We start from the raw sequence: 72,089 nt of genomic DNA, 5'->3' as shown, positions 1-72,089 counted from the left end.
TGGCTCCAAATTCTTGCACTGTGGGCCCATGAACATATTGTCTGTGGTGACACAGATGGGGTTTATGCAGGAACTTACAGGTCTCCTCTATCTAGGGGGATAGCCACTGATACTATTGGATGCCCGACACGCCGGCAGAAACCAACACAAATCCTCTCTATGGCATTATTCTTCAGGGAGATAGTGAACTATTAAATGGGTGGTTGATTATATCAGATGCCTTCTACCCTGTAGGAGTAGTGATTTGTCCTTCCTGGAATTGATGCACACTCCAGATATTAGTTTTCCTTCATGGCTGCCATGCCTCCCTCAGCAGCAGCAGCAGCCCAGAACTTACAATCCATATTATTTCACACCACCTTGAAGTAGACCAAAGGAGCCATTCAATATGAAGAGGCAACGATGGGCCCAGAGCCATAAGCTTCCATGGTCTAACCCTGTGTGCCATAACCAAAAACATGTGATCTGAAAGATTCAGTGCTTACATGCTCAAAGGCAAAGCTAAGACATCAACCTGGAGACAATGTCTCATGGAGTTTGAATGCTTGTTTCTGAGATTTGGTATTTGTGTCTAATTAAGGGTTGGCAAGCCACTCTCTGCACGTCAAATCTGACCCAAGGCATGGTTCAGATGTCGCTATGTAAATAAAGTTTTATTGAAACAGCCATTTCACTTGTTTGCACTTTGTCTATGGCCACTTTCATACTCACATGGTCACTATGAGAAGCTGTAGCAGAGATGGTATGGCCCACAAAGTCAAACATGTTTATTAGATGGCCCTTTATAGAAAAAAATTAAGGGCACGCCTGGGTGGCACAGTTGGTTAAGCCTCTACCTTCAGCTCAGGTCATGATCTCAGGGTTCTGGGATCGAGCCCGGCATCCTGCTCCCTGGTCAGCAGGAGTCTGCTTCTCCCTCTGCCTCTGCCACTCCACCCCTCCTCCCATGCTGTCTCTCTTTCAAATAAGGAAATCTAAAAAAAACAAAAACAAACAAAAAAAAATCTTTAACATAAAAAAAAAGAAAGAAAGAAAGAAAGAAAGAAAAGAAAAAGTTCACCTGCTCCAGCATCAACCTGCTATACAGTTCTGTGTCCTCAATAGCTATAACAAATGGGTACAGGAACCACAGGCTGCCCCTGATGCAGTTACTGCCAGTGAGCCACCTGCTTCCTATCCCCCCCACTTTAGGCTCTACCTGGTTTAATGTCCTAGTTCCAAGCAGAAAACTGAACAGGAATCTGTGACTACTACATGGACAGTTTGCCCCCCCCCCCAACACACACCCATGGCCATAAACCAGGAGGAAAAGAAAGGAGACGCTGACCTGCTGAGTGTAATTGACCCTGAGTTCCAGGATTTCTACCTAATGAGAGATAGGAAGAGTTTATTTAGACATCAAGTATTCACTGTGGTGTCCTCTGATACTCTTGTGCATTGTAAATGGTCAACTGGTAGTCATGACCTATTAAAGACTAGGAATTAAAGGCTCAGATCCCTCTGGAATGAAGATCTGGGTCACTAGTCAAGCAACCTTGGATAGCTGAAGTGCTGTCCAAATATAAGGAAAATCTTAAATGAGTGATAGGGAAAGAGATGATGGACATCCCTTATGTTTCCAGGATCAGCTATGGTACCAGGGATTGCAAATGATTTGTTAGTTCTAGTTAAATCTTTTAAGGAGACTACAACTGGCCACCACCTTGAAGAAGTGGAAGAAATGAATCCGTCTTGTTCTACTATCATAGTGTGAGATCCAGATGTTCTAAGGTAGCGAATGGATCTGAGCACACAGAAGATAGATTTACATATCCTCATTTATTTACTTCCTCAGATTCCTATGGCTCACCTACGTCCCAGGTGTAGGATGCTAGCTCCCAGTATCTCATCTCCTAATGCTATTGGATGTCTCATCCTTACTTGGCTGTGGGTCAGGCCCTGGCATGTCCTCTGTCACACCTACCACTGTACCTCCCATATCAGATCCCACCCAACTGGACCCACATAAGATCTGACTCTTCTGGCCCCTTCTGATCTCAGATGAAAGGTTTCACCATGACACATGATCAGCTCTTTCACTGTCTACCTGGAGAGAGGTAAGACAACACCACCTGGAAGGTAATGTAACACTCTCTAAGGTAAATGTTGACCAGCAAGACAATGTCCTGCTCCCTCCCAGACTAACTTCCTGCAGGGAAACACTGCTGTTCTGCCTACCTAAAGATGTCCTCCGTGCCAAAAATGAGCTATGTTTTCCTATGAACCCACAGGTTCATTGGCCAGCTCCAATGAACCGCCTTGTACTTGCTTTTTCGCCTTCTTGTCCCACTTTCCCTTTACCCTTTTTCTTGCTGCCCTGATATTACACCTCCCAATAAAGCCTTAAAATGCAATTCTTATTTCCTTTTTTTCTTTTTTTTTTTCCCTAGTGGGACAGAGCTCAGAGAACCTATGTGAAAATTAATCTTGAATGAGGCTTAGCTGAAGAAAATAAATCAGAGAAGTTATTCAAAGCTTTTCACCTCAAAGGCATCCAAGATATACTTCATTTCAAACTAGTAAAACCTTATTAAGCAGAAATGAATATGAGTATTAAGATCAGACAAATCTAATATCAGTACTTGGATCTGCCATCTACTTGGCCTGGCCAAGTCATTCATCCTTTCCTTTTTTTTTTTTTTTTAAAGATTTTATTCATTTATTCACAAGAGATGTAGAGAGAGAGAGAGAAAGGCAGAGACACGGGCAGAGGGAGAAGCAGACTCCATGCAGGAAACCTGACTCGGGACTTGATTCCAGGTCTCCAGTATCCCACCCTGGGCTGAAGGCAGGCTCTAAACCGCTGAGCCACCCAGGGATCCCCTCACTCATCCTTTCTTGAACCTTAGTATCTTTACCTGAAAAATGGAAGTAATCATATTGGTTTAATAGGGACTTTTTTAAAAGGCAGCAAGTTACCATATAAGGAACTGGCACATCACTTAGCACATAATAAGTAGTCAATAAATATTAGCTCCCCAGTTTAGGGTCCTAACTTCTAAGGATCATGAGTTCTGTGAATCTCCTAATACCAGACCTCTCTAGCTTCTTCTCTTCACTTAAGTCCTAGACAGAGAGGCCATATATCAGAAGGAACCAGAGTTGGCTGCCAGGGACAATATATCTTCCAAATGGTATCCACATGGCAAGGGATTGACATTTCTGGCACCCAGGTGGCCCATTTCCTCCCAGATGCCTGTCACATCTCAGAGACCTTATGTCATTCTTCAGAGCTATCGTGCCAGGGGATGTCTTCCACATGTGGCTTCTACCTATGCTCCCCTTTTGGCAGAAGACAAATGAGAAGATATAATTCATAACCATTTTCACACAGTACAGGAAAAGCAGCTTGATATTTAATCTGGCAACCTTTCCCAATGAAGTTCTCCTGAATCTTAGGATCAAGTTCTATGAATAAATTGTCATTTTCAACCTTCTGTGTGGGATATTCTTTCCCATTGAATCCAGGAATATATCTACATAAGTATGAATATTAACATGCAAATGCATGGAAATGAGGCCCAAACGGGGCTAAATTTAGGGTTGTAAACGAAGATTAACTTGTATATGTGAGCATATGAATGCTCTATATGAAAAAGGCATTCAGTTATTGCTCTCTACATTCATGAAATCTACTCAGGAGGAAATTGCCTACAACAAGAGAGATCTTAATTAAACATAAGGAAGAACTACTTAATTTTCTCAGAGCAGGGAGATAAACACAAGTCCAGAATGGTCTGCTGAGGAAAAGTATGTCATCTCTGTCCAGTCGGTTTTAGCCAAAACATGGAAAATGTTTGAACATCAATATGCCTAGAGGCAGGAAGAAGGAAAAAATAGGTTTGTTTCACAACATGTAAAGGCAGGGAGAGATCTGAACACTTCTTCACTCCAAGCCTTCCACTACCGTATTTTATATGTAAGGAAACTAAAGCCCAGGATAATAGGTAGGCCTTCATCCCTCAGGACTTCTACTGCCCCTATGCTGATGGAATGTTCTGGAAAAAGACCTGGGGAAAGCAAAGAGAGAAATGTGAATGAGGTGAGAACAAAGGGAAGAAAGGGAGAGTGAGACCTCCGTGGAGCAGAGAGGTCTTTGGCAATTTCACCCTACTCCTCATCAGAGTGATCACCAGCATTCACTCCAGTCTGGAGCTCACTCTTGAAAATCTGGGACATATCTCCAGTATGAACCAAGGCCCCAATCTTATATCCCTAGGACAATGCTTCTGCTGGGCCACACCTAGAGCTGCTACAACCCAATCTGGGGGAAATCAGAGGGATACTCAGGATGGATCTGCACAAAGATGCGTCTTATCTCACCTCTTGCATGGGAAATGATTTCTGGAGAAAGCCTAATGGGCTGTGTCCTTCTCATTGAGAAGGCCCCTCAGCACACAATACAGAGCCTTTTAAATGGTGGATTATTGAATAAAATGCCCCACACATCCCATGACTAACTTACTCAGACTTTACTAGACTTCCCTGCCATGACAGCCATGACTTCCCTGCCATGTCCCACATGAGAGCCTCCTCCAGGCTGCCATTACAGCCACCCAGAGCCAGCATCTTTCAGCTACAAATCAGCCAGTGTGCCTTCCTTGACTTCCTATCACTATGGAACTGGGGTCATTAATGTAGCCTCATATCCAAGGGCAGAGCCACTTTGCTTCCAAGCTCCTTCTGTGTCATTTGTCCCTTTGCCTACTCATCTGCTAAGATTTTCCAAAACCCTCCTGTCTCCATGGTCTTTCCATTTAAGAAGTAAAGCATGGCTGAACTCATCTGAAGCTCAGATGGAACCTACCTTTTCTCTCCAGGATAAAAATCCAGTTGCTTAAAGGAGTAAAACAAAGGATGTGGGATCCCTGCGTGGCTCAGTGGTTTGGAGCCTGCCTTTGGCCCAGGGCGTGATCCTGGAGTCCCTGGATCGAGTCCCATGTCGGGCTCCTGGCATGGAGCCTGCTTCTCCTTCCTCCTGTGTCTCTGCCTCTCTCTTTCTCTCTGTGTCTATCATAAATAAAAATAAATAAATAAATCTTAAAAAAAAAACAAAGGATGGAGGAGGAACAAGAGTAGGGATGGGAAGAACACAACCAAAGTGAATAAACTTTGACCATGTTTGACAAAGAAGCCCATGTTTACCCCTTCTGTATGTTGCAAAGAAAGTACTCTGGTTTATTTTGAGTTTTCTGAATGGACACAGAAGAGTGAGGTGAGCTTTTTAGCAAGACACTAGGGAAGACAAGAGAGCCTAGGTAGGCAGAGGCCCTGAAGTATGCAGAAGGGGGACTGTTTGGGAAGATCAACATCTAGAATGTGCCTAGGCTGCATCCTTCAGACAATTTTTTCAAAACTGGTATTTGAGCCAGACAGCCAAAGAGAGATGGTGAGTTAACAATAGGTTCTGAATCCCACCCTCCCCGCCCCCCCGCCCTTTCCTTCATATACAAGGGACCAGGAAGAGAGAATACCTTTGCCAGACCTGGCCTGAGGAAACAGGCCCTGCCTCGGTCTGCTTACTTTCCTTGAGGGCACAAGAGAGAGAAAAAGCAAGAGAGAGGAACATATAGGGCTCCTACCTATATGGCAGGAGACCTCTCCTCCAGGTCCAAGGTCACTCAGTGTTTCTCTTGGGTTCTCACCAGTCCTATCCTTCCTCCTCCCTTGCCAAGTGTGCTTACCAGGAAGTGGGTGGGAATAGGCCAGCCTGGTAGGAGCAGATGGCTGGAGCCCACCTGTCCCACACTTGGCACTCAGAGACATGCAACATAAATAGTTTTGTACATAGAAATAATAATCGGAATAATAGCTAACATTTACTGAAGTGACACTGAAGCCCACATTGAAAAGTGCCTATAAGATCTGCCTTATAGATAGGATCTATTTTTATTCTCACAAAAATCCCATGAGGTTTGCATTACTAGTACCCTCTCTATTCAACAGATAAGGAAACTGAGACAGATGGAAGCTCTGTGATCTGTAATCTAGAGAAGCACAGAATGTTCTGGAAGCCCATATAAGAGTGTATGGAGGGGGAGGGTCATGTGACCCAACTTGAAGAAAATATAGAAATACAACAAAAATAGTGACTTTGGAGTCATCCCTGACTCCTCTTTCTTTCATTTCCCACATACACTCTATGAGAAATACTTCTTGCTCTATCTTGAACATATATCTGTACTCTGACCACCCCTCACCACCTCCCCTGGTGCCACACTGGTCCAGGCGACCATCACCCCCCTTAATTGGGTAACCAATTAATAACCTCTTAATTGTTCTCTCTGTTTCCACTCTTACCCCCCTTAGCCTATCTCAACCCAGCCAGGAGACCTCGTTAAGACCTACATCAGTTCAGACCACTCTTCTGCTGGCAATCCCCAAACAGTTTCCCATCTCATCCAGAGTTAGAGCAAAATCCTTAAAATAGTCAAAACTTCTCTATAAGCTGACTCCAGTTTGCTGTCTGACTTCATTTTATATTTTCTGTCTTTTCTTTTACACATTCCAGATGCCCTGGCCCCCTCCTTGTCCCTAGAATAGGCAAAGCACACCTTTTCCTCAGCACCTTTGCATGGCTTGCACCCTCTTCCTTAATGCATCTCCTTCAAATATCCAAAAGTCTTGCAGCCTTCCAGTCTTTTCTTGAAACTCTTCTCTCAGTGTGGCTTTCTAGATATCCTGCATAAGATTCACTTGCTAAATTTTTCTCCTTAGCCCCAATCGCTAACACCATTACCATACTCATCATTTCTGAGATGATTTTATTTTATGTTTTAAAATCTTTGAAGTCAGGATGTATCTTATAATTGGTGGTAAGTCTTGGGTGTGTTCCCTTGAGGAGTTCCCTGGCTTGAGACACTAAATGCTGATGCCCACCCCCCCCTCACGTCATTAACTCCCCCAACTTCAGGGTTATGTCCGTGGTCTGGGCTCAGAGCTCTTGTGGCATCTAAGAAGCCAAGCAGATTTTTTTTTTTTAAGTCATCCTGGTGCACATGGGATGCAGACCTCTGGCAAATGTGGGTATGACCACTACAACTGTGGGACATCAGGTGGCAGGAGGGATCACCAGTGTCCACTCTAGCACTTCTGGGTTTTCTTGGCATCATATTTCTTTCTCAGTGGCCCATAAAACAGTGGTACAAATTACAATCAATAATATATTTGACTTAATGAAAGATAGATAGATATTTTCTTACATGCTAGGTGTCTCTGTCACTGGAATCCAGTCTCCATCTTAGCACCCACTGCTCCAAGATGGATGCAAGAAGGACAAGCTGCCTTTCTTAGATATGCCTGGCACACAGTAAGATTTAACAAATTGTTGTTGGATGAATGAAGTGGCCAAATAAATAAATCCTGCATGAAAATACAACTAAATGAATCATCACAGAGAGCATATCCCAAAACTCCAACTACAAGTGCAGTTAGCAGGATCATTTAAGTTACTTTACAACCAGAGATGATCTCCTTGATAGGGTTAGTGACAGCAGTCCCCAGAAAAGATCCAACACCCTTTACCCCACATATAAAGAGAGGAGAGTTTAGATAAGAGAAGGAGGTTTAGATATAAAAGATGAAGATGTTATTAGGATGCCAAGTTGTAGAATAGGAGTGTTTGGCTGGGTCTTGGAGGTAGAACAAGAGAAAGTACTTTTGGAGTGAGGAGCAAGAGTTAGGTGAAGGTTCTCACATCAATGTGGTATGGTCTTTCCTCTGAAAAGTCTTTGGTTCCTTTAGAATGTATCTTTTCCTCCTCCCCATACTGGGAGCTGCTGTAATATCAGGGACCAGGAGAAGGAGATTCACTCACTTGTGAGATATCTAGAAGGAAACAGCCCTGGGGGAATGTACAGCTCTTATAGAGACCTCTGTGGTCTAAGCAACAAAGGATCCCTTTCATTGGCGAGGTGCTTTGGGCCACATGCAGTTCACAGGTATTCCTTTGGACCCAATCTAGCTCCTTAACACTGGAATTCCCTATAAGGGACCAAAGCCAAATAGTCACAAGTGGTGAATTTTTTCATATAGTCCTATCCACCTGTTTTTCATGTGAAAATTTTCATCATTTGGCAGCTGCAGGGGGAGGTGGGAGTTTGACATCATTTGAAAATATGTCTGTCATATTCCAAGGAACCACTACAAAATCATTAATCACAAAGGGATAGTTCTGTGAATGTATTTCTGGGGGCTTCTTACCATCTAGGTTTCTATAGTTCCAGAATCTATTATGGTGCCCGCAAATAATAGAGACTCAATAAAACTGTAAGAAAGAGGGTAGAGGGAAAGCTTCATAATAAATAAACCAACATTCATTGGCATTTTGCCTTATATTTTCCTTTCCACTATTTTACAATGAAATAAGCATAACAGGGCTCTATTTGACCCTGGGCAATCACTTCTCATGCTGGGGATCCATTTTTCCTCTATCAAAAAGGGCACAATTGGTATTAACCCTCATATCTTTACGATCTCTATTGTTTAATGGATAGATGGGATCCTAGATTTCTGACCACTAATTGTTATCTCCAGTAATAAAATTCAATGGATCTACACTAGAGGTCTTATATGTCCTGTCCCTTTACCTTAGAAAAGGGAAGGCTTTCCAAAAATCCCTATCTTGCCCTAATTGGTTACCTTTACCACTGCCCCACCACACACAAATTCTTATGTTTTCAAAACACCCAAAAGAAACATTGGAATTTTCTTTAGATTTTTAGTTCTGTGACCTACTCCCTAACCACGAAAGCTTTATGTGATTCAGCACACTGATTAGTGGCATCTGTAAAACGAGGAGAGAGTAGATGTACCAGGTATCCTCAGGATGGCTTTTCTTCCATCCAAGCTTTCTGTTTCCCCTCCTGCTGCTGGAGTCTCTTCCCCATGTCTGCTGCACATGCAGCATAAAACTACAAGGATTTAGCTTTCCTTAAAGCCCCCTCACCCCTCAGCTTCAGCTTAACCTTGCTGGCCTCCCTATTGCACTATTGCCCTCCACTTACTCAGTGCTGCAACCAAAGTCTTTTCTGAGAACAAATACAAAAGGAATGGTCAGCTCTGCAATAGACTGGATGTGAGAGGCTAAGGGGAAAGGAGAAACCAAATCAACTCTTGAAGATGAGGCAAGAGGAAGTGTGTTATCACTAACAGTGCAGACTCCTCCTGAAGAAAGCCACGCTGAAAGAACACGTTACCCTCTACCTGTAATGAGATGTTTCCCAAACTAAGTAGTCACTTTATGGGGAACACACTGATGTAACAATGTTAAGGCCATGCCACTTATTCAGCAGAATATCTGGTATACAAACCCTGGGAGGGCCTTGCTCTGAAGGCCTTGCTCTTTTCTCTGCTTGACATTGTGTCTAGAAGGATGAATTTCAAGGAGGATCTACACGGAACAGATCATAGATCGAGTACATTGATTGAAAAACCACCTTTATATCTGAAAAGAAAACACCATTATGCATTTCCTTGCTGGCATTTCTCCAGGTTAATTATGTTTACCCCATTTGACAGATGGACAAATCAAGACAAGCCTAGAATGATCATTGACCTGCTCCAATCAGATCATTTGGGTCTGTTTGGTTTTGCCTTTGGTATAATGTAAGAGCTGTAACCTAATGGATTCCATATGTATCCATTATAGATGCTTTGTCTGCAGGTAGTGGAAACCCCAATATAGAGGGACTCTGAGCAATAAAGACATTGAATTACCTCATGGAATCCCAAGACCAGAGCTTCTGTTCTGAGGCTTAAGTGGCCCAGCAAACAGTCTCTTCTAATCTTCCTGGTCAGCTAACCTCACGCACTCAAAGATCTTTCATTTTCCTTTGTTTATTGCCTTAGGGTCACAGAAAAACTTCAGCTCCAGGCACATCCTTTCAATGATATCCCTCTCAGGAAAAAGAGAGAAGGGGCAAAATGCTTTCTCCCTTTAGGATCTGATTTCTATTTGAAAAAGAAGCCCCTCACACACTCCCTTTTATAACTCACTGGGCAGAGTTGGGTTATGTAGTATGCCAAACACTGGCAAAGACTATGATGTTTCCATAGCAGCTGTAGATCAATGAAAATTGATTCTCGAGGGGCTGAGGGAGGGGGTCCTTTCCCAAAAGTCATCACTCAAGTGCTGTGGGTCAGACTGAGACTAGAACTCGAATCCTCTAACTGCTCCCTGCAATGACTAGAGTCCTCCTCATCAAAGCCAGAGAAGAAACCACCAGCAAATCAAAAGCTAAACTTGCATTATTCCCTACGGTATTTTTTGAGGTCTATGTTTCAATATGCAAATAGGGATGAAATGTTTCGATGCATTTTCTAAAGCCAAAGACTATCAACAGATCGTCTCTCCAGATGAATCAGGAAACAATGATTTGAAACATGGTTCTTAACCTAAATACCATTTCACAGAGCTTTGACTCTGGCAATGAGATCTTCAGGACCCTTCACCACTCAAATCAAGGCCAGCCCAGCCCCACCATAGGCTCTCTTTCTAAATGAATCTCAACTAGGTGTCAACACAGGGGCAGCTGAAGTGGAGTCAAGAACTTGAATCTGAGGTCAGGAGTGGGTTCCACCCAAAGCTCTACCATTTAAAACCTCAGTGAACTGTAATTCGTTCTGTATAAAGACAAGGACCCTGTTCAGGGGAGGGGCTGTGACAGGGCCTCCCCTAACTGCAGTACATACCAAGTGCCTACTATACTGTTGAGACTCAATAAATTCATTCATTCATTAATCCATCTGTACAAGGTCCTATCTAGGTGGTGGAGACATACCAGTGAAAAAACAGATCTATCCATGTCTCCAGAACATGCAGTCTAGCCGACAGCAATGCAGACAATGAAATAAGCAGTTACAATAGAGAACTATCAGTGTCTCTGTGAGGGGAGGTGGTCCTGCAGAAGCATGTATGAGGGGCAGCAGTTGCAAGTCTGAGAAATCCCCATTTATTGTTTAATGGGATGTGTCAGCTGGGCTCTGAAGCATGACTGAAAATTAGCCAGGTGAAAAGGGAGAGGAGAGGGAGAGCACCCCAAGGGGATGGAACAAAGACCTGAGTACAGGAGAGAACTTGATGCCTTTGAGGAAGTAAAAGCAATTCCAAATGACTGGAGTACAAAGTACACATGCATTTGAGATCAGGTATATGGGGGAGGGATGGCTGCTGGTGTCAGCAGTGTTGAGAATAGAAGATATGAACCTGGAGAAGCGTATCCTCAACCCTTGTTCCTGGCATTCCCTACAGTTTTAGTTTTCCTTACTCTCCCTATTGTCTGAAACCCTTTAAGACTTCATACACACACACACACACACACACACACACACACACACACACTTCCTTGGAGAAGCCTCCCTTGATTTTACCAGGCAGATTTTACACCTCTGCTCCTGAGCTCCCACACTCTTGGCATGTGTCAATTTTAACACTCATTTCACTCTGCCTCATATGAAACTAATTTCTGTATGGCCTCAATATCATGAGACCGGGGACCTTGGCTCATTCATCTTTGAGGAGTCTAGCACAGTGTCTGGCCACCAGAGTTGTCAAATATGTGCTTTTTTTAAAATGGTGAAAGTGTTGACAATAAAATTTTCATTGGTTCAAAGACTATCAGTTTGAGCTCCGTAGCAACATCTACATTGAAAATCCAAGCCCAAAGGACATATTTGAACTTTCTGGGTTGGTTACAAATCTTCAACTATTCTACAAATAGGTACAAATCTTAAAGTTCTGAAATGTTCCATTAAACTAGAGGAAAGTGTGAGACCAGTTTTGCTCATAGTATTTCAACTTGACAGTTTCTGGGCTCAGTTGGAATCAATGAAGAAATTTAAATAATGGAAAAGGTCCACAAACAAGACCTTTTGGAGTAAGAAGAGATGTGGGGGGGGGAGCCTGACCATCTCATTTCTGTGCTTCTGGGACAGTTCTTATAGTGCCAAACAGTCATGTTGAAAGAGAAAAAAAATCTAGTCATCCTGCTCCAGGTTTGCAAATAAACATCTGGATCCTTGGCATGATAAAGACCCTCCCTGGGAAACTCAGATGATTTTTTATCATTTGTACGGATGTTGTAATGTCAAGAAAACTCAACTTATAGAACAGTTTCTACCAATATGACTGCTCATCGACGATTCAGAAGGAACTAAACATGAAACTGATGCCTTGGGTATAACGCAGTCTGAAAACACACATCTTTAATCTGTAAGATTTGCAACTCATGTCACTTTTACACAAGATGTAAAAATCACCCAGGTTCAGCAGAGCACCTTGATGACCTGCCAGCCCCTTGGGGTGGTCCAAGGGAGTGATAGGTTTGAGTCATAGAGGCCATACTCACCCGGCTGCCCATGGAGGCAGCTTCCAGGGCCTAGTCAAAGAGACCGAAACACTAGACTTTATGAACCAGAAGTCAGGCTTTATAAATAATGTCCTTAAAACTTTCATACAAATATAGATGATGCTTATTGCAAAGTTAAGTCTAAAATAATGAGTCAACTGCACAGAAGACCAACTACACACACACACATACACACCCACACATACATATACATATATATGCACATATATATTTGCAGGTTTTATGGATATACATGAGAGATACTGTTACAAGAGAAAGACTCCTTTGACAGGTTTACTGTAGTCCAGGTTCTGGGCTATAGCCTTGCAGATCCAGAAGAACAATATTCTCAAAATATTCTCAAAAATATTCTCCTACTCAGAGACACTCAAACATGAGCGATAGGCTGACATTGACTAAATTAGCAGAATAACAATGTATTAATTCATAATGAAGACTTCATTACAACAGCCCAAATCCTTATGTTCCTTACCCAAGGCATTGCTGAGACATAGGAAAAGTCACTATAATAATTAGGAGGTTGATGTGTATTTCAATTAGGACTTTTCCAGTTGTGAATGGCAGAAATCCTGAAATGATTGAAAGAACTACTTCATGTAACTAAATATTCCAAAATACTTTTTTCAGGCATGGCTTGATCAGGAACAGGACCTGGTCACTTTATCTTTATCTCTGTCTTCCTCCATGTTGCTTTCTTCCCCAGACATGATTTCACCTTTAGACAAAGGAAGGCTTCAGCAGCTTCAGATCTTATATCCTCTTCAATTAAATACTGTAGTTAGATACTGAGTTCACTTTCCAGAACTATATCTGAAATTCTGTTGCCTTTGATTGCATTATGTGCCCATTCTTGAGTCTCACAAAGTCCAAGGAAAAGTAATGCCCACCTGTGCTTGGTCCCAAGAGCTGGGATTTCAGCCCCAACCAAACGGATAGAATACAAATAGTAACTGTCACTAGAACCAAGGATGCTGGGTGACTAAAATAAATGAATGCCAAGGTCACTATGACAGAGCATGGAATTAACATACAAAGAGGTACATGATTCTGAAAACTTGTCTGCAAATGCTGGCTGCCCTTCCTCCTGAAAGGCTTCCTCTGTGTATAAATGATTATCATGAATTAGCCATAAACAAATCACCATTCGACTCTAGAAAGACCTATGGACTATGCTGTCCCAACCCGATCACACATAATGTTGACATTAAGCATGTGAAAAATAAACACTAGGAAAAAAGTAAATCTTTCTTTTATTTAATTACTATTTCTTAAATACATGCCATGTTACTGTTACCGACATTGATAATACAGAAGTAAGAAAATTGCTACCATCAAGTTGTGTATAATTTAAAACGGGGACAATTAGAACAGAAAAACAATTATAATTTATTGTGGGAGGACCCATAAACAAATGTAGAGACACTCCATCCTCCTCTTGACCTACCTTTGCCTTTTTTCTCCCTAACCCAAATTTCTTCTTCTTCTATTAAAAAACAGAGTACTTTACTCATATCAATGGCAATAAATAGATATTGGAGGAAGGGGGAGAAAGAATTGTGAGAGGTCTAGGATGTGTGCCTGGGTCCTAGTCTACATGGCCAAAAAGCTTTGCTCCATATAAACAGAATATTGGGCAGCCCAGGTGGCTCAGAGGCTTAGCACCACCTTCAGCCTAGGGTGTGGTCCTGGAGACCTGGGATCAAGTCCCACATCGGGCTCCCTGCATGGAACCTGTTTCTTCCTCTGCCTGTGTCTGTGCCTCTCTCTCTGTGTGTGTCTCTCATGAATAAATAAATAAAATCTTTAAAAAAAAAAGAATATTAATCACCCTGTGCTACCCACACATTAGTCTGGTTTTATGCTTTTGAGGAGTTTAGTTTTTTGTCCTTATGAAGCTTTGATCTCAACACACAAAATAAGAGTTCCTCAAAACAGAAAAAAATAAAAAGGCCACTCCAAAGGAAAAAATCATTTTAACTAATTGCTACATACCAGAAAAATTAAACAATAGTACAACGACTTAAATTAAAAAAATATCCCTGAAAAACAAAATACACTGGCCCACACATGCATGCACACATTTATCTACTACTAAAGCATACAATTTTGGACACACTGTATGCAGATGCTGCACTGCACAGAGGCGAGAAGTTTGGGAAGCTGCTGGCAAACAGCACACAGATCAGTGAAGACAGCAGGTAATTCAGGACTTCTTGACACCAATGTGGTGTGCATTGCAGTGGAAGTGTGAAGGGGTGCCAGAGAGTCTGGGGGAAGGCAAGAGCTCCTGGGAAAAGAAGAGAGTTTGAGAGAGATTCAGAGGAAAAGATGTCTGGGCTGGGTTGCCACAAGTTGGATAATCATAAAGTTCACCCAGAGAAGTGGGCAGGGAACAACGTAGGCACACATACTTGTGAAATGGAATCCTGCCGTGTCTGGGGAGTGATGAGGAGCCCCGTGTGTCTCTCCTCCTCAGTGTTAGAATGCAAGTGGAAGGATAGAATTATACTGGCTGAGTATTCTGGAATCTTATTCGGGGCTGAGCCAGCCAGTCAGTGCCTGGTAGCAATCTATCACTGGAAATGTGAGTTAAAGGTTGTTTATCAAAATGCTCTGGGAAAAATGTTTTGATAAGACATTTAGGGGCCAATGGAGAGTGAACCCTCACCAAAGAGCATGAGACCTCAGATGGGCAGTAAATAGGCTTCCAGGGAGAATAAAACCGGGTCCTCCTAGAACTTGCTCTGCAAGGGGAAGCAAGTCTGTTGTGGCTACACCAAAGAACCAGAGTCCTACACTGGTAGGTCGGCCTCTTTCTCCAACTTTCCTCTATGCAAGACTCAGCCTTTTCCTAATACTGCTTAATAATTGCTATTATCATGCAGTTCTGTTGCTTCATGAATTTTAGGCATATTTTCAAGAAATATCAGCTTGGGGAGTACTGAGTTACAAGTCTGCATAGAGGTAGACCTGTCTTGGTCTAGCCTGATGACAGCCTGCTCTGCATAAGAGATCTCAGGGCTTTCACCTCACTGGCTGACTCATCCTCATGAGAAGGTTCGTATAATTTAGGACAATTTTCCAAAATGTGGAGGCCGAGGCTTAGAGATGGAAAGTGACTTTTCCAGGTTCTCAAAGCTAGAGGCATCAGATCTGACATGTGAATGCTTTATCACTGATTCAATCGAGGAATCTTGCCATAAGCCTCACCCGAGGCCCTCACCTCATGCTGTCTTCTCTTCCTTCCTCCTCCGCCGAAGAACACCAACTATCCTGAACTTTCCTCCCTCGTGGAGCACCTGCAAGGATTTCACCTGGTATCGGGGCAGACAACCTCTAAGTTCCAGTCCTAATAATGAGTCATAACACTGCCCCCAAATGAATTGATTACAGTGCATGGGAGCCAACACCAGCCTTACCTACCGGGCTGGCTTTCCTTGGGGCTTGAGGGTGACACGGCTGGTTAGGTGATTAATGAGTTAATAATGAAGATGAAGGTTTCCGGGTGCTTGAGCAGAGGGTAGCTGTCCGCCAAAATGGATTAGCCTCATCCAGCGGGTGTGGCCCTGGGGGGAGTGTTGCTTTATGCTCCTCCAGGGATGTTGTTTTGCACCAACCACCTTGTCATAAGGATATATTAAAGGAAAAGTAGTTTGGGCTGCCTGCTTGGAGGTGCAGGAGTAGCCTGCTTGATGATTTTAAGTTTGTAGAGCTGGCTCTGTTGCAGAGGAGGAGGGGCAGGGAGGGAGAAGAAACCTGGCTTCTCTGACTCCTCTGGAGCTAATTTGTATGTGACCTTGGAGGAGTCACTCCTTTCTGAGCCTCAGAATCCTCACGTATAAAATAAGAGTACAGGACAAGGTGATGACCAAGACCCTTTCTGGAAAAGATGATACATGATCCTATTATTTAAGCCACTGAGTAAACTGTCAGTAAGAGCAACTCACTGTCACCACGAAGAGCAGCTGCTGTTAAAATGGAGTCAGAGTCATCAATTGAAAGTTGCCTCCCAGTACAACACAAGAATCCTCTCACTTCAAAGCATTAAAACCTCAGTCTCAGCTGCCACTGTAGAAGGGAAGGATCATAATCTCCAGGGAAGGATCCTGAAATCAGTGTTTTTTAAGCAAACACCTTAGGCAATTTTCATGATGATGCCAGTTGGGAAACAGAAATGGGGCCTGGATGGTGTCACGTGGAGTTTGCGAAGGTCCCAGACCCACAGCTGTCAAGCTTGGGAGCACAGGAACCAAGCAGGAGCTTTGCAAACCCTGCTGCTCCAGAGCCATCTCCAGACAGTCAGACTGACTTGATCTGGGGTGTAGCCTGGGCTTTGGTGGTTTTAAAGATTCCCCACATAATCCTTATATGCAGCCGGGGTTGAGAATCCCTGTCCCAGACTCAAACTGTGTGAGTCCTATGCTCTCAACATTCCTCCTCTAGAACCAACGGGAGAAGGGGCAGTCCAACCAAGCTCTGGTGTTCCCATAAGGACTGCTGGGCCACTCAGTGCCCAGAGAGATTCTGAAGACCAGAGGATCATATATTGTTCCACCACAAACCAGCATGGAGGCAAGGGTCTCCTCTTGTACAAGGTCTCCTCTTGTAATGGGGGCATCCCCCGCTCCCTCCATGTTGCCTGGAAGAAGGAACTCAGGTAATATCTCCTGATATCATGAGTGCCCAGTGACTACTTGTTGGATTAAAATCTGGGAAGGATCAGGAGGGCTTTTATGAGATGCCAGGGGTCTTACTCAGTCCTAACATACTCAGCAAATAGCTGTCTGATAAGCATGCTTATCATTTTATTTAATTTTTAAAATTCCTTTTCATTTGTTTTTATTTAAGTTCGGTTTGCCAACATAGAGTATAACACCCAGTGCTCATCCCATCAAGTGCCCTCCTCAGTGCCCATCCCCCAGTTACCCTATCCCCCCCACCCACCTCCCATCCCTCAATCCTTTGTTTCCCAGAGTTAGGACTCTCTCATTTTATTTAATTTTTAAAAATGAAAATAGTAGTAACTTTAGCTGCCCTTTTTTGAGTTCCAGTGGTGTCCTCTGCACCGGGTGAGACTCCACGGTTAGCACGGCCAACCTCCACACCATCAACACAAAGCAGGGGTTTGACCCCACGTGCCTCAGGTGAGAAAACTCCAGGTCAGAGATGAAGGCCACACAGCAAGCACAGAACAGAGGTCCAAATCCACATCTGCCTGGTCCCCATGCCACACCAGTCCTGCAATTTGTTCGGTAGATTGTTTTAGTTCTGAGTAATAAAGTCTCCTCCTCTGCCCATCACCTAATTCCATATAATTTACGTGAGAGCTCTGTCACTGGAGTATTGTCTCTGTGGGAGATGTCAGCCATCTCAGCCTTTTGAAATGTCTAGAGCAGGAGCTGGGCGCCTATCTGTGGGAGGCGTTGTAGCATTTAAGTGATCAGCATGAGTCTATTAAGGGAGGAGCGTCCATTTTGAGAGTGACTTGACATTTTTAAAATGTCTATTTGTCACCAACAATATTCTTTCAAACCTTTCAAAATCTTCTAAAACCAACAACATCAGCCACAGTGTGAATCAGCCTGACTTCCCTGTCACTGCTGAGTAGTGATATTTTAGCAACAAAGGAGATGCATGTGTATGTATAGATGCATATGCGTATATGTGTGTGTGCATGTGTATATGTGTGTTCTTGTGTGTGTACATGCATGAGCCTTGTGTTTGTGTATGTGTGTGCATGTGTATGCATACATGTGTGTGCATGCATACGTCTCTCTGTGTGTATATGTGTATGCCTGGACATGTGTGTGCATGTATACATCTATGTGTGGGCATGTATGTACGTATGGACACGTGTGTGAGTGCTTATATCTATGTGTGTGCGTGTATGTGTGTGCATGAACAAGTCTATTGCAGGCATGTATGTGTATGTGTGGGCACATGTGAGTGCATATGTACATCTATGTGTAGGCATGTGTGTATGTGTATGTATGTATGTTAGTTGTGCATGTGTGCAGAGGAACACACGTGCATGCATGTGTGTGTGCATGTGTGCAAGTTGAATCCCATGGTCTGAGGAGGCAACAGGGACTAGCATTTAGACAATACAGAAAAATTGAACTCCAATAAAAAATATAAATAAATTAATTAATTAATAAATATATAAACAAACTTAGATTTTACATTAAAAAAAAAACAAACTAAAAGTGAGGCAGACGTAGGATGGCACCAGGAGGTCTGGGTTCCACCCACTTTCCCCACCAAAGTGAAGAGAAAGGCACAGATCTGAAGGCATCACCAGCTAATGAATCTCAGCTCACACCCAGGAATTTAACAAACAGATTAAGGACCCAGACCCCTCATCTCTAAAAGGACAAAACAGTGACATATGGGCTTGACTCCCACCTTGATCACCTGCAACTCCCAGTAAGTCATGTGATTTCTTGGTGCCTCAGTTTCCCCATAGGACTGTAATGATGATTAAGTGAGCTAATAAATGTAAAACAATATATATGGCATATAATAATGAACATTGTTATTATTCCTAACTCAAAGATATTATTGGTTCATTCTGCTTCACTATCTTGGGGAAGAGATTAAAGACATATTTCCTTTAATATTCAAATTAGAAGAACTCCCACCCCCATGACTATAGATCAACAGAACATCCACTCTTTCCCTTGGGTTTCCCTCTCCCCAAATATCCCTGACTTTCCAAACACTGTTTGTAGGTTCGGCTAACCGACTCTGATTACAGATTTTTCGTTTTCTAGCTATCCATGCTCCAAGTTGTCATCACTCTAGAATTTCCTTAACAGAAAGTATCATAGTTTGCTCTAAGCTTAAACAAAATCTCCCCCTAAATTTCTGCCTCAAATATCTCAGTATTGTATGGGAGATAGCAAGCCTTACTCCATGCTTCAGGAATAAAGGAGAATAAAGCAAAGAATGACTAAGATGGCTCCCAAGGTGGTCCGTGAACCCCACAAACTGTTAACTGGAACTCTGGATTTCATTTCACACCTGGCAGGCTTCCTAGTGGAGGAGGCATCCAACTTTCACTGATGAGACATCCCCAGCCATACCCTCCTTCAGAAACCAGACAGTCATTCCTTAGCTCACAGAAAGAAGGTCCCTTCTCACTCTCTGCCCACATCCAGTACATGCTGGCTGCTTTTTCACCCAGAATTAGAAATAACAGGAGGACCTATTTCTTTGGGAAACACCCTGCTCTTCCTTCCACCCACAAGATGGAGGCTGAGTGCCTGGGACAAGACAGTTGCTGGCATTTCTTGAGGTCTGAGTTGTTCAATCTTAAATAGCACTCTTTGAGAGCACCAAGAGTTCAGTATAAATCTAGATTTAGGAGGAGTAATCCTTCAAGGACCCAGACAGGAGTGAAGTATACTCAAATTGCATCAAAAATCCAAATGCTCAAAAAAAAAAATCCAAATGTTCAGTTCAGTAGAACAATAGGTGGTAGGTTTTGCTGATATGTAGAAGGAATCAGCACTAATTCTCCAAGAGTAATTGATGTTCCCCAATTTCAGGAAGCAAGTGTTATCTGTGACCCCAAAATGTCTATATTCCAATGAAAGAAAAAAATATTAAAGGCTTCTTCCTTGGGCACCTCATCAACAGGGATGTGGTGAAGACAAATTGAAACGTGCTTTGTGAATTTTAGAGCATTCAGCAAATGAGGGCACGGGAGGCCTCAAGAGGAAGACACCAATTTTTCTGCAAATCAGGGTAAATAGATCCTAGAGCAGTAACTCAAAGAATTTAAGAAACAGCAGTGTTTTTGCCCCAAGGTGGTGACACCAGCCATATCTGGAGCCTGAGGGCAGCTGACTACCTTACAAGCTGTTGTGTGGAGCAGATAAACTAATGGATATGGACATGGCATTTCAGTGTAGTTAATTGCTCCCCACTGCCTCTCTTCTTTGCACTGTACCCAGAACTGCAACACATTCATTGCAAAACCTCAGACACTTGTTATATAGTAGGTGATGAATTTAAAGTTGGAGTCTGGGGAGGAGGTGAATGGCACACTCTGCTATCCTACGGTCAAAGGAAGTGAGGGCTCAAAAGGACCTCAGAGATCACGCCAGCCCAATCTCCTGCTGTGCAGATTAGGAAACAGATGTCTGGAATGGCTGAGGAGACTTCCCAAGGCCATGGGATGAGCCTCCTCATTTTTAGAAGGAAGGAAGTCTCTCTATAATGGCACACAGCCTCCTCTTCCCTTTCTCCTGTCATACACACAGCCTCCAGCTTTTACTGCTCCACATCAGGACAAAGTAGCAGCAGCTGATTTTTTAACTGCAGATACATGCTTGTTCAAATACATTAAGTCACCCCCCTCACTGAATAATTCCTTAGGAGCAAACGTGCAGGCTGGCAAGTACAGAGAGGTGGGTGGGGGTGTATAAGAACTGAGGGGGGATGGGAGAGACATTTCACAATTTATCAAAATTATGACCATTGGCACATCATCTTTCACAGTAGAAGAACTATTTGTATAGACTACACATATGTGTGTGTGGAAAAGAGAAAAAAATGATAAGATAAAATATCTCAGGTTCCTGTAGCCAAGGTATAGTTGGTATTGCAAATGAGAATCAAACCTGCACCCTGGATCCTTCCAGATGCCTTTTTATCAGCCCTTTCCCACAGATTGCGTGGAATGGATAGAGCAAATCACACAGCCATGCAGATTGGTATCACTGTGAAGGAATGGTCATTAGCCTGAGATAGCTTTAGCCCTTACTCTGCATCCTGGAAGAGAGGAAAGCAAGAGGCCAGTGCTTTCTTCAAGCAGGCATGAGGTGAGTGCTAGTAAGTCATCCCCTCATCTCACTAGGCTGGCCCAATATGAGCAAAGAAGAGGATATTAGGGCCAGTGGTTACAATGATCATGTCCCCACTGGGGCACCTCCATGACATTAGATGGGTCTCATGGATGGAGGCAAATCATGCAGGCCTCTATAAACCTCAGATGATGGTATTGACAGAGACACAGAGGCAGGGAAAGTAAACACCTGTCAGTTCCAGGAATGACAAATCACTCCCCTTTGCAGACTATAAGGACCCCCACAGAAGCAAACTCCTACCAGTGTAGCTGGCAGGCTCCTCAAGGAATAGTGCCATAGCATGAGCTCAGAATCGGCCTCCGCAGCTGACAGGTCAGATTTGTCAGCAGTGAAACCCAGGCTGGCCCTGGTGAGAGGGAGCTTATGCTATTGGGTCCATGAATAGCAGTCCTAAGGCTCATTCTGCAGGCAGTGGACGCTGGGCTAGCTGAGGACAGAAGACAGAGTGGACATCCAGGGAAGAGTCCTGTCTGCCTGCTGTTTGAGTGTCTCCTCTATAGTGCATGCAGCCCAGTGGACAAGAAAACAGCAAATAGTGTGCCCATACCCACAGTCTCATCACCTGCCTCTTTCTGGAATATCCTTGTCTCTGATATTCAAATCATGTTCCTTTTTGGCCTCTGCCCAACCGGCCCAAACCATTTTCCTTGGCTAGGATTTTGCCCAAGCCTCTAACTTAGGCCATGTTTTCCCCTATGCCTATTTGATGTGCTATATGCAGCCTGGCCTCCTCACTATTTTCTTTCAGGGCCTCTTTCAAATCATCTGCAGTACCCTTTTTCCTAAGACACAAACATGCAGAGCTGACCCATCCATGAAGTAGGCCAGAATAGTTCTCTCTTCTGTCTGTTAGTTGCAGGGAAGCACACATGAATGAAGCCATAGATGTGAGAGCTCAAGGTGTAAGTGTTCCTATGATAGAACAAGTGATTGGGATCTGGCCCACCTCTCTAGGAACTTCCTTTTGCCCTCTGGGCCTGCTCAATCTTGATCCCAATTATACCATTCCGTAAGATGGTTGTTAGCTGGTATGCCCACGTGACCTTATGATTGGGTGGGCCTGACCAGATCCAGCTCGTAAAGGGTGGCTCTGACTGCATTTCCCTGTCCCATGATGTCTCATGATCAACCTCTCAGTCTCCACTAGACACCAGTAGCACAACAGTGGCTGCTTGCTCAGTTGACAGCAGTGGGACTTGAAGCCCCTTCTGCCTGCATTCTCTCTACCCTACAAATATCCCCAAGTCACTTCTTGGGAACCTGAAGGTTCTGTGAATCACATTTGACAAATAAACAACTTGGGTATTTTTTTTTCTGATGCTTTCTTATTTGGCTCTGATGTTTATATGCAGTTCTTGGGTCAACTTCCATTGTTGAAGAAGAAATAGAACTCCTTCTCAGTTTCAACATGTGACTACTGTGTCTCCCCTCACCATCCCCAGGACCCAGGTGGCCTCTTGCCCCACTACCAACTGCAGGTGACCAAGCAAGCTGCAATATTCTCCCCATTTATTGCAGTTTGGGGTTTCATACATCACACTGTCAATTGTAATCGCAAGTCTTGGCAATCAAATGTCCACTTACAGTCTGAATGCCAAAGTGGGCAGTGCCTATTTCCTAGGGCAATTCTGTCTTTCTGTAAGAATTCACCATCTCTCATTTCACCTATCAGCCCCCTTCCAAAATTACATTGGAAGCCTCTGATTTAACCCATCGGTCAAGTGTTACAGAGCAACATTTGGGGAGGAATGTAAATGACCAGGATCTTGGTCCTCAAGAGCAACAGCAATTCAATACTCTTCCATTCATAAACTAATTTCACACTCATTAAATTAAATAATGTCCTCCTCTCTGGCAGAAATATTTATGCCTGAGGTTCTTTGAAAAACCCACATATAAACTTCAGAACCCAAATGAGGTACTTGGGATGTACCAGGAAGAAGGTGGCCTTGAATGGACATCATGGGGAAGAACATTTGAATAAGGAGACAGTAATGGTTTACTCTGGCTGAGACTAATTTTCTTGCCTCAAAAGCCAGCAATGCTGAAATAATCTCCCAACTTCCTCTGCTCGGAGGATGAGGCATGGCATGGCTTCCAACACAGGCCACTGATGAAGGCATTGTGGCAAAAACAAAGGAGAATTACCTCCCCAGAATTTGTGTAGAGTTTGGTGTCATAAAAAGTGACAGGCATAAAGCCTTTGAAAGACAGCAGATGCAGCCACAAATCTTCCAGTTTGAACATTAAGTCACTGAAGAATAAGAAGGATTTTAAAGTCTTGGGGCATCATCCCAGTTATAAGGAAACCTGAATTTGCTATAGACCAAAAGAAGCAACAGCAGATTCACACCCTCTAAGGGGCGTGTGAGAAATCTGCAGAAGATGGGACAGTCCTCAAAAATGAAAGGAGAACTTGCCAAAGCCAGCAACTCCTCTCTCAAGACTTCTGTCAGACTCTTGAGAGGAAGGGTGATTAGTTAGCACTTGAGGGATACCTCAGAGAAGCTGTGATCTCAGAGGGCTTTGGAGATATAACAGACCTTGGCTTGTCCAATTATATGCTAGTGTATGACCTAGGGGAAGTTAATTATCACTGCTAAGCATTCACTTCTTCTGGAAACTGGAATAATGTTTAATTCACAGAGTGGTTGTAAGAATAAAATGATGCCTCTAACTTTCTTAACATAATTTCTGATATAAAACAGGTGGTTAAAAATGTCAGTTCCCCTTTTCCTTCCCCTTGCATATGATGTGATTAAACATATATGCTTTACAAAATAAAACAGCTGCCTGTGAAAGTCAACCATTTCTGACAATAAGTAATGGAATAAAAGAAAATACATGTGTAGATTCATTACATGGGATATACTTAATTGTTAAAAAAGAAAGGTTGCCAGTTATTAAGGTGAACTTCTTTTAGCTTATTCTAATTCATAAATCCAAACACATCCTTTCATTCTGCTGTTTTCCACATGGCTGCACCAGTTTGCACTCTGACCAAGAGTTCCTCAGAAAGTTAAAAACAGAACTATCCAATGATCCAGTAATTTGCACCACTGCGTATTTATCCCCCAAATACAAAAACACTAAAAAAATAGAAAAATACAAAATAACTAATTGAAAGGGATACATGCACCCCTATGTTTACAGCAGCATTATTCACAACAGTCAAGTTTTGGAAGCACCCCAAGTATCCAGTGATAGATAAATTGATAAAGATTTGGTACGTATGCACAATGGGATATTACTGAGTCATAAAAAAGAATGAAATCTTGCCATTTGTAATGATATAGATGGAGCTAAAAAGTATAATACTAAGTGCAATAACTCAGTCAGAGAAAGCAAATATCATGTGATTTCAGTCATATGTGGAATTTAAGAAACAAATGAAGAAATAGCCTTTTAATGCTATAGAGAGCAAACTAATGGTTACCAGAGGGAAGATGGGTGAAGGATGGGTAAAACGGGCAGTGAGGATTAAGGATTACTTTTGTCCTGATTGAGTACCAGGTGATGTATGGAGGTGTTGAATCACTACATGATGCACCTAAAACTAATATAACATTGTTAATTATACTGGAAGTTAAAATTAAAAAAAAAAAAAGATTTATTTATCTATTTATTTTGAGAGAGAGAGAGCAGGGTGGGGTGCAGAGGGAAAGCGGAAGAGAGAATCTCAAGCAGAGTCCCCCCCTGAGCGCAGAGCCCAACATGGGGCTCAATCCCATGACCTTGAGATCATGACCTGAGTCAAAAACAAGAGTCAGATGATTAACCCAACTCAGGTGAGCCACTCAGGTGCCCTGAAAATCTTTTTTTTTTTAAACTCTTGACTCTACCCTCAAAACAGCTCAATTTTATGACTTCTTTGTGCTTAATACTTGTCATAATTGACATGACCATCTCACCAGTCCTAAGACCAGAAACATTAGAGTGACATATGGCACCTATCAACAATGGTTGATACCCCTAACCCATCCTTCCCTCTACCCCTAAACCATCACTGCTCTCTTCTCTAGATAACTTGTTCCACTCTTTCCCCATTTCCTCTAATACAAATAGTACTGAATCCTTCATTCATGATATCTTTCAAAAAACTAGACAAAACAATCTTGGTGGTTCACTTCCCACTACCCTAAACCATCACTGCTCCTTCTCTAGATAACTTGTTCCACGCTTTCCCCATTTCCTCTAATACAAATAGTACTGAATCCTTCATTCATGATATCTTTCAAAACTAGACAAAACAATCTTGGTGGTTCATCATTGCCTACTGAAGGCAAGATCAACTCTTCTGTGGTAGTCTCTCTTAGAATCCTTGAGCACCCACCTTTGGCCAGGAGCTATTTCCAGTTAGAGGATAAAGGGATGCTTGGAGCCTGGTCCCTGCCCTTGAGAATCAAACATTCTGAGAGAAGATGATGAAATCAACAAGTTAACAGAGAATATTAACTCTGTGCTGTGCATGGGTCCGCAGGAGACCCATCCGATGAAAGGGTTCAGAGGGAGGAAGAAGAAGGGAACGACTTGATTTTATTCATATCTACATTCTGATGTCTAGAATACAGGTCACCAGAATATGGTTCATGGACTAAATCCAGCCCATTATCTATTTCCATAGGTCTTCAAGACAAGAAACAGTGTTTAAAGATGAACATTTTCATCAGTTTGATGATAGAAAACCCTAACTTGAACCCCAGTTAAGTGAAATGTTACCCACTTGTGTTAGAGTTCCCCAGAAAAACAGAACCAATAAGCTGTTCTACAGAAACTTAGCTCTAAATGTCTTGGTCCACCATGTGAAAGCCTCCTCATTATCTAACTCATGACTACTGGTGCTTCCTCCTTTTTGCCTCATCTTTAGTTCATGTCCTGTATCACTGTCCTAGGCCTTGCAATGACATCCAAAGCTTGAGCTTTTAGGACCCAAGGGCAAGAGCAGGAAGTTCACAAAGCAAAAACACAAATGGGTAATAAGTATAGGAAAAAATATTTACCCACACCAAGGATAAAAAAAGCCTTGATTTTTATTTTTTATTTTTATTTATCAAATTATCACATCACTTTTAATTTAATGCTCACAACTGCTGATGTTCAGCGAAACAGAATCTCCGTAGCCCTAGAATGTCAACACCCCTGTGACCCCATTCGATAGATGTGATCTCTATTTCATATTCAGGAAAATGAGTCTCCAAGAAGATAAAGCCTCTGACTGTTTAAATCATCCCACCCCCAATCTCAAATCCCCTTCATCCCTTAAGACTATTTTCAGGCATTATCTCTTTTAGGAAACTTTCTAGGATATGCCATCTTAAGCTGGGCTTGGCACACCCCATAATCTCCTGTGATTCCTCTATCTCTGAACTTGCACGGCATTTTATATACATTTGCTTAGAGATCGCCCTCCCCTAATAGAATGTGATCATCATGGAAGTATTGACTGCTCCAGTTAGTCTCTACATGCTCCATCCGGCATCTGCTGCCCCCCTCCCTTACCATGGACTGGGCTGGCCTCAATGAGTGTGTTAAATTAAGACTGAAAAATGGGGAGCCAGATCCAAACTTCTGCCTTTCTGACCTCAACACTCAGGCTCTTTCTGATACATAATACTGCCTTGCTGAATTTCCTGATGTCCGGCATCTGGTGGGTTTGTAAATGTGGCCTGCAGGGCTAGCAAACCAAGACTCCTCTCCTTTGCCTGGTAGGTAGGCTACACCTTGCTTGAAAAAAAGCTTGCTTCACCCAGACAAGTGTCCAATAATAAACATCGTATTCTCTAGAGAAGCCCTCCAGGAAGCCTTACCTGTTCTTCGTCTGCCAGGCAACCAGATGCTCTGGAGACACACCTTACTCAATGAGATTGACAACTTACTCCTGTTCTCTCCTGGCTTCTGGATATAGAGTCCAGGATCCTCTGATAAACAAACCCTAAAATGGATGATTCCTTGAGCTTTTACATGCTCCAGGAAATAAGCTATTTTACTTGATTTATCAAATTTGACATCAAACTAATTTGAGGTAGACATTAGAATTTCTATTTTCTCGGCTAAGGGTATCACAGTTCAGAGAGGTAAGAAAGTTGACTCATGGTCTCCCAGAGCCTGAAAGTCCCACTTGGAGTACAACCAGGTCCATCTGACTCCTGACCCTGATGCTGCATGTGGCCTAGGCCTCCTGACTTTCCCTTTGTGCTTTGCAATTCAGTCCTGCAGAGCCATCTCTGGGGCATCCCACTGACATAGCCAACCTGCAGTGACAATGATTTGTGCCCGCCATTCCCACGTCCAGTCACTCACCTCTCTGTACTGCTCTGTGACAGCAACCTCTGCCCCTCGAAGCAACACTCCTTTCCATCCCCACCCACCTACAACTTTTCTAGACCTCTCCAGACGCAGCACAATCAAATTTTCCCATTATGTTAGCCAGCTACAGGTCAGCACCTCTCTCCAATTGAAAATTATTATAGATAGGCCTCACACAACTTTATTTTTCTTCCCCTGTGTGTACCTTTCAGAAAATAGAGATGTTTTATTTCTCCACCTTCTCATCTTCTTGGGCAGCTGAGGTGGACAAGTGGTTTCTCCTATAATTTCCTCCAGGCAGCATCTTTCCTTCAATGCCTTTTATTCAGTTGGATTTAAAACCCCAGACAAAAATAAATATGTGGCAAGCAGCAGGCAATTCTCAGGAAGAAAGGAAGGGAGGCTTCCAGGCAGATGAGATACTTATGCTAAATTTAATTAAGTCCAATACGTCTTTTGGTCATCGTCTCCAGGAAAAGGAAAGAATGAAAGACAATGGATGTTTACTGAGCACCTACTATGTGCCAGGCCAGTGCTAGGTGCGTCACAACTCCCCCATAAGATATTTTCCTTATTTTACTCCAATATGTGGGTAGATAGGGATTTATCAGAAACTAAGTTCATAGCAAATTATGCAGATAGTCAGAGAGATCTGAAATTATTTCTGCAGTTGTGGGAGCCAGCCGGCCAGCCACAAACACCCACAGGCCCCACCATCAGAGCCAGAAATGCATCAGTAGCCTCCAGCTGGCAGCAGGAGGGTCTGGAAATCATGGGTCTGGACTTGGTGACCATTAGGATCCACCCTATCTCCTGACTCAGTCTCTGGGATTGGGCACTGTCTTTCCTATGGACCACTCATGTTCCCTGTTTCTAATTTGAAACCCCTATGCACACCTGGACACCCGTCTCAGACCTGCCTATAGTCAGCCAGATTCCAATCTGCACCCTGTCCTCCTGCTCTGCCTTTGCCTCCCCCACACTAGCCTGGGCTCTGCCTTGAATGAACTGTCTGCAAATCCTCAGAATATAATGGGCACATTTAAACAAATAATAATAATAGGCACATTTTATGTTCTGTGCCAAGGTTATATTCCTACATCCTCTGGGTGTGTTCTTTCCTACAATCTGAAGAAATCCATAACGTGCTCCCTAGCTTGGAAGAGAGCTCTGGCCCTGCTTCCCCACCCACATCTCCATGCTGGCTTGTGTCCCCCCAATCCAGTCTGGTTGTCCTGCACTGGGAGTTGGCTGTGTGAACTGAGTGGTCATCTCATGGGACAAACCTGGCCGACTTTTCCCTTGAGGCATCAGGCTCTTCTCATGCTCTGTGGTGGGACACCAAGGTCCTCAGTTTCCCCAACTACTTCTTGGGACAGAGACTGAACAGATTGGCTTTAGACCTGGGTTTGTTCAGGGTGCCTGCCCAGCAGGTGAGTGAGTAACATCTGTCTGCTGCTGGGAAGTCTCTGAAGCTGGCCGAGCATGACTTTGAGTTCTCTATTATCAGTTGTTATTGGTAACCCCTCAAAAAAGTTTGAGATGGATGAAGGTTAGCTACTCCTCCCAGTCTTGTTACTAGGTTATATTGAAAGCACATCTTAAGCCAAAATCTATCACAAAGTAGGTATTGGTAAATAACCACTTGGTAAGAAAGACGGCAAACATAGTTCATAAAATCTGTATAAATAAGCATTCCCTTTCTGGGACTATGGATATTCCCTGCATGGAAGGTTCAAGAGGGGCAAACCCCAAGATTCCAGTTCTGGGGCTCTGTTTATGTACAGCCAACAGCATCTAGAACTCACACAGGGACACAGATCCTTAGAGGATTAGTGCCAGGTATCCCTGACAGTGAAGGGCTGGGCTTTACAACCTATTCATTGAGGGCAGAAGTATTTCTAAAAGTCAGGCATGTATTCTGAACACCTTGACTTTTATCAAAAAGAGCTCTTTGTAAGTCCTTATCAAGTGAATAAACAAGTCACTGCTCTCATCAATAAGAATTTATTTTTAGTTTCGGGATGTTCATTAGCCACTCCTCCCTTGGGGTGAGGGAGATCAGATGCTTGTAGCAGCTGCCTCTGGATTTTAGCTCTTCAGACAGAAGGTTAAAATTCCACACTGTCCTGCCAAAATTGAAAAAGGTCTAAAAGCAAAAAGATTTGGTGACACATTTGCAGGAAAAATCTGACCTGCTCTGAACTTGTTGGGTGGTAATATCTAACATAGGGAGACCTTTCAATGGCCTTGAGAATCTGACTTCACCTGAATATTAGTGTTTTACTGCAAAAGAATTACAGGTTTTGTATTCCAGGGTGCAGCCTCAGACCCCCTGAGTGATACATAATACCCAGTGTATGCACAGAGTCACCTTCCTAAAATCCAGAAAACAATTCTTTTTTTTTTAATTTTTATTTATTTATGATAGTCACATACAGAGAGAGAGAGAGAGAGGCAGAGACACAGGCAGAGGGAGAAGCAGGCTCCATGCACCGGGAGCCCGACGTGGGATTCGATCCCAGGTCTCCAGGATCGCGCCCTGGGCCAAAGGCAGGCGCCAAACCGCTGCGCCACCCAGGGATCCCTTTTGTGGTTTGTTTTTTGTTTTTAATTCAGAAAACAATTCTTAAACACAACCCTCCCCCATCCCCCTGGTTCAAAGGCTTCGGACAAGAGATTGGATCCATGAAGTACAAGGCAGTCGCCCCTAGACTTGCCGAGATGAGGAGGTGTAAGGGACACATAGATAGACTAGCTTTCCTTTTAGCCCTCTGTTCCTCCCCACCCAGACTCCCAGGGCTGAGGAGTTAGGACCCAGGAGACCATCCCTGACTGCCTCTTCCTGCAGGTTTAGAGGTAGATCCTGGCCTTAGAACTGCCTGAGGGAGGGAGAGAGAGACCTGAGCCTTTGGCCCTCCCCTTTAGCTTTGAATGGGAGAGCAAGACTAGAGTCTGGCCTCAGACCCTTTCCCAGCACTGATGTCTCTGAGTAGCAGACACCTGCAAAGAAATATGAGCTCAAAATGCAAGACCTCTGTGACCCCCTAGAAAACAAAACTGGAACCTAGAAGATACAAGCAGCAAAACCTGAAGGAGAAACCGTCCAGGAATAGAAAACAAGCATTCTCAGGGCACATTAGGAGCAAAGGAAGAGGTTAGCTCTATGCAACAAGTTTTTCCTTAAATACTCATCTATAGGGCAGCCCGGATGGCTCAGCAGTTTAGCACCGCCTTCAGCCCAGGGCGTGATCCTGGAGACCTGGAATCGAGTCCCACGTCCGGCTCCCTGCATGGAGCCGGCTTCTCCCTCTGCCTGTGCCTCTGCTTCTCTCCCTCTCTCTCTCTGAATAAATAAATAAAAATATTTTTAAAAAATACTCATCTATAAAAAGATCTGGTCTTGCTAACCCTGCTAATCACATATACGTACGCATTAATAGTAGATTCCTCACTATGCTACCTCTTAATTTACTCTCTTCAACTGTGTTCTAAACTGGAAGCTCCCCCTTTCCTGCTTTCCTTCTCTTCCCTCTTTTCTCTTCCCATCACCTTCAGGGGCCCCCAAAATCCCAGCATGCTTTTCCCACATTTCGACTCTAAGGGTCCCAGCAGGAGACAGAAGCCACATTCAAATTAGGAAAAGTTTAGGACAGATTAAAAAAGGTCTATTTCAGGGGTGAAAGCAGGGCATGGGCAGACTACAAGGACGGCATGGCTCTGGCTTGTAACCACCCATAGGTCTGCAGGGATGAGGGGAAGGAATGATTGTCTGAATCCAGAAGAGCTTCCTTCTAAACATAAAATCCAACAGAGATGTGACCGTTCAGTGAGTTAGTAGATACTTAAGCCACTTTCCTTCCTCTCAAGTCCTACTGGGTCTCCCATTGCCTCAATCCATTAAGTGTCGTTCAACCTGATCTATAGAAGTCGGCTTCCCAGGGCAGCAAGTAAATTGGAGAACAAACATGTTACCCAGCATACTTGACCTCATCCAAATGACTGAGGAAGAAAATGAGGCGGTTCACAACCAACCTGGCAGATGCAGTCATGGCATGAGGCCTTGGGAGATAGTTCAGTGCACTCGTCATCAGTGGGTCTACTTGTTTGTTTTCGGCAGCTCCTGCGGAATAGAGTGGTTTGCTCATCTTCCTTTTACCAGCACCCAGTCCCAAACCATGTGCTCAGTCGATTGTAGAGGAATGAAATTCTGAAGATATCATGTGACCTTGAGTGAGTCACATGACCTTTCAGATCTAGTTGGTTTTGTTTTATCTGAGGAGGTGGGATGAACACTTGGGCTGGAACATCTCTAAGTTCCATGAGAACAATGGTCATCCTTGTGGCCATGGCTCTAAGAGCACTTCATTCATCTTTGTCAATGAACTTTGAAAATGCCCATTGTTGTTATTTAGGCCCTGGGGATTCCGGTTAGCCTGAAAAAACTGTTAACAGGAACTGGAGCCTTTGGGTAAAGTTAACAAGTAAGCCCAGATCCTCCACTGCCTACCGCCCTCCCAGCTGCATGGCTCATTCATGCCTTTGTTAATTCATGGCTGCCGTGTCCCATCTGCCCTGCTGTGGCCTCCACGGCCAAATTTCCAGCTATTCAGGAAACCCCAGCTGCCTCTGCTTCATGAGCACAATGGCTTCTCGGGAAGCCAAGCATATTATATGAGAAAGACACTTTTGGATTCATCTCATCTGGTGCTTTATTGGTTCACAAAAAATGTTCTGTGCGCACACCTAGTATAGAGGAAGGAATTAGCATTTACTGAGCACCTGCTTGGTTGCTTTACTTGATCAGTCCAGGAGTCCTTAGACCCCAAGTCCCCTGCCATGTAAGGAGGAGAAGAGACATGTCCAGTCTAGATGAGACCCTAAGGCAGTAAGACACTGTGTCTCCCAGAAAATGAGTGGCAGAGCAAGGAGAAATAAGTCCAGCCTTCCTGATCCCAATCTAACACTGTTTTCTGGAGGTGTATGGCCAATGATTACTGTACAGGTTTCACACATCTCCTGGGCCAGTTGTAGCATGCTGAACGTGGCTACTCAAACCTTATCAGAATCCTCTGCTTTTGCTGCCTGGCGGCTAACAAAGTCTAATGCACATGCTCTAATGGTGCTGATAGTGATTTTAATTTGTATTACTAATATCATTTAATTTAATAGTGATAATAATAGGAACAAATATTTAGGCAGTTACTCTGTGCCTATCCCTCACCAAGAACTTTACCAACATGAACTCCTTTACCTCTTACAATCACTTTTTGCTGCAGGGATCAATATTATCCCCATTTTACCCATGAGGAAACTGGGACAAAAGAAGCTAAATCCCTTGACAGGCAGCAAACTGAGAAGCTGAGATCCAGCACAGGATCCCATGTGCTTTACTCTCTTACTCACACTGTACTTTGTAGGGAATGTAGGGTGGGGCTTTGTGAATAGTATTTTATAGATCGGGAACCTGAAGTGAGCAGAGGGGACTTGATGGTAAACAAAATACTGTCTCAGGGGTTAGTGGATAAATCTAAAGTACTGTAGAGCCATGAGTGTCTCCCAGTCCACCATCCCAAGAATATATGTCCATTCCTATGTCTTTGGGCACTTGTGGGGATTAAATCAGATAATGAATATGGAAGCATCTAGTAATGAAATTAGTTCCTTAGTTACCTTTGGTTTCTTTATAGTTTCTATTCTCTCTCTCTCTCTCTCTCAAGTCTGAAGTCCCTTTAGCAAGTGATAGAGCCAACGGTCTTGATGCTTGGAAATATGTATACACAAGGTGGGTGGTGTTTAGAGAATAATAAGAAAGGTATATACCTCATTCATTCTAAGGCTAGCTTAACATGACCCAAACCCTAAAGACAGTACGAGAAAAGAAAGTAGTTCGAGCCCACCTCATTCATGAACATAGGTGCCATGATTATAATCAGAGTATTAGTAACCCTAACCCAGAAGTAGATAATAGATCGATAAATCTGATTGCCAACTGGTCTCAGCTTTATGCGATTGAGTTCAACAGCTTCCATACAAGATGAACTTCAGAGGGAACAGAGTTCTAGAAAGGAAATAGAGCAGCCTTCATCAGAGGCCTTGAGTAGGTCAAACTAAACTGAAAGCCTAGAAGGCACATAAAGATGGGATCATGTATCAGATGAAGGAGGGAACACCCCGAGAAAAACCCTGAAGACTTAGCATGGAAAGTCTGGACAGCAGTCTCATTACTGGAATTAGAGAAAGGCGTCTCTCTTCATCATTCACCACGTTTTTGACAGATACTTATTGGGCACTCCTTTTATCACAAGCTAGCTTCCGTCCATCCAAGGTGAGTACAATGCATGATTCCTTCCCTCGGGAAACTTACAGTCCAATGGAGGATACAGATAAGTAAGCAGGGTCCTGAAATACCAGGTAAGAAGTGTCACAGTGGGGCAGCGGGCCCACACTAGAAGCACTTAATAATCCTGGGTAGCTTTTTAAAATTTTTTTATTCGAATTCAATTTAGGTAACATATAGTGTATTATTAATTTCAGGGGTAGAATTTAATGGTTCATCTGTTGCATATAACACCCAGTGCTCATTCTGTCATGTGCCTTCCCTTCCTCTTTTGACCGCCCGCCCCAGAATCCCTCATTTTGTTTCCTAGAGTTTAGTGTCTCTTATGGTTTCTCTATCTCTCTGATTTCATCTTATTTTATCTTTCCTTCCCTTTCCCTATGTTTATGTTTTGTTTCTTAAATTCCACAAATGAGTGAAATGGTATTTATCTTTCTCACTGACTTATGTGGTTTAGCATAATATCCTCTAGTTCTATCCGTGTTATAAATGGAAAGATTTCATTCTTTTTGATGGCTGAGTTATATTCCATTGCATATATATGCCACAACTTCTTTATCTTTCATCTGTCAATGGACATCTGGGCTCTTTCCATAGTCTGGTTATTGTGGACATTGCTGCTATAAACTCTGGGTTGCAGGTGTCCCTTTGAATCACTATATTTGTACCTTTTGGATGAATACCCAGTAGTACAATCGCTGGGTCATAGGGTAGCTCTATTTTTAATTTCTTGAGGAACCTCCATACTGTTTCCCAGAGTGGCTGCACCAGCTGGCATTCACCCCAACAGTGTAAGAGGGTTCCCCTTTTCTTGCATCTTCATCAGCATTTGTTTTCTTTTCTCCTGACTTGTTAATTTTAGCCATTCTGACCAGTGTGAAGTGGCATCTCATTGTGGTTTTGACTTGTATTTCCCTGATGTCAAGTGATATGGAGCATTTTTTCATTTTGGCCATGTGTATGTCTTCTTTGGAGAAATGTCTGTTCATATCTTCTGCCCATTTCTTGACTGGACTGTTTTTTGGGTATTGAGTTCGATAAGTCCTTTATAGATCTTAGATACTAGCCCTTTATCTGATATATCATTTGCAAATATTTTCTCCCATTCTGTAGGTTGCTTTTAAGTTTTGTTGACTGTTTTCTTTGCTGTGCAGAAGCTTTTTATCTTGATGAAATCCCAATAATTCATTTTTGCTTTTGTCTCCCTTGCCCTTGGAGACATGTCTAGCCAGGAGTTACTGCAACCAAGGTCAAAGAGGTTGTTGCCTGCATTCTCCTCTAGGATTTTGATGGACAGTTGTTTTTTTTTTAAATCAATGGTAACAGGAGATATGCCATACTATTTGAATCAGAATCTATAGAGTTAGGACCTGGGAATCATTATGAGAGTTCCCCCATGGGAAGCTCTGAAGGGAAGTTAGGCCAGTCAGCTGTGACTTACCAGTCGGATTTCAACTCAAATCACTTCGTCCAGGAAGTTCCCTGGATACACAAAATGGAACTAAGTCCCACACACTAGCATTTTGTGGTGTTCATCATAGTGTTCATTATAATTACAATTGTTTGGTCAGCATCTGTCTTTGCTGAGAGTCTTGAAGGTCATGACAGTAGGCATCCACATGCCTTGTTTACAGTGCTATTCTAATAACTTAGAAGCATGCCTGGAATATAGCTGCAAGTTGAGAAATGCTGATGCGGTAAATAAGTGTGTGGAACCATGAATAAATGGATGGGTAGATGTTGGAGTGAAAGAGGAGGAAAAATTGTAGAATTCCTTTCTCCTTGAGATATGCCTAACTTCTAGCATCTGGCCTCCAGGAGAACAGGGTGCTACTGCTGCAATTTCACTATTCTTAGGCCTTATCCTGGGACTAACCTACCAACTAATGCAGACTCAGATAGCTACAGACAGGCTGGGATTCCTTTGTACCTTCATCAGGTGACATTAAATCTCTGAGCCTCAATTTCCCACCTTGTAAATTGAAAATTGTAACACCACCTCACAGGGATTTCTAAGGAAGAAATAAGCAGAGCACCAAATAGACTGCTGGGTACTCAGTTGAAATGCAAGAGAGAGACTTTCTGTTCCCTTCTCTCATACTTGCTCCCTCCTCATGCTAGTTTTCTGTTTAGTTTTTGCACCACAGTATCTACAAGCAGGGAGATGAACATATAGTGCTCTTTTCTTCCTCTCCTAAGTTCAAAACTTATTAAGGAATAGAAAATAGAAAAATAAAGATCAAAATATCAATTTAATTATTGGTCCATCCATATCAGAGGAGGTGGCTTAGATGTGTGGCTACATGAGACTGGCTAATTAGATCTGTTCTCCTGCAACTGGCACAGCCAAACCATGGAAAGACCCTCCACCCCAACTCCAGCACACTGTGGGAAGTTTCAGAACTATTTCTGGCCCTGGGAGCGGATTATAATTCCCCACTCCTTTGACCTCAGATTTGGCCATATGACTTTTGGGAGTAATGAAAATGCAAGAGAGAGACTTTCTGTTCCCTTCTCTCATACTTGCTTGCTCATGATGAAAATGTAAGCACAAGTGATAAGTAAGACTTCTGAATACAAGTTCTACTGACACAGGTGGTTTGCCACAGGACCAGAGTGTTGGTTGGCTTGGGATGCCATAGGAAAATACCATAAACTGGGTGGCTTAACCAACAGAAATTTATTTCTCACAGTTCTGGTGATTGAAAGTTCAAGATCAGGGTGCCAGCATGGTAGTTTGGTGACAGCCCTCTCCCTCTCTGTGTCCTCACATGGCAGAAAAAGAGAGAAAAGTCTCTCGTAAGGTGTGTCTTCTCATAAGGGCACTAATCCCATCATGAGGGCCTCACCTTCATGACCTCATCTAAACCTAATTATCTCCCAAATACAATCGCACTGGGGTGAGAGCTTCAATATATGGATTTTGGGGGTAATAGGACTTGGTCCATAGCAACCAGTAACAGTCCAGAAAAAGGATTTCCATAAGCCTGGTACCATAAGCAAAGACCCTTTGCAAAGACCCTCTACTCTCTTCTGGAGTAGAGACATAGTTGACTCTGGTGGATAAGTGTCACTTCAGAAACATTGAAGCAGGGCAGCCCGGGTGGCTCAGCGGTTCAGCACCACCTTCAGCCCAGGGCCTGATCCTGGAGACCCAGGATCAAGTCTCACGTCTCCCTGCATGGAGCCTGCTTCTCCCTCTGCCTGTGTCTCTCATGAATAAATAAATAAAATTAAAAAAAAAATCTTAAGAAACATTGAGAATAATGTTCTTAAGAAACATTGAGAATAATGTTCTTAAGAAACATTGACCAATAATTTGTCATTGCAGCATGCCCTAGCCCACCCTGACCAAAATACCACCCTACTCGCTAACATCTTCCCCAGATGAGCTTGCCCCAGAGATGGATGGAAAACTCACTTTCTCTCTAGAAAGACAGATTTGAAGGCAAAGAGAGAAACACAGAGATGGACATGCTCAGTTTCTTTTCCCAAATTCACAGATTAGTTACATTACTTCTGTGGAAGTCTGGGACTCTTCACTTCATATTTTCCCCTCCTGGACAGAGAAGTAAAAATCTCCATCTTATTATGGAAGTATATTCAGTGGTTAACAAAATGAATCTATTTTCACACAAGTCTGCTCAGTACAGGACACTGATACTAAGCACAGAAACAATATGAGTTTTGTAAGAGCCATATAAACACTATAATTTTAGTATTCTCATTTGGAACCCAGATGTTGAAGGATTCTACGTGTCCTGTCCTTAGAATTGATTCTCAATACTCCATTTTTGTTCTTTCCTTGGTTATCTCTACCATAAGGTCCTTGCAAGGCCGGTACCAGGTCTACTTCAGATCATGTTCCTCACACAACCTCTACCCTTCCAGCCAAGATCAGCTCTCGGCATTAGTAGGTTTTCAATAAATCATTGTTTATTATGTCTTTGCAACTTGAAGTATGCCCCGAACCCCTGCCCTCTCCTCTTTCCCATTCACATTTTTCCCCAATCTCCATTTCCCTATAATTTAGAAACACATTCTGAATCCTAAGGAATGTGTACTCAGAGCCCTGGGGCCAGTGAAGAGGCATCATCCAATCCTTTCACTGTGGCATTGTGCATCTCTGACAGTCCTGAATCTCTTCTCATCTTGCTCTCTCCTGGCTAGGGATCCACTAGCTCACTGTCACAGCTGCTCCTGCCAAATCCTATTCCCAGGGACTGCACTTGGCTCTTTTGCAGTGCTAGCTCCAATCCTCCTGCCAAGAATAGAGGAAGGCAAATGACACTGTGCACAGATGAAATAAATCCCAGCTACAGAAATCGTGCTGTATTTTTTTAGACCTAGATTTTTAAAAAATAGACAACTCAGGGAAGATCTTACATAACATTTGGCCCAATCATCTAACTTCCCACATTGAAAAAAATAAGACTGAAAGAGTTTGTGGGATTTGGGCATGGTTATACAATGAGGAGAGTCACGTCTCTTTCAAGCATTGTCCTGCAGAGCACTGATTAATTAAAGTGCTGCACATCTCAGGAATATTCTCATATTATAAAGATATAAGTAAATATTTAAATTCACCTCAACAGTCAGTGTACTGAACATCTTGGTTAATGAATGTTTCCCTTAGGCCAGATCATCCAGTAGAATAGAGAGAAACTTCCATAATCACATCAGGCAATATTTTAGAGTAAGTATCTCTCTCTGTCTCTGTCTCTCTTTCTCTCATCCTCCATTGATTCTATTGATTCTGTTTCTCTGGAGAACCTGGACTAATATAATACCTCAGTGAGGCAACGGTGTGGCTTGATACCCCTTTAATGAGGCCATTGTTAACTCCTCCTCTTCACTCTACCACCTGTGTCAGCTTTAGATCTTTGTTTTCTCTCCCCTGGATTATTGCAATTACTAATCAATGATTTCCCTGCTCTCTTTTCCATCCCCTTCTAATCCATCTCCCTCCTTGTTACAAAGTTCATTCATCTAGAAGTCCATTTGTTTAACTTTTCCTTCTGAAAACCCATAAATAATAGTAACATAGCATCATTGGCTTAAAGGCATGAATCTAATCCATAATCTAATCTTAAAGGCCGGATTCTAATCCATAATTCTTCACATAATCCAACTCATTAAAATCTCCCAACAATACTATGAAGTGGATACTTTTGCTATTCCCACTTTGCAGATGAGGAAATCAAGGTAGAGAGTGAATAAGTAAGTATCTTGTCTGCACCACATGGTAGTAGAAGGAGGATACAAACCCTGGTAGTGGAATGCCTGTGCCTGTGTCTTAACCTCTACTGTATTGGACATCTTATTTCTCTTTTTCATCTAGAAAAACCCTGGTCCTTAGCACGCGGTCCTTGGTGGCATTGCCTTATAGCAGCTCCATTGGACAACTCCAAAAGCATCACTCACAGACTAGTGCACCTTGCCAGGTATGAATTCTCATGACTCAGTATTTTAAAATCTTGCATATGTTGTGCTCCACCTTCAAGAAATTACTTAAAATCCCTAAACATACCATACAGAATCCCACTTCGCTCCCTTACACAGGTGCCTATCTCTGTCTGGGATGTCCTTTCCCATGGGCCACTTGGGAAACTTCCTCTTTGAGCCCCCACTCATCTTACCTCCTCTGTAACTCCTCCTCTGAGAAACTTGGGGCCAGGCAGGACCTCCAAATGCCCATAGAGGGCTTACCTCTCTCCACGCCAGAATAACCCATCTTAACTGGAGTCCTCAATTTTGTACTTCTGCTTCTCTGGGTCTATGGCTGGGTATAGACTCTTCTAGACCTTAATATAGACTAACTGAGTAAACTGAATAAGTAACTAAATGAATGGGTTCTTAGTGTTTATTGAAACAGAGTGAATTAGAGATTCCAGAGGATTAACAAGAACCATAGGGGCAAGGCTGACCTAATTCTCAGTACAGACACAGGGCCATGTCCTCAGAAGTATTGCCTTGCTGAGTAGTTAAAGCCCATGATTCCACCACTAGCATTCGACTCTTCTAGCTTAAAGTTGTAACCAACTTAAGAAGTAAGTCCCCATGTGAGAGGTCACACCAAAGCTACCATTCAACGGTATTTCAGTGAGGCGAGCCAATCCAGTACTTCCCCCAGAACAGGTCTGAAGAGGATCAGAGTCCATGGAGAAGAGAAGGGATCAGGCTGGTGGGCAGGGGCAGTGGACCACTGAGTCATTTTTCTGGGTTTGTTTGGTGAAGACATGGAGTAAACAGCCCAAGCCCCACATGGAATAATTTTATGGTGACCTTCCTTCTCACAGACACATCCCTCCTCCACATTTTGTCCCCAGGCTAAGTCGTGCCAACTGAGTCACTCTATTTGGGGGTGGGGTGCTTTGGGGGCTTTTTTGTTTTGTTTTTATTTTTTGAGGTGAAGGGAGGTGGTAGAAAGAGCACTAATTTGGAGTCATAGCCTCCAACATCAGCCCTGGCTATGCTATTTCCAGCTGTGCGTGTGTCCCTGACTGTCCTTTAGCTACTGCACATCATATTTTTCCAGCATTCTAGTGGAATCCAATGCTCAGGATTTCACATCTAGTGTCTTCACTCAACTCCATGAAGCAGGTAGTTCTGTTATCCTGTTACACATGAGGAGAAAGGGGTACAGGGATGTGGCCAAGGCCATAGGACCAGCAGCAAGTTCGCTTGGACCCTAGCTCTGCCTGTGTCCCATGAGCCTCACTCAGTTTGTTCATCTGTAAAAAGAAGGGGCTGGAATGGTTGTCTTTCCAGCTCTTTCATTTTATGACTTGATATTCACTCATGATTGGGGCAGGTTCGAAATTACTTCAGAGACCTAGCCTCTGCCAAATCGTAATCAAATTGGCTGCCCAGCCTTAGGTCCAATGAACAATACTGTGTCCGTGGCTCAGCCCCACTTGATGGTGGCAGTGGCACAGTTTCTGGGATTTCTGGAGCCTGCCTGGGGGCTGGCCCTGTGTCACTTCACCCCTTACACTCAGCACAATAAGACACTAGCCTTTCAAAACACATCAGCATGTTCTTTTTTGCTGCATCAAGACCTCTGCTCATATGATGACTCAATCACTGTGATTTATTTTAATTGAAAAGTCTACTGGCCACCTTTTGCCAAAGCATCTGGCCACGTCCTATTTGATTTCCAACCAGAAAACACCCTGCTAGGTTGCAATGACTACACAGGCCAGCGAGGGAGGAGCGGGATGTGATAGGCTATTTGGCTTCCATCTGACATTTAAGGAGATCTTCAAATTCAAATTTTAAACTTGTTTTCTAAATGATTATATATATATATATATATATATATATATATATATATCATTACATAGATTTTGGCAACAGTTTTAAAAGTAGTTACTTTTAATAAATAGAACTTGATATTTTACCCTGTTTTTATGGTTTCTTCCTCTTTGAATTTAGTGAAAGTATCAAACATACGCCAGAAGCGAGGGTCCCCACGGTGGTTGAGGTAGTGGCTTCATGACTCTTTCCTGTGTCCTCATAAATTCCACATATGAGTGAAATCATATGATACTTGTCTTTCTCTGACTGACTTATTTCACTTAGCATAATGCCCTCTAGTTCCATCCACATCATTGCAAATAGGAAGATTGCAATTCTTTTTCATGGCAGAGTAATATTCCAGGGTGTATATAGCCCACATCTACAGTCATACCTCCCTGAATGTGTCCAATCTTATCGTCCCTGTATCTTCAGACAACTTGCTAAATTTCTTTTCATCTTGACTTTCTCATCTACAAAGCCAAGCTAATGCCACCTGCATGTAAGAGGTTTTGCTTGCTTGTTTCTCTTTATCCTTTTTCCTTTCTTGATTCTCCCCTTCACTCTTCGCACACTTGTTAATTTTTTGGTGCAAACCAGCTGAGAAAGCATCTGAACATACAAGTTCAACAGGACCAGGAAAAATTAAGAAATGTCTACTGATATCAGGGAAAGTGAAAGGGAAGAAATCCAAAAAGGAAAAACAAGTAGAGAGAGAGGAGACAAGAAGAGGAAAGTCTATGAGATGGAGAGGAGCCACGAGAATCGTTTCTGTGAGGTTCACTGTTGTTCTAAATTTTCCCAGTTTGTCGTGTTTTAATTTTCCAAAAAGGCCCGAGATCAGTGATTCCTCATTCTTATTTTACAGACTGGGAAAACCAGCCTCAAAGAGTTTGCAACACTTGTCCCAGGTAACTCTCTTATGGGAAGAGTGGTCAAGATGTAAATGTAGCTTTTCTCATTCCAGAGCCCAGGCAATGTTCCCCACATGGGAGTAGAGGACATATAGCAGGAGTGTCCACTCTGAGGTGGCTATGGCGTCCATAGTCATCGAGGGCGTCATGAGGTTATTAAGCTCCTCTGGGTTAGATTCAACAACAGTGGGAAGTGCCAAAAAAAAACTTGCCGCATTTGTATATTGGTAGGAAGCAGATATGGTTGTGGCAGTTTCTAGGAAGATACAAAGGAGGAAAAAAATCCCTTCTGATAGCTCATGAATTTATAGCATTTTAAGGATAGACGGGAACCAGTCTAACCTCCACTCAGTGCAAAAATCTTTGATACAACCTCACAATGAATGGGCTCTTAACTTTGGCTTGATTACCTCAGCCAGTATGAGATCACTCCTTACATGGCAGGATCCTATACAAGAGCATCCTTGTGTTCCTAGACTGAACTGACAAGATGTATTCATTGGTGGTAACTCTGCCCTCTAATCTTAATCTCTGTGGGTCATGAAGGACCTTACAATATAGGTTCATGTCTCTTCTAAAGACTCTTATTTAGAAAAATAAAACTTCTATGGCAATTCCTCCCATGACATGGTCATGGTATTCATTACCCACTATAGGGCATTTGTGTACAGAAAGGCCCTTGGATGTCTTGCTTGTCAGAACACCTGTCAGGCTCCCACTCCTTCACTTTCTCTTTATAATATTGATTGGGTTTTCTTCTGATTGATGAAGTAATACATATTAATTGTAGACACCTTAGAAAATAATATCGACAAATAGGTCATTATTAACTTCTGATTCTGAACCAGGCACTGTGTAATATACACTTTAACATATATTATCTCATTGAAAATTCACAACAGCCCTGCAGGGTCATCTTTACTTCCATTTTAGGAGGAAGACTCGGAGGATGCAGGTCATTTTCTCAAGTTCACATCCATTAAAAGAAATTTCAAACCCAAGTCTCTGCCATAGCCCAACAAAGAAAATGAAAACCACTAGCAAGTTGGAGGAATTATGCCAGTGTATTTTAATATATCTTCCCTGTGTTTAGTCTGCCTATAAACATTCATATTTTTTCTTCAAATTGGAAACATACTATACGTACTGGACAATGGGTAGACATAAAGTACCATTCAGCAGCAATGCTGCCAATTTATTCAAACTTTTCCCTGTTGATAAACATTTAGATTTCTCTGCTCATTTGCTAACATGAATAATTTTGTGAAACACATTCTTATAAACAGATTTGTGCTATTTGTGACCATTTTTTTCTTAAAATAAATTCCTAGGAGTAGAATTCTCTTATAAAAGTACCTGAAGCTGACCATAATCCTCCAAAAGGGGTACTTCCACATGTAAGATAAAAACCACTGTGCCAAAAAAAAAAAAAAAACACAACACTGTGCCCAGAAAATGCTTTACTTTTTTCCCAGAAATTATATGAAAACTGCATCCTTGATTAATTAGGCAGGCTTTGTACTCCAAGCCCTAGAACGACATTGGGCATGTACTAATATTTTTTGAATGATTGACTACATGAATGAACGAAATGAAAGTGACTTCATGAGCCTCCCTTAAGGGAAGGTCCTTGTATTCTCTGAGATTCCTGGGGAGTGAATGACCAAACTTATGAAAAAAATACAAGCAAATACAGGAAGGCCCATAAGCTTTAGACTCCAAAGCACTGGAATGCAACCCAGTTCTCCTCCATACACTAGCATGTACCATTCTTTGGTGTATAGCAGTGTGCATACACCAGCTGGAACAGCCTGACGTTTCCAGACAGCAGCCACTCATCACCACAGCAGGTTAGATCACATGATGTCTAGGTAAAATTCTCTATGTCTGAGTCAATAAGAGGATATTTGTCTTTAACGGTAGGATTTGGGTAGAAAGAAAGTAATCTGGAAAACCTCAGTTAGTTAATCATCTGATTTCCATTTCTGTAGCACTTTACAGTTTATACAAACTTGCATGCATAAGTCATACAATAAGGTATGCATTATTATTTCCATGTAACAGATTTGGAAACTAGTATCTGAAATTTATTTTCTTAACTAACTCAAGATCACATAGGTAGTAACTGGAGGCATCAGAATCTGTAGCCATGCATGTCTGTAACCCAAACAGGGATTCTCTCCCCTACATCAGTCTGCTGACCCCACTACCTGCCTCCCACCTCACTTCTCCCATCTGATAAGCTCTCTCCAACTTCTGTATTTCCTGAGTTATCCAGTCGCACATGGACATGCTCAGACCCACCAATCAAGTATCTCAGGCTACCTGTCCAAAGATCTAGCTCCTGCCATCTGCCTCAAGGACCATGCTCACAGAGAAGAAATGGACAGGCTTGCTGTTGAGTCTGTCCTCACCACAAAAATAAGAAACAATTATTTACTAAGGCTTGGCTTGAAAGCGTATCATTTCTCAGGCACACTGCAGCCCAGCTGTCAAACAGAAGCACTTTTTATCACCAGGAATCTGGCTGTTTTCAAACCAGCGACCTCAAGGTAAAAAGATTCAGCCAAGTAGCTCATTAGCAAGACAGAAAGCCTTTGAAGCCAGCCATTCTGCCCCAACTGGCTTGCCCAAATGTGGGATCATTTAGGAGGATGTATCGAAGGGTGCCATCTGCGGTGATGCATCTAACTGGTGTCATGTTTATTTCCCAAGAGGAGTTCTGTGCATTCCAAGTTTCCTTGCCCAGCCTTGGAATAAATCAAAGACAGCAGCTGGGACCTTGGTTTTCATGGAAATGGTGCTATTTTAAAGCAAGGGACACTTCCTTGATCATTCAGAGATTAGGAATGGCAGTAGCATTTTGAAGGGCCAGTCCTGGGTGTAGCTGAAGAGGTGTCTATGGACAGAGCCTGGGAACTGAGGTCTTCATCAGGGACATTTGGAAGCAGATAAAACTGTGGGAGGATAGTGGGACACAAATAAGTCAATGGGTGAGAAAGCACAGTTGCACAAACTAAATTTGAGAGCAAAGACTGAACAAAAACAGATCTATCTCAGGAAATTCATTCATTCACTAATTTGTTCATTCATTTACCAAAATGTTTTTGAAACACAGTTCTGGATCATGAAAGTATCACTGAATAAAATTGACAAATATCCCTGTCCCAGAGTAGGTTATATTCTGGTGGGGGAGGACAGACAAAAGACAACTAACCTAAGAAGTAAATAAATTATAGAATGTTACCATAGAAAAATAATGAAATCCCAAGGAAGGGCTCAGAAGCCAAGAGAGGATAAAATGTGAAGGCAGGTGCAGGTAAGAATTCGAAGGTGAGACCAAATGGACCAGGGCAGGGAGCTGAAGAGCCCACAGGGACAGATGGAGAGTTAGTTTGTTTTGATGCCACTCACAGCATTGACATTCATTCTCATTCACTCATTCAGTTAATGATTGTGCATCGCCCACCTTCTGTATAGGAGTCACTCTGCCAAACACACAATGTTTATGAAAGATGCCCAAGCCCAAGGAACTCACAATTCAGAAAAATGGTTTTGAATACACATGACATCATCTGGAAAAGATATTAAAATTCAAACTTCTAGGCTTCACTCTTGAGGAGTCTGATTCTATATCATTGGCATTTTCAACAAGATTTCCAGGTGGCTGGACATATAAATAGTTGATGATAAGTAGGAAGAGCAAAGGTAGACACATATACACAAAAGTCATTTAATGAAAACGGAAGGTTATATCAACAAAGGCTTCCTGCAGAAGGAGTCATGACCTAATTCTTCAAGGTTAAATAGGAGTTGCCCAGGCAAATATGAAGAAGGGGAGTCTAGCAGCCAGAGGGGAAAGCATGAGCAATGACCAAAAAATAGGGATCTATTGGTCCTCCATTCCACAGGCTCACTTTTCTCCTTGAAGAAAATGACAGGTATTCTAATGTGGACTTGGCCAACCATTGGCCATTATTCTCAGCCCTCACTTCTTGTGTTCTAACCTGGTGTCCACCCACCCTCAAGTACTGATAAGATGCATGTCAGAACATGGGGCTCTATTCCTGAAACAGAATAGCTAATCCACAAATGTTTGCTAGTAAATTCATTCCCCAAGCAGTTGTTGGTTTGGGGAGATGTTGCGCAGAGATGACATTTAAGTTGTATCTTAAAAGTTCACCACGGGTTATCTCAAAAAATGCATAGGGTATATAAGAATCCAAGCCTACTTGGGAAATTTTGATAGCTTCAATAAGGTTGGTCAGCAAATGCCAGGAGAAAGTAGAAAATAAGGCTAGTTACAAAGCTTAAAGACAGATTTTGAAGTGTTTGAATGTTACACAAAACAGCCTGAACTTTAGTTTGAACATAAAAGGGCCATCTGTTTTTTGTTTGTTTGTTTGTTTGTCTTTAATATGGGTTGAACAATTGCTATATGTTGGTCACTGTGATAGAAACTGAAGATATGACAATGATCAGAGGTGGTTCTGTCTTCTTAGAACTTAGTTGAGAGGGAAAAAGAGACAACCGATCAGTGGGCTGGGGTGAGTGTCTAGCATTGTCCACGTTGGATGAGGGATCCTATGTTGGCCACCGTGGTGATGTATGAAGGTCCTCCCTTCACACCACCACAAACCCTCCCATAGCCCCAGATCCTGTCCTCTATCCCTGAGGAATTATGAATTTCCTAGAGAACTAAATAAGATGTTGACTACTCAGGTAGGTCAGATTGAGAACTGAGCAGAGCATGGGATATAGACAAGTCTTGGGTCTAGCTGATGGCTCAAAGGCAATACATTGGCTGTTGTCAGCAAGAGGCCTTCAGTGGTTGGTATCAAGAAAGAAAACTGGACATTGCCCAGGTTTGCACATTGCTCTGGTTCCCTGATGCTCATCATGGAGACTTTATCCAGTCCACAAGTAGGAATACTCTTCACGGTGATTGACTGTTGGCATCCTTCTGCCTTATGTTGGAAACAGTGCCTTTAAATCTTTAAATAGTCAAGTACTCCAAACAAATGTAATCACAAAATGCCAAGAAGCAAAACCCACATAAATAAATGATCATTTTCCTTCTCACCGCTTTCTGAAAGCTCATTATATCTGAACTCACTAAACAAGATTTCACAGACTCTATTTGTCTAGCTTGTAATTAAAGCACTAGTTTTCCCCAGTCTGAAGTCACGTGGTGGTGGTGGGGGAACTTCGGCAAATTGTTCTCAAAATGGCATTCTTTCTAAATTAGTTGTAAAATTTACATTGCAACTTACTCCCCATTAATGGACAGTATATTTTAAATTTGTGTTATTCTAACTTAATTAGCTATTTGCTACTCAGGGAAAAGGTAATCAGGAAGGCAGGGGATGGAAAATGCACAATGTGCATGTCTAATAACTGCTTAATAATTGCAATGGAGCCTTCATAGCCAGCATTCCTTCAGGTACTCCAAAGTCTAAAAGTGCTGGGTTTTCTCTACTGGAAGATCCACCTACAGAAGAGTCTCTAGGATTTATTAGAAGGAAAACAGGTGGTCGGATTGTGAACTTTATCTTAAATTCTGCTAAATGGTAACATGGAACACGATGAGAACTGTAGTTAAAAGGAGTTGCATCAGTTCATATAAGGTCCATCTGAGAACGATAGGCACAAATATATTTCTCTCACCCATAATGGATATAGGCAATATTGGGCAGGGTAGCTTTTTTAATTTGTCAGGACCAAAGTTCCTTATATCTTGCTGTTCTGGAATCCTTGGCACATGACTTCTACCTCAGAGTCCAGCACGGCTGCTCAAGTACCAGCCATCACATCTCTCAGTAGAAAGAAAGAGGGTAAACACAGAGACTGCCTTTGGAAACATTTCCTTCAAATCACAAATGACCTGCTTATGTACCATGAGCCAGAACATGGTCATTTAGACACATTGAACTGTATAAGAGGATGGGAAATGTAATTCTATTCATGACAAGCATGCATTCAGCTATAAAAATTGTTTCTGAATGAAGAATAAAAGAATAATATTTGGAGTAAGTCAAATTAGTCTCTGCTGGGGTCAGGGAGTAGGGTACAATTTCTTAACCCAAGAGGAGCACCCATCCTAGGCACTAGAGGAAAATTAGCTTGAGCACTGCTGAAGGCAGAAAGCCTCAGGCCTTCTAGAGCCCATCAACTGCTTTCTCAGATGCCATAGAATCCTTTCACCTTTCATTTCCCTTGCTGAAAAAGAAGAGACACAAAAATTCTGCACATCTGTGAGGGAGATTTTTGGCTCCTTTTCCCTCCACACTAGCCAATGAAAGCTTCCCTTGTTCAATGAGAAAGTTCAAATCATTTTGTATTTCAGATGGAATTTTCATATATATATATATATTCATTTTGATCTGATTAAGAGACCTACCTGGTACAACTATTCATGCTCCTTCAGATGACATTGGTAGGCTGTGGGCAAGGGAAAAAAAGAGAGTTACTCTCCATGGTGAGACATCACGGCATTTGCCAAGAGTAAAAAGCCTGGCATGCCAGAAATCCAGCTTCTGGGAAACCACCCAAGGATTGTTTGCCCATTCATCCCTGCTGTTCAGAGGAAACAGCCCCTCTTTTTACACAAGTTCCATCCTTTTGTTCTTACAAATTCTTCAAATGCAGACTCTTGAAAGAGGGGGAAAACGCAACAATCAAATGTCAAAAATCTTCCCAGGTTCATGAAGTGGAGCTAAGGGGGGAAATCAGGGTCAAGTGTGGTTTTGTTCAAAGATAAAAATCCAAGTGTTGCAGAGTGGTGTTAGAATCAGAAATGATGTACAAAAATGCTAGGTGACATCTTCCAATCCCTTGGATATGCTCTGAGTCCTATTTTTGTGTTTATTATGTTAAATCAGCTTTTAACATTTCAAAAACAATCCTTGTTAATTTCAGATCATATGAAAAATAAAATAATACAAAAACTAAATGAGGAAGTAGAAATTCCCTCTTGTTATGGGAGGTTTTCCTTTAAATACCCTGGTGGTCAGACTTCTCTGTTCACCAAGTAATGCTTTCTATTGCTTTTTATGTGGGGTTTCCTGCTGCTATTATAGGAAATATTCTAAAGTCTACATGAGCATTGTATGAAATTCCTGGAACTATGCTAAATATAAAGGATACCAACAATCTAGCCAGTTTAAGATAATATAGATAAGTCCCCTCCAATTATAAAATCACATATTACTGAAAATATATAACAAACTGTTTAATACAGAAATTGACTAAAAAGAAATATAGGGATTCCTAGGCTTCAGGAATAAAAAAAGAAGTAAAATCAGTATGATCAGCTCAGAGTGATGCTGGGAGGGCTCTCAGGGTTTAGCACCAAGATATGTATCATAGGTGATGAGGACTCGAGTTCTGCTATCCAGGAAGATGCAGGAGATATGGTGATAGGTCCATGAATATAAAGAGCTGGAGCTGAGTCTTTGCATAAATTCCAGATTCCTAAAGGGTTGTTGCCTCAATGAGAACACTGCTTACTGCCCTGGGAAATAGCAAGGAAGCTTAGCTCTGTCAAGAGGATTAAATGTGGTTAAAAGGCATTAATGAGAAACTGACACCCAGGCTTGTGTAATTAAGTTAATAAATTATAGTAAAAACTAGTCTGATAATGATGAGTACATGCCATTATACATTTGTCCAAATACACAGAATATGCAACACCAAGAGTGAACCCTAATCTAAAGTATAGATTTGAAGTAATAATGATCTGTCAATGTAGGTTCATCAATGGTAGCAAATGCACCGTTCTGGAAAATAAAAAAACAGAAACAAAGATATCCCATTCTGGTGATAATGGGAGAGGCTGTGCATATGTGGGACATGGGATATATGAGAAATCTTTAGACCTTCCTCTCAATTTTGCTGGGAACATAAAGCTGTTCTAAAAAAATAGTTTAGGGGTGCCTGGTGGCTCAGTCGGTTAGATGTCTGCCTTCGGCTCAGGTCATGATCTCAGAGTCCTGGAACCAGGCCCAACATCAGGCTCCCTGCTCAGCCAGGAGTCTGCTTCTCCCTTGGCCCCTTACCTTGCTCATGCTCACTCTCTTGCTCTCTCATAAATAGATAAAACCATAAAAAAAGAAAAATTAAAAAGAAAAATATAGTCTAAAAAAAGCTAATTCCAGTCCATTAAAAATCCAAGGACAAACATTATATGGTCTCATTCATTTGGGGAATATAAATAATAGTGAAAGGGAATAGAGGGGAAGGGAGAAGAAATGGGTAGGAAATATCAGAAAGGGAGACAGAACATGGAAGACTCCTAACTCTGGGAAACGAACTAGGGGTGGTGGAAGGGGAGGAGGGCGGGGGGTGGGGGTGAATGGTTGGCGGGCACTAAGGGGGGCACTTGATGGGATGAGTACTGGGTATCATTCTGTACGTTGGCAAATTAAACACCGATAAAAAATAAATTTATTATTAAACAAAAAAAAATCCAAGACTCCCCCAGGATGATTTTCCAAAGAAACTTAACAACCACATAAAGAAACAAGCTACCACAATGGATTATCAGGTGCAATGTGTATAAGAAATATGCTTTAAGAATTGGTAATAACAACAACAACCAAAAAAAAAACAAGAATTAAAACCAAATATTAAATATACATTCTTTTAAATAAGTAAATACTAAAGAGTTAAAGGAAATTAAAATAGAAGAATCAAGACTAACTTAAGCAGCAAATACAGTGTGAAATAAGTAAGCAAGCAAATTTGAAAATGTCCAAAATAAGACTTCCACTCATAAACAAAAAGGTTGCTGTTTAAATAGAATAAATTTAACTAAAATTCAGTATTATTGAGATAACTTTTAGTAAGCTGAATGATCTGAACAAGTCATCAAAAATGTAGGAGACCAGGAGATGGAGAATCAGTAACAAAGAGAGAAAGAGAGATACAGAGATAAAGGAAGTCCAATACACATCTCAGAGGAATTCAAAGACTCGAGAGAATGAGAAGGTCTTATATTTGAAGAAACACAGATGAGAAGTTTTTCAGCATTGAAGAAAGATACTCATCTCCAGATTGATGAATGACAAGTTCTCAGCAAGATAAATACAAATACACCATAGTTTTCCCATGAAAAAACAAACCACAATGAGATCCCACCTCACACCAGTGAGAATGGGGAAAATTAACAAGGCAGGAAACCACAAATGTTGGAGAGGATGCGGAGAAAAGAGAACGCTCTTTTTTTTTTCATTTCTTTTTTTTAATAATAAATTTATTTTTTATTGGTGTTCAGTTTGTCAACATACAGAATAACACCCAGTGCTCATCCCGTCAAGTGCCCCCCTCAGTGCCCATCACCCATTCACCCCCACCCCCCGCCCTCCTCCCCTTCCACCACCCCTAGTTCGTTTCCCAGAGTTAGGAGTCTTCATGTTCTGTCTCCCTTTCTGATATTTCCTACCCATCTCTTTCTTCTCCCTTCCCCTCTATTCCCTTTCACTATTATCTATATTCCCCAAATGAATGAGACCATATAATGTTTGTCCTTCTCCGATTGACTCATTTCACTCAGCATAATACCCTCCAGTTCCATCCACGTTGAAGCAAACGGTGGGTATTCATCGTTTCTAATGGCTGAGGAATATTCCATTGTATACATAGACCACATCTTCTTTATCCATTCATCTTTCAATGGACACCGAGGCTCCTTCCACAGTTTGGCTCTTGTGGACATTGCTGCTAGAAACATTGGGGTGCAGGTGTCCCGGCGTTTCATTGCATCTGTATCTTTGGGGTAAATCCCCAGCTGTGCAATTGCTGGGTCGTAGGGCAGTGGAACAGGTTCCTCAAAGACTTAAAAATAGACCTGCAGTGCAGTTGTCCATCAAAAGATGAATGGATAAAGAAGATGTGGTTTATGTATACGATGGAATATTACTCAGCCATTAGAAATGACAAATACTCACCATTTGCTGCGACGTAGCTGGAACTGGTGGGTATTATGCTGAGTGAAATGAGTCAATCGGAGAAGGACAAACATTATATGGTCTCATTCATTTGAGGAATATAGATAATAGTGAAAGGGAATAGAGGGGAAGGGAGAAGAAATGGGTAGGAAATATCAGAAAGGGAGACAGAACATAAAGACTCCTAACTCTGGGAAACGAACTAGGGGTGGTGAAGGGGGGACGGGGTTGGGCTGAATAGGTGACGGGCACTGAGGGGGGGCACTTGACGGGATGAGCACTGGGTGTTATTCAGTATGTTGGCAAATGGACACCAATAAAAAATAAATTTATTATAAAAAAAAAGAAAAAACAAACAGAACAGCACAACATCAAAGTAAAACATCCAGAAAAAAATAAGATTAATTCCTGGAAGAACAAATAGTCAGTAGACTTTTCATCAGCAACAATAGATGCCAGAAAATAATGAAGCATTGTCTTCAAAGTAGCAAAGAAGATCACTATCATCAGCTCAGAAGCTCTGTCTTCAGCTTAGAGCCAAAGACATTACCACTCAAAAGGGCAGGCAATACCAAACCATCTTTTAAAATATCAATGCTTATAGGCTCTTCCTCAAAAATGCTACATAAAAATGCGTTTTGGAATAAAAGAACATGTGAAGGCAGAAAGAAAGAGCTCAATGCAGTAAGTACAGGTGAACAAATAAAATCCATAAATGTGAGTTTGAAAAAATTGCTTTGTATTAGAGCCACCACCACACATTCATCTTCACATTTTTGGGATGTACTCCATATTTATCATTTTTTTATTTTTTATTTTTTTAAAGATTTTATTTACTTATTCATGAGAGACACAGAGAGAGAGGCAGAGAAATAGGCAGAGGAAGAAGCAGGCTCCTTGCAGGAAGCCCGATGTGGGACTCAATCCCAGGACCCTGGGATCACAACCTGAGCTGAAGGCACATGCTCAACCACTGAACCACCCAGGTGTCCCTATCGTTTATTTTAAGAAAGTGTTTGAATCTTGGTTTGAATCTGTTGGCCTAACAATTTTTTGTTGTTCTTGTTGTTGTTGTTTTGGTTTGTTTTTTTTTTTGTTTTTATTTTATTATTATTATTTTTTGTAGTTACACTTTTCTAAAAGCCTGTGTCCCGTTATCAGGTTAAATAAGCATTAATTATAAGAGTAAAAATTATGATGATGATAATTTGTATTGGCTTAAAAACAAGGTGGAGCTTGAATTGTAGATTGTGTAATGAGGAAGGATAAAAGTATTAATTAACTTTAGACACTGTAAGAATGCCTAATACAACTGAAGAGAGCCACGAAATAATTACAATAATTATGCTTAACTTCCAAACACCAAAAGGAAAACAGATTTAGATAAAACCCAAGCTTTCAAGCAGAAGGTGTAAAAAAGAAGAAAACAAAACAATAAAAAGTTAAATACAAAATGCAAAATAAGATGTAAAAATAAATCCAAATATCAGCCCAAAAAATATTGAGTCCTCAGGTTTGGTTTAAAAAGTAGGTTGTTTACACTTATTCATGCCTAAAACGATCTCTTATTTCAGCAGGTATTTATTATCTATCCACAAGTTACTGTGGATACACCAATAAATATATAATATTTAATATATAATCTTATCTTTATAGAATTTATACTCTAGCAGGGTGAAGTGTACACAAATACATAATATGGATATAAATAAGTGTTCATTGAGTCGAATAGTGTCCCTTAAATTTATGTCCACTCAGAACTTCTGAATGTGATCTTCTTGGAAATAGGATCTTTGCAGATATAATTAAGGTGAAGTCATCCTGAATTAGAATGGGTCCTGCATCCAGTGACCTGTCATTCTTTTTTTTTTCTTTTTAATTTTTATTTATTTATGATAGTCACAGAGAGAGAGAGAGAGAGGCAGAGACACAGGCAGAGGGAGAAGCAGGCTCCATTCACCGGGAGCCCGACATGGGATTCGATCCCGGTCTCCAGAATCGCGCCCTGGGCCAAAGGCAGGCGCCAAACCGCTGCGCCATCCAGAGATCCCAGTGACCTGTCATTCTATGAGGAGGCCACACCCCCCGGGGAGGTGGGCTTTGTGAAGATGGAGGCAGAAGCTGAGTGATGTGTCAACAAGCCAAGGAGCACCAAGGAGTCCACCTTGGTGCCAGGAACCACCTGACACTAGGAAGAGTCAAGGAAGGAATCCATGCCTTCAGAGGGAGCATTGCCCTGTACACAGCTTGGTTTCAGGATTCCAGCCTCTAGAACTGTGAGGGAGTAAGTTGTTTTCAGCCAACCAGTTGTGATACTTTGGTATAGCAGCCCGAGGGAACAAATACAAAGTCTTTTGGGGTTTTGTTTGTTTTACTACTGAAGTATAGTCAACATACAATGTTATATTGCTTTCAGGTGTACAACATATGCCATTCAACAATTCTATACATGATGCAAAGCTCACCAGGGTAAGTGTGGTCGCCATCTGTCACCATATAACATTATTACAATATTATTGACTATATTCCTTGTGCTGTACTTTTCACCCCTGTGACTTATTTAATAACTGGAGGTTTATATCTCTTAATCCCCTTCACCGATTTCACTCATCTTCTCATCCCCCCCTCTGGCCTCCATCAGTTTGTTCTCTGTATTTATGAGTCTGTTTCTGTTTTGTGTTTTGTTTTGTTTGCTTTTTGTTCTTCTGCTTTGAATTTTAGATTCCACATATAAATGAAATCACATGTTTGTCTTTCTCAGTTTGACTTACTTCATTTAGCATAATATATCCTCTAGGTCAATCTGAGTTTGGCAAATGGCGGGATCTCTTCCTTTCTGAAAAACAAAGCTGGTTAAGGCATAATGAGTGATTGCAGGGCAGGGAATGTTAGAGAGGAGTGCCAAGAACGGCCTCTCGGAGGATTAAAATGTGAGCAGAGAGTCAGCCCTGAGGACAGCAGGGGAGGGGTGCACACAGTAGAGGACAAAGCAAGAGCAAAGGCCCTGGAGAGAAAACATTCTTGGGACCTTCTATGAGCAACAAGGAGGCTGGTGCTGCAAGTGGACAAAATGAGGAGGGGATTGGTAGGAAACATAGTCAGGGGCCTATTTTATTGGATTTTATGATCCGTGGTGAAGAGTTTGTTTTATTGTATGTGTAACTGGAAGATCCAGAAGACTTTAAGGTAGGGAGCATACTTATAATATATTTTTTAAAGATTTTATTTATTTATTCATGAAAGACACAGAGAGAGAGACAGGCAGAGACACAAGCAGAGGGAGAAGCAGGCTCCCTGGAGGGAGTCCGATATATAGGACTCGATCCTGGGACTCCAGGATCATGCCCTAAGCTGAAGGCAGACATACTTAGAATATTTAATAAGAAGTAAAATGAATGTTAAATATGAATCAGCATATAAAGGCTTTTAAGGAAAGCACAGAAAAACAAAGTCTGGGCAAATATAAATCAAAGGACAGCTGACGCTGTTAATTAATATCTACCAAAATAAACAAATAAGTTAAAAAAAAAAAAAGAAGTAGCTAAATTATGATAAAGGAATAGTACCATACAGGTCATAAAACAAGTGTTAACTTCTGTGTAAAGCGGTTTAACCTCAAAATAAATTTGAAGAAGGAGGAAGTGAAGGACAAGAGAAACACAACAAAAATAACAAATACACAGAATAGGAGAGTTTGAAACATCTCTTAGGGATAAAAAAAATATATATATACAGAGATTTGGACAAGTCAGTTAGCTCGTATGATTGCATGTATCAAGCTTAGTTCATTGATACAGCCCTGTACTGAGCAAACAGAAGTTATATACTTTATTTGCAAGTACATATGGAGTATTTTAGAAGTCGGTCACACAGTGATAAAAACCAACATCATATAATTATTCATATCCCCTGAACATCATGTAACAAAATTAGAAGAAAAGTAAACGTGGGGTAAACTTTGGTTAGACTTTCTCTTAGTATACATTGAGTATTTAATAAGTGCCAGATATTTTCTGTTTTTAGAAATCCATTCATAACAACCCCAATAGAGCACTCATTTCAAGGTAAGGAGAGAGAAATAGGGAGTTTAAACAACTTCCCGTGGGCAGACAGCACTGTTGGGTAGAGATCTTGTTGGCTCATTCTCTGCTGCTTTTTCATCAACTTAGCCAGTTGTATATTAAATCCCAGCCATAGGCTGGGCAGATGTTTATCTTTATACCGAGAGGCTACAGGTACATGGATATAAATAAAACCTCTGGAGTGAGATCTTTTGAGTCTGATTTTGAATTCAGATATTACAGTGGAAAAACTCAGTTTCCCTCTGGTGTGCCTCCTTCACTGTCACAATCTGCCAATCGCAAGGGCTAAGTCCCCAGGTTACCCACAACTTCTGTCCAAATCAGAGCTTCCCATGACCCCCTGTGTAGGTTTGATTAATTTGCTAGAGCAGCTCACAGAACTCAGGGAAACACATTTACCAGCTCAGTAAAGGATGTGATAAAGGATAAGATGAGCAGCCAGATGAAGAGATACACAGGATGGGATCTGAAAAGATCCTGAGCTCAGGAGCTTCTGTCCTCTTGGAGTCAGGATGTGTCACCTTCCTAGTGTGGATGTGGTCACCAACCTGGAAGCTTTCTTAACCCTTACTACTGAGATTTTATGGAGGCTTCTCACACAGGCAGGATGAAATATTAACTGCATTTCCAGCCCCTCACCCCTCATCCTCTGGAGGGGTCAGAGCTAAACGGTTCAAGCTTCTAACCATGACTTTGCCTTTCTGGTGACCAGCCTCCATCCAGCAGCCATCCAGGAGCTCACTCAGAATTCCCTTCATTAGAACAAAAGATGTTTCTAGTGCTTTTAGCACTTGGGAATTTACAAGGGTTTTAAGAGCCTTGTGCCAGGAATAGGGAGCAGAGATAAATATTTTTTTTTTCTATTATCTCACAGACAGCAAATGAGTAGTTAACTTCCTCTGACTTCATTTCCTCTATATGGGATACCTATAAAATGGGTTTAATAATATCACCTACTTGAAAAGGCTTATTGAGAGAGTTAAATGAATTAATACATGTAATACATTTTAAGCCATGTAGGGCCCATGGTAATTACCTATTAGGGACTAGCCTTTGTTATGATAAATGTCCATGCCCCCAAGCTTCCATGATCTACTTATTGTCAGTACAGTCTACCATGGGCAAGTTCTAAATTCCCTCTCATTTCACCTCCCATCTGTATACTGATGACACTGGCCTTCCTCTGGGTGGCCAAACTAGGGACAACAAAGCTCTGCCCCGCCCTCACCATCTACTCCTACTTGACCATCTCCCCTCCCCCCCAGGTCTGATCATTCCATCTTCTTTTTTTTTAAAAAAAAAAGATTTCATTTATCTATTTATGAGAGACAGAGACAGAGAGAGAGAGAGAGAGAGAGATACAAGCAGAGGGAGAAGCAGGCTCCATGCAGAGAGCCTGATATGGGACTCAATCCTGGGAAGTCCAGGATCATGCCCTGGGCCAAAGGCAGGTGCTAAACCACTGAGCCACCCAGGGATCCCTCATTCCATCTTCTTAAACAATCTTTCCATTTAGGATCATTTTAATTATTTGAGGTCAAAGCCATCATATCAAAGATGTTCAGTGATTCATTTCCTTTTGTTTGGCCCTCACTCCTCCTGGTCTCTGAATCACTCATTATTTTTCATATCAACTATCCCAACATCTTTTTAACAGACCCCTATGCCTTCAGCCAATGTCTTTCCAATCTACCACAAATAAAATTTAATTCTCTAAATAACTATCAAATTTCTCACAATATTAGTCTATTTAATATTTTCTCTTAATAATATTTATCTAGCTGATCTCTTCAGTATGTCCAGAAAGACTTAACTTAGTAGAAATGTAAATTTAATCATGGCATTTCTCTGCTTTCCACTGTCTCAGCCATTCCCCTCGCTACCAAACCAATGGAGTCCCTCAGATGGGTGTGCAAGGTCCCTCCTCAGGATCACAGGATCTCAGAAGCCAAATGGAATTACTCTAATTTTCTTAAAGAGCAACTGCTGGTTCATGTTTTCATGCCATCTTAGATAGTTATTCTGCTTACAGTGCTTTTCCCTCTTCTCTCTGTCTGGAGAATGCCTACCTGTAGATAAAATGACAACATAAACACTGTAGCTCTCCGTATATCTTTTCTACTGATTTGTGTCTTTCTGCATAATAGTCAATTAACATGATTTATAAGAGGTATAATTAAACGTCTTGTAAATTTACATTTTTGTGACTTTTTGTATAAGAGGGCCCATGAATCAGAAAAGAATTTGTTGACAGATCCCAGGCCTCCATGTGGGGTTTTTGGAACCTGGTGAACGGTGAGTTTAGGATCTTTCGGAGCAGGGTATAGCAATTACTCAAGCTCTGGAGTACTAGGCAGGGAGTTCTGGGTTATTTGTTTCAAATCCAAACCTCGAGGACTCTGATTTTGCTATTTGTGTTTGTCTAAAGCACATAATTTAACCTCCTAACCTAGAGGAAAGAATTATCCAACCAGCTTTTTTCTCAAACCAAATTTGGAGAGTCAGTCAATGAACCAATTAAAAACCTGATTTATTCTTCCCTAATAGTACTCAGAGACTGGAAACCATTAAAGGGGATCTTAAAAAGGAAAGAATAAAATAATAAAAGCAAAAATTAAATTCTATGCCTAGTGCTTGGGATAAACTTGAACATCTGTGTGTTCAGGAAATACAAAATAATTGTACTTATTTAATAAACACCAGAGTTGTTTATCCAGAGTAAGCTAACCCCCCGAAATTCAAATCATATGGATTTTCCTATCCATACAACACAAACTAAGTAAATTAAAATCAGGCCTTGTCTTCTGTATTATGGGGTGCAGAAAAAATATGAGTAAGAGATTATATTTACAATGGCTGAGCTCTGGGTACCAGACACCACACAACACACCGTAAACAGATCCACCCTGCCAGGGTGGCTGTGCTAGCTCCATTTCACAAAGGACACTGATCTTAGAGAAGTCAAGAAATGTGACTCAATTCACACAGCTTGTAAACCAGATGTTGTTGTGAAAACTGTATGTAGTAATTCACATAAAGTACTGAGAAAAATGACTAGCACATAGCACACCTTCAATAATATTGGATGTTAATATTATAATATATTGGGCAAAATTTGACAGTTTGTAAGGTGTGTATGATGTACGTATTTTTTATTTTTTTATTTTATTTTTTTATTTATGATAGTCACAGAGAGAGAGAGAGAGGCAGAGACACAGGCAGAAGGAGAAGCAGGCTCCATGCACCGGGAGCCCGACGTGGGACTCTATCCCAGGTCTCCAGGATCGCGCCCTGGGCCAAAGGCAGGCGCCAAACCGCTGTGCCACCCAGGGATCCCATGTACGTAGTCATGTTTAGTTAAGTTAGTCAAGTTTCAAAGTAACATCAAAGAAGAAAAACTATGGAAGGATAAGCAAGAAAGTGTTAGTGGAGAAGGGCACTTAGAATTTTGGTAGGAAGATTTAATTTAATTGTGCATCCTTTGGATAGTTTGAATTTTTTCAGTTATGCGTATATGTTTTTATTTTTAAAAAGCCATCATGTTCTTTATCCACTATAGATTAAGATAACAATGTATATTCCAGTTTTAGGTTTAATGCTCTCAATGGAGAAGGATGATGTCACCTCAGATTGTGATTCAGGCTGGCGGGAGATGGTGGCCTGGAAAAGATTATACAATGATTAATCTTACAGTAATTAATCATCCGCTTCATTGACTTTCCCCAAATCCCTCACCATATCCAGATATCAGGCAGGCAGACAAGAGTCCTATCTTCCAAGTTATTGGGTTCAAAAAAAAAATTTGCTCACAGACCATTCAACTTGAAGATAGTCACACTGAACTTCTGCTTTGCAGGTGTTTGTTAAATCTTAGTGCTGTATATATGAAATTTTATTGAATAACTTCCTTGTCTCGCTTCAAGGGTGAATTACTTCATCAAGGTCAATAAATTTTTATTTCTTTTTTGTGTTCCATATTTTTGCTTTTCATTTGTAAGAGCTTTATGGAAGCCTAATTGATATACAATGGACTGCACATACTGAATGTGTATAATTTGATGTTTGAACATAGGCACATACCTGGGATACCATCAGCACCATTGAAGTAAAAACATAGCACCTATATATAGTTAAAAGCACACTATTGTGTGCTTTAAAATGTGTTGAGTGTAGATTTCATGTTAAGTATTATCACCATAAAAAAAATGGAGACAAGGAAGGTGTTGGATATGTCAATAAACTTTTATGGGACAAAGAGATACTAATGCTTACTGAGCATTTTCTAACCTATTACCACTCTCAATTTATGTAATATGAAAAAGAGGTTTAGGGAGTTAGTGACACATGCAAGGTCACACAGTCAGGAGAGGAGGCAAGACCCAAACGCCATCCCACTGACTTCCAAGGCTCATATTTCAATATGACAACAATGCTAACGTAACCAATAAAAGCTACTCCTGTTTCTAGCTACTAATATTTTTAAACTCACTGAATTCCCTCATATGTGAAAATGTTTTAAATGTCCTAACAACAACTAAAACATCCACTTTCTTTTCTTTTCACTCATCCAATTTGACCATTACTTGTAAACACTGTGTGGAGCACTGACCTTTCAACACATCCAGTCAGGTTGTGATGTGGCTTCCCAGTGTAGACATACACTCACATGGCCTTTCCACTGGTTTCCTCCTTGCATCCTTCAGGGGCTCCCAGGGTAATATTTTCTATGCTTTGAATTGAAATGATGAGGGATGCTTATCTTAAAATGATACTAAAGCATATGTTTCTGCCTCTCTCCACTGTATCCCTGAAATTCAGAACTGTCGCATCAAGCCTGACTTCATCCAAAGCCTGGTGAGGTCCTTTTCTCTCTCTGTCCCCACACAGCGGCTTACAGCCTGGCACTCTGCCCACATTGTATCATATTTCCTTTCATTTGGAGTTTCGCTTTATTCTTCCCCTCTGCTATGAGAGTGATTCCCTCCCAGAGCTGAGGAGCTTGGGTGCCATATAAATTAAAATTTAATATGTGTTATTATGATCACTATTATTATCATTACTGTTATTAATAATGTTCTTTTTGGCAGCGTTTGGAAGCCATTCCAGCAGTGACATTTGGCTCCCTGGATAATGGATCTTTTTATGTACAGGCTTGTAGACTTGATGCCTGCTGTTTTCATTGCAGAGAGAGCAATTGCCTGACATCAGGAGGCCTGCGGGACCTGGAAAACTCTGCGAGTCTTGGTTGTATTTTCCAGTGTGAACCAAATCTCTCTGGATGACCAAGATGGAAACACTCTGCCACAGTCACTGATGAAAACAATGAAGCCATGCAACTATTTATTCACTCATTCATGTAATGAAAGTTCGTTGTTCACTTGTGAACCATTTATTTTATTCTTTTTAAGATAAAGCGGGGACTGAGCACTGTTGTAAATGCTGGGGATAATAGGGTGGAAGACTGTAGCTTTTCTTGCCATCACAGAGCTCAGAGTTTTGCAGTAGAGTGTAAAGTGCAACTGAGATGAGTGCCATGAGAGTCAGGGACCTAAGAGTGATGGGGTGGTGCAAGTGAGAGAGATGGTGTCTCTGAGCAAGCGATGATTAGGCAAGAATCTGAAGAATGAGTAGGAATTCACCAAACACATGAAGGGGAGAGCATTCCAGAGAGACAAAATGACATGTGCCAGAGCCCAGTGCATGAAGATGAGAGCCAGTCCTAGCCCTGGTCGAGTGAGAGGAAGTTATGCCTGCAAAGGGATCTGATGAGGGTTGCCATCCATGAACAATGAAGAGATGCAGAATGAGTTATCGATGGGTGCTCACTGATCTTACCTTGCTCATAGTATAGTAGGGAAATAAGGATTGGCTGACAGTGTGCGAAGTTCCACATGCTAGAAAATATATGATTCCATTTTGGAAAAGACAGAGAGAGTTGATGGCTGTAGGCTATCAGGAAAGTTCACTGAAGCAGGTAGAATTTGAACATAAGGATGACAGTCCGGCTCCCAGATCAATGATGAGCCCAGGTGGTTTTGGACTAGGCCACACCACCCAGAGTTCAGTGTGGGCATCAGGACAGAGGATGTATGAGGAGGCTACAAGGCATGAAGCCAGGAAGGGTATTCAGGGAGAGATGGGAGGCACATCATGGAACTAAGTTGTGGTCCAGGTAGAGGAGCCCCATTGCAAGTCAGTGGGGAGCCATCCACTGACACCTGGTGGAGGGAATATGCAAAGTGGAAGGAGGGAGTGGCGCTGGGGAAACCTCCCTGGCAAGCAGAAAGTGGCTCAAGTCTGTTTTGTCAGGTGTTACAGACTCTTACATGAGAGAGGGGAGAGACAGGAAAGATCCATCTGGCCTGGGTGGCTTTTCCCGTGTCCACGCACAAGGCCATGCTGCTCTGGCAGACAAGGCCAAAACAAGGATCTAAACCTCTGATTTTCAACCTTGTGTTACTTTATCGCTCTGCCTTGATTTTATTTATTTTCTTCTTTTTACCAAACACAACTTGCTTGGCCCAGAACAACTTGGCTTTTCTAACCCTGAGGATATGAGCAAAGCAACAGCTATGGAATGAGAAGTCTCTGAGGTCCAATATGCAAATGGTCACATTTTTCATGTGCCTGAGGGTTCTCAGAATCACAACTCCCAATAGTTAAATATCCTCCAGAAAGTGGCAGAATGGAAAATTACTTTTTTGGGGAGTGTTTAACCTAATTTACAGAAAATTAATTCCCTTAAACATTTTAAAGATTTTCTGATTCAGACTCATGGCTAGGTTACTTATGTTAAACCCCAAATTGTTCTTTCCTATTTTCCTGGCAACTAGGGATCCTGGAAAGGCTGACCTGGTACAACCTGATGCCCCTCTACCTGCACTGGGAACACATTCAGCAGCTTCATGAATTCCCATTTCCTTTATATCGTGTGAAAATGCTTTCAAAGATGTTCATATGTGTTTGTTCATTGGTCACCATCATTTGATTGCCAGGAAGCTCCTTCTAGTCACGTTCTCCAGGAATAAACCTGAAGCCCCAGATGATCATGGAAACTTCCCAGGTTCATGGAGACCACTTGTGTCTGTCTATCCCAAGCTCTCTGCAATTTCTTCTTCATCCTGAGAACTTCCTCTCCAGCTGGAGCACTGGAAACCCCACTTCCTCTTGGTACTCACAGCCTCCTCAGAAAGTGAGAACAATGTGGAGAGAGATACTGGGAAGGACGTCAGGTGTATAAAGTCAGTGGCTCCTTCCTTCTGCAGAACCAGGGGAAACACTATTTGTGAACAAACCGCATAGAGCTTCAGGTGACCTATGAAGGACTTAAATTCTAGATTATGGTAGCTATTGGTTATTACAGTTTGGCTGTAGTGATTTAGTCATTCATTTAAAAAAATTTTTTGCTTTTGTTTATTGCATGCCTTTCCATACGCAGGCCCGTATCTGCCATTTCCTTTTAAGCCCCATGTAATAAAAGTTCATGTAATTAAAAGTTCATGTATTACTGTGGCTATCTTGATTACCCGAGTTTTGGGTTTTTTTTTTTTTATTACCCGAGTTTTGAAATCATAAAGCATGAGAGCTACTTCATTCTTCTTTTTTAAGATTATTTTAACTCTGTGTGATTTTTTTTCCATTTTAACTAGATTAATCTGTCCCCAAATGAACCACTAAAGGTACATTTAGTACATGTGTATTGACTTCTGGGTCCATTTATACAACGGCACAAACTTGGAGCAAGTCAACATGCTGTTAGTGACGCACTAAATGCAAAGTCCGAACCAGTGAAGTAATGACTCAGTCTCCAAGTATCTTTCTTGCTCTCAATAAGGTTGACCTTCTTCCATTCTCATTTTTCCAGCTTTGGCTCTTATTCCTTCTAAGACTCATCAAAATGCATTCCCTTTGATCTCTTATACGCATTTCCAATGTGTATAAATATCAAAAACATAATCTTAGATGCCATTCTTTATAAGATTGCAAAATCTGATACTCATTAGAATACTATGACGTGTGAACCCTCATCTGACCAAAAATGCAGATGAATGAAGATAATAAAGCAATGTCTATTTCTGCCATGTTCACTGGCTAGTGCTTTAACAGACCCCATAAACCATCCCAAAGAGGACATGCCTCTTAAAGCATTATCCTTCTCACAAAAGATAAGGGATATTTAAAATTATTGCTCCATCCCAAATAAGAAAGGGGAAAAAAAAAAAAAAAACCTCAAGCTAAAGTACCATGCAAATGAGCTGAGTACCATGACAGGAAATTGGGTTCTTCCCTAACAGCTGATGCTGGGAATTACAAGCTGTCTATGTGAGCACTTCAGGACAGCGTGCAGGTGGAAGATGAAAGCAAGCTGAAGAGAACAGAAGAAAAAGCCAATGAACTCAAAGACAAATCAATATAATGTTGGATCTGATGAACACAATGGAAAAAGATTTTTTTTAATGATCAGGGCCTTGGTAAGATGTAGGATAATTTCAAAAAGTCAACCATAATGTGATACCAGACTCCTAGAGAAGAAATGAATGAAGCATAAAATAAATGACAATTAAATTATGCTCAAAATTTCTCCAAATTTCATAGTACTACTACTAATAATAATAACTTTAACTTACAAATTTAATAATTTACTCAGTAGTTTTGCTGAGTTAAATATGGAAAATGAACACAAAGTGTCGATACGTTATAATCGAACTTCCGAAAACCTAAGATGAAGACAAAAATCTTAAAAAAAACACACACATAAAAAAAAAAATCTCTACTATGAAAGGAACAACAAAGAGGGGAAGACTGTAGAAGTCAATAGACAATAGAAATCCTTAAAATGCTGAAAGAAAAAAAAAGTCAACCGAAATTTCCATATATGGTTAAAGTGTCCTTCAAAATTAAGGACAAAAATAAGACCTTTTTCAGAGAAACAATATCTGAAAAAAATTGTGGACAATAATCTGCACTGCAAGAAGTGTTAAAGGAAGATATTTGGACTAAAGAAAAATGATACCAGTGGGAAACCAGATCTATCAGAAAATATAAAAAAGTACCTGGCTTATGCTCCTATGCAAGTAAGTATAATAGTTTTTTTTTTTTATAATAGGTTTTTTTTCTTTTACAGTTTTATAGTTTTAGCACTTATGTTTAGGTCTTCAATCCACTTTGAGTTAATTTTTGTATATGTTGTAAACTAAGGATCCAACTTCATTCTTTTGCATGTGGCTATTCAGTTGTCCCAGTTGGCCATTTGTTGACATCTATTCTTTCCTCATTGAATGGCTTTGGCACCCTTATTGAAAATTAGCTGACCATTGAGGTAAGGTTTATTTCTGGACTCTCAATTCTACTCCATTGAGCTACACATCTGTCCTTGTGCCAGGACCATGCTATCTTGATTACTGTGGCTATCTTGATTACCCGAGTTTTGAAATCATAAAGTGCGAGAGCTACTTCATTCTTCTTTTTTAAGATTCTTTGAACTATGTGTGATATTTTTTTCGATTTTATAATTAACCTGAACATTTCAAACTGTGTAGGGAAGTAAAAGTGTTATTTTCCCTAAAATGTCTTTGGAATTTATATCCATTTTTTGCGATATAATTGACATATAACATCATATTAGTTTCAGGTATACAACATGATTTTTTTAAGATTTATTTATTTTACAGAGATACAGAGGGACCATGAGTGGGGGGAGGGGCAAAGGGAGAAAGAGAAACCTCAAGTGGACTCCCAGCTCAGTTTAGAGCTCAATATGGGGCTTGGTCTCAGGACCCTGGGATCATGACCTGAGCCAAAATCAAGAATCACCCACTCAACCGACTGAGCCACCCAGGTATCTCAACATGATTTTATTCTTGTATATATTATGAAACGATCACAATGAGTCTAGTTAACATCTCTCATCACACATAGCTCTAATTTTTCCTATGTTTTTCTTGCGATGAGAACTTTTAAAATCTATTCTCTTATCAACTTTTAAATATACAATATAGTATTATTAACTTTGGTCATGATGCTATACATTACATCCCCATGACTTATTTATTTTATAATTGGAAGTTTGTATATTTTGACCAATGGGTGAAGGTAGTTATATGAATTTTATAATCAACTCATTGATCTCTACAAAGAAATCATCTAGGATTCTGATAAGCATTCATTATACCAAATTTCGTTCAGGGGAAATTGCCATCCTATCAATATTAAGTCTTTCAATTCATGAAATGGGATATTTTTCCATTTTTTTAGATCTTCTTTAATTGCTTTCAGAAATGTTTTACAGTACCAGTTTTTCACTTTTGTCTTTTTTTTTTTCACTATTGTGAATGGTATTGTTCTTGAATTTTGTTTTTGGATTGTTCATTGTAAATGAGTCAGAATATAATTGATTTTTTGTATTGATTTTATATCCTGCAACCTTGCTAAACTCATTAATCCTAATAGTTTTTAGAGGATTCCTTAGAATGTTCTACATGAAAGATTATGTCATCTGTGAATGGAGATAGATTTACTTCTTCCTTTCCAATATAGATACCCTTTATTTCTTTTTCTTGCCTAATTGCCCTGGCTGGAACCTCCAGTAAATGTTGAATAGAAGTGGCAAGAGCAGACATGCTTGTTGTCTTTTCCATGATCTTAAAGAGATAGCATCAAATCTTTCTTCATTAAGTATGATGCTAGTTGAGGATTTTTAGTAGATGCCCTTTATATCAAGTTGAATTTCCCTTCTCATACCATTGAATGTTTTTACAAAGCTTCTTTAATTTGTTTTGTTTTCTGTAATGGCTCAAACAATTCTTATACTTTATTCTCTTTATTTATTTAATCTTTCTTTTCTTCTCTCCCTTCCTTCCTTGTGTTAGCAGGGAATAAAATATATACTAAAACGTTGGTAATTCCTTGGTTAACATTCTCTCTACATTTCAGTTTCTCCTGCAAGACATGCTGGAATGGCACACTGGATCTTGCTGAGCCTTAATGTTTAAATAAGAACGTCTGGGATACCTGAGTTGATCAGTCAGTTAGGCATCTGACTTTGGCTCAGGTCATGATCTCAGGGTTCTGGGATCCAGCACTGCTTTGGGCTCCCTGCTCAGTGGAGAGCCTGCTTCTTTCTGTCCCTCTGCTTCTCCTCTGATCATGCTCTTTCTGCGTGTCAAATAAATAAATAAATAGATAAATAAATAAATAAAATCCTTTTTTAAAAAAGCATCTAATAAAAGATGAGTATTAGTTTCTAGGATAAATGCAAACAGTTTATAAGAAAGAACTAGTGGTTCAAACTAGGTAAGCTGCTTATGTTTAGCCAAGAGGGAAGAATAAGATCAGAGACTGGAGATTAAGTCAAAAGGTTTAGGAACCAGACAAGCCTAAAACTGAGCCAGGGAACAAAGAGCAGGACAAAATTAGATAGGAGAGTTTTAGACTGGGTACATGAGCCCAGCATGAGTAATCAAAGCTCCATAACTGGAGGACAACTAGGTAGCTTGTGGTAGCAAGCCTGGCTGCTTCAGAGGCCCAACACCATGATGCAACATGGAGATGAAGCAATGGGATCACTCTGAAGGAAGAAGCGAGGTATGTAAGATGAGCTGCTTATTATCAGACCCTATGGAGAGGTGTCCTCCAGAGGCCTAAAGGAAGCTAAGAAAAAGGTAGACATAAGTTCACTCTGAAAATTGTTGAGAGTAGCTATTTTCCCCTTTAAAGTTTATTTTATTAACTGAGTGTTGCAAGACATGCTACCAAAAAATCCAAATCCAGGAGACTTACTAAAAAATGAATTTAGTCTGTATGCCTACTAAAATTATCTGTCCTTGTATCAGAAGAGAAAAAAAAGAAATGGATGGCAATAAAAACAGAATCTTGACATGAAAACATGAAAGAACTGTTCTCCAGAATACTTAATTAAAATACATTTTGCTTTGAAGTTAAATAACCCATGACATAAGGTTTGCTGAAGTTCCATGACAACCTGATCCTGCAAGAATGGAATATAGGGCATGACAGCCAGAATGTTTGTGTTCCCCTAAAAGTCGTATGTTGAATCCTAATTTTAATGTGATGATATTCTGATGTAAGGATTTTGGGTGGTGATTAAACTATAAAGGTGGAGCCTCATTGGATCAACGCCCTTATAAAAATTGATAAGAAAGCTAGCTAGCTTTTCTGTCATGTGAGACACAAGAAAGACCCTCTGTAAACCAGGAAGAGAGTTTTCACCAAGAACTTGACCATGATCTCTGGAACACTGAGAAATACATGTTTGTTGTTTAAGGTACCCCAGACTGTGGTAATTTGTTATAGCAGCCCAAACTGACTAAGGCACAGACTATAAGGCTAGAAAGTCAAAGAACCAAGAAAAGGATGGGGGGGTTAAAATTATATCATGCATTGAGGTCAATATCCAGATTTTAAACCATCTTGGACAGTGGATACCATCTCAGCCATCAAAGTTTAGAGGCTGGAAGTTGAAGATCTGGCTGCCAGCATGGTCTGGTTCTTAGTGAGTTCCTCTTCCTGGCTTACAGAGGGTCATTTTCTTGCTGTTCTAGACACATCTCCAAGGGCAAGGGAAGCAAAAGCAAAAATGAACTATTGGGACTTCATCAGGATAAAAAGCTTTTACACAGCAAAGGAATCAGTCAATAAAACTAAAAGGAAACCTACAGAATGGAAGAAGATGTTTGCAAATGACATATCAGATACAGGGCTAGTATCCAAGATCTATAAAGAACTTATCAAACTCAACACCCTCAAAATAAATAATCCAGTCAAGAAAGGGGCAGAAGACATGAATAGACATTTCTCCAAAGAAAACATGCAAGTGGCCAACAGACATATAAAAACATGCTCCACATCACTTGGCATCAGGGAAATACAAGTCAAAACTACAATGAGACACCACCTCACACTGGCCAGAATGGCTAAAATTAACAAGTCAGGAAACAACAAATGTTGGCAAGGGTGTGGGGAAAGAAGAACCCTCTTACACTGTTGGTGGGAATGCAAAGTGGTACAGCCACTCTGGAAAACAGTATGGAGGTTCCTCAAGAAGTTAAAAAGAGAGCCACCCTATGACCCAGCAATTGCACTACTAGGTACAAATGTAGTGATCCCAAGGAGCACATGCATCTTAGTGATTATAGCAGCAATGTCCACAATAGCCAAACTGGAAAAAGCTTAGATGTCCATCGACAGATGAATGGATAAAGAAGATATGAGATATGTATGTAGGTATATAGATATCTAGCTATAGATATATATAATGGAAATTACTCAATCATCAAAAATGATGAAATCTTGCCATTTACACTGACATGGATAGAACTGGAGGATATAATGCTGAGCGAAGTAAGTCAATCAGAGAAAGACAATTACTACATGGTTTCACTCATATGTGGGATATAAGAAATAGTGCAGAGGATCATTGGGGAAGGGAGAGAAAACTGAATGGGAAGAAATCAGAGAGCAACACAAACCACGAGTGACTCTTAACTATAGGAAACAAACTGAGGGTTGCTGGAGGGGAGGTGGGTGAGAGGATGGGGTAACTGGGTGACTGGCATGAAGGAGGGCATGTGATGTGATGAGCACTGAGAGTTATATGCAATGATAAATTACCAAACTCTACATCTGAAACTAATGATGTACTGTATGTTAGTTCATTGAATTTAAATAAAATAAAAAACAAATTACTGCCTCTTCCCCCAAATAATCCAAGTTTGTTTTGTTATCCTTGGTTGCGAGAAGCATAGATATATGAGAAAAAGCAGGATAGTGGGAGGGAATAGAGGTCATTAGAAGGCATCCCACTTAGGAATTTAAGGGAAAAATGACTTGCTTATTCCAAGAGAAGACAGTTGTGCTTCTGAGTGGCTTCACGCTTTGCTTTTCTTCTGGGAGCCCATTAGCCTCAGATTTACTGTGGGGAGAAGATGTACTGGCCCCCAGTCAGCAAAGATAAGAGGCTTCCTGGCGAGAAAGAAACAAAAAAGACAGGAAGCAACGAAGAGGGCCAGAGAAAGAATATGAGAAAATGCTGTCCTGGCAGCAGTAAATAAATCATTTGCTAAAAAGGATATTTGGCTAAATTGCCTCCCAGTGTCTATTCCCACTGGGCATTTTTGGTCAGCAAATGCAGAGCATCAAGGAAAGAGTTCAGATGCTGGGACGGTGTTGCCCTGAGAACATGGAGGTTGCAAGGGAGAAGCCATGTTGCCAAAGCGCATGGGGGCCCCATTCATACCTTCTGACTTCCCACCTCTATGACTTTGGGCTAGAAATAAATCCAGAGGTCACCGTTCTGTCATCTGTAATACAAAGATGATGTGGAATGAAATCATGTGATGCCTGGCTCACCGTGCTAGTTCCCTTAACCCTTTCTTCCGATAGCATATTTTTTAAAAAGTTCTTCTTTCAGCATGGTCTAACATATTTTCCTGAAAGATTTATTGATGATTAAGGCTAGTTAGGAGGTTTAAAAAGGGCAGCTGAAACCCTGAAGCTTGGGACTTGGAACCTGAGTTTCCAAGGCCAATGTTTGAGTCTTGCCTCCTGAATGTTATTAACCTGTGTCAGCTTGCTCAGATTGCCTGGCTTTCTAAATATCAATTTCCTAATCTATAAACCGAGGAAAATAATAGCTATTTAAAAAGACTGCTGTAACTTTCAAATGATGGATGTAAATTTGTTTTATAAGCTATAAAGCCCTTTATCAAAAAGTAGTTGTGTATGTATTCTGTGTTGTTTGATGGGATGGTCAGTCAGGCGCAGCCACAAGAGGAAACACAGGAGAGGCTCAGGAAAACAAAGTCTATTGTACCCAAAGGTCCTAGAAACAAGAGAAATGGTGCATCACACAGGGCCACGTAGGGAAAAAACAGGAGGCAGAGGGGCAGGAGTGAGGGGCAAGGCTATGTACTACAAATCGGAGTTTTCACAGGAAAGGAAAGCTAGGGCAGTGTAAACATTTTAGTATTAGCTAGTTTGAATACTTTCAGAGGGTTATAATCTGAGCAGAGGAGTGTGGATATCTCTAGTTATCTGATACCAGAAGAAAAATCTGTTTTCTGGGGTGTACAGATCCAGATAGATAAGGCATGGCTCTAGATTGATTAGTTGCATATCAGAAGCATGGTCCTAGATGTGCCCTTTGCTCTAAGAATTGACTTACTCCCTGGAGGGATAGGTTCTTTCCAGCCAGAAGGGATTTTAATATGTCAAAACATCATAAAATACAAGGGAGGGAAGTGTGTATATGCATACACATGCGTATATCTAGGGCACTGTATAGTTTACAGAAGACATTGGCACTGCTTGCAATGTCTCTGTGATTCAGGTATAAATATGATGGTGCCCATTTTATAGATGAGGATCAGACTTAATATGACTACTAATTATGGAGAAAGAATAGAAATGGTAGATTGTGGGGATCCCTGGGTGGCGCAGCGGTTTAGCGCCTGCCTTTGGCCCAGGGCGCGATACTGGAGACCCGGGATCGAATCCCACGTCGGGCTCCCGGTGCATGGAGCCTGCTTCTCCCTCTGCCTATGTCTCTGCCTCTCTCTCTCTCACTGTGTGCCTATCATAAATAAATTAAATTAAATTAAATTAAAAATTTAAAAAGAAATGGTAGATTCTCCAAATCGATCTCCCTGGATAGTGTCAATTAAAGTCACTAAGCTAAATGTTAAGACTGATTTGGTGGACTTGAAACCATAGGAAAGGAGAACTTTGCAAGTAAAACCATTCATACTTCAAAAAATTGCCGATTCCATGATCTTGCCTACTCACTCACTCTCTATCCCAAAGACAAAAGATGAAGCTAAGGTTTATTCCCTTCATACCTGAACAACATCCCTTAATTTTATCAACTCTTAGTTTCATCCTCAATGCCTGTCCACAGCTGGTCCA

The 72,089-nt window shown here is 41.3% G+C and overlaps 1 long non-coding RNA gene across 1 annotated transcript; it reads left to right on the top strand.

Annotated features, from left to right (window-relative positions):
• The first annotated feature begins 54,502 nt into the window (after positions 1-54,502).
• On the top strand, positions 54,503-63,561 carry LOC119874487. Its single transcript, XR_005368321.1, has 3 exons — positions 54,503-54,555; positions 61,354-61,524; positions 63,002-63,561. It is a non-coding gene; the product is annotated as an uncharacterized LOC119874487 (long non-coding RNA).
• The last annotated feature ends 8,528 nt before the right edge of the window (positions 63,562-72,089 follow it).

The sequence above is a fragment of the Canis lupus genome, chromosome 13 (genome assembly GCF_011100685.1).
Source record: "Canis lupus familiaris isolate Mischka breed German Shepherd chromosome 13, alternate assembly UU_Cfam_GSD_1.0, whole genome shotgun sequence".
Classification (NCBI taxonomy): domain Eukaryota; kingdom Metazoa; phylum Chordata; class Mammalia; order Carnivora; family Canidae; genus Canis; species Canis lupus.
This window is presented reverse-complemented; position numbering and strand designations above follow the sequence as displayed.